Source organism: Anomaloglossus baeobatrachus (genome assembly GCF_048569485.1).
Source record: "Anomaloglossus baeobatrachus isolate aAnoBae1 chromosome 5 unlocalized genomic scaffold, aAnoBae1.hap1 SUPER_5_unloc_28, whole genome shotgun sequence".
Lineage (NCBI taxonomy): Eukaryota > Metazoa > Chordata > Amphibia > Anura > Aromobatidae > Anomaloglossus > Anomaloglossus baeobatrachus.
In genome coordinates this window covers 26,181-98,269 of record NW_027441804.1, presented here as the reverse complement: position 1 = coordinate 98,269, position 72,089 = coordinate 26,181, and positions in this window count along the sequence as shown.

The window sequence follows — 72,089 nt, the reverse complement described above, 5'->3', positions numbered from 1 at the left end:
AATGGAGAATCCTGCCCGAGAACCTGACAACATCACATAAGAGCTATAATATAACAGGACAATGGAGAAATCTGCCCCGAGAACCTGACAACACCACATAAGATCTATAATATAACAGGACAATGGAGAAACTGCCCGAGAACCCGACAACACCACATAAGATCTATAATATAACAGGACAATGGAGAAACCTGCCCCGAGAACCTGACAACACCACATAAGAGCTATAATATAACAGGACAATGGAGAAACCTGCCCCGAGAACCTGACAACACCACATAAGAGCTATAATATAACAAGACAATGGAGAAACTGCCCCGAGAACCTGACAACACCACATAAGATCTATAATATAACAGGACAATGGAGAAACCTGCCCGAGAACCTGACAACACCACATAAGAGCTATAATATAACAGGACAATGGAGAAACCTGCCCCGAGAACCTAACAACATCACATAAGAGCTATAATATAACAGGACAATGGAGAATCCTGCCCCGAGAACCTGACAACACCACATAAGATCTATAATATACCAGGACAATGGAGAATCCTGCCCCGAGAACCTGACAACACCACATAAGAGCTATAATAAAACAGGACAATGGAGAATCCTGCCCCGAGAACCTGACAACACATAAGAGCTATAATATAACAGGACAATGGAGAAACCTGCCCCGAGAACCTGACAACACCACATACGAGCTATAATATAACGGGACAATAGAGAAACCTGCCCCGAGAACCTAACACCACCACATAAGATCTATAATATAACAGGACAATGGAGAAACCTGCCCCGAGAACCTGACAACACCACATAAGAGCTATAATATAACAGGACAATGGAGAAACCTGCCCCGAGAACCTGACAACATCACATAAGAGCTATAATATAACAGGACAATGGAGAATCCTGCCCCGAGAACCTGACAACATCACATAAGAGCTATAATATACCAGGACAATGGAGAATCCTGCCCCGAGAACCTGACAACACCACATAAGAGCTATAATAAAACAGGACAATGGAGAATCCTGCCCCGAGAACCTGACAACACATAAGAGCTATAATATAACAGGACAATGGAGAAACCTGCCCCGAGAACCTGACAACACCACATACGAGCTATAATATAACGGGACAATAGAGAAACCTGCCCCGAGAACCTAACACCACCACATAAGATCTATAATATAACAGGACAATGGAGAAACCTGCCCCGAGAACCTGACAACACCACATAAGAGCTATAATATAACAGGACAATGGAGAAACCTGCCCCGAGAACCTGACAACATCACATAAGAGCTATAATATAACAGGACAATGGAGAATCCTGCCCCGAGAACCTGACAACACATAAGAGCTATAATATAACAGGACAATGGAGAAACCTGCCCCGAGAACCTGACAACACCACATAAGAGCTATAATATAACAGGACAATGGAGAATCCTGCCCCGAGAACCTGACAACACATAAGAGCTATAATATAACAGGACAATGGAGAAACCTGCCCCGAGAACCTGACAACACATAAGAGCTATAATATAACAGGACAATGGAGAATCCTGCCCCGAGAACCTGACAACACCACATAAGAGCTATAATATAACAGGACAATGGAGAATCCTGCCCGAGAACCTGACAACATCACATTAGAGCTATAATATAACAGGACAATGGAGAAACCTGCCCGAGAACCTGACAACACCACATAAGAGCTATAATATAACGGGACAATGGAGAAACCTGCCCCGAGAACCTGACAACATCACATAAGAGCTATAATATAACAGGACAATGGAGAATCCTGCCCGAGAACCTGACAACACCACATAAGAGCTATAATATAACGGGACAATGGAGAAATCTGCCCCGAGAACCTGACAACACCACATAAGAGCTATAATATAACGGGACAATGGAGAATCCTGCCCGAGAACCTGACAACACCACATAAGAGCTATAATATAACAGGACAATGGAGAATCCTGCCCCGAGAACCTGACAACATCACATAAGAGCTATAATATAACAGGACAATGGAGAAACCTGCCCGAGAACCTGACAACACCACATAAGAGCTATAATATAACAGGACAATGGAGAATCCTGCCCCGAGAACCTGACAACACCACATAAGAGCTATAATATAACAGGACAATGGAGAATCCTGCCCGAGAACCCGACAACACCACATAAGATCTATAATATAACAGGACAATGGAGAAACTGCCACGAGAACCTGACAACACCACATAAGATCTATAATATAACAGGACAATGGAGAAACCTGCCCCGAGAACCTGACAACATCACATAAGAGCTATAATATAACAGGACAATGGAGAATCCTGCCCCGAGAACCTGACAACACCACATAAGAGCTATAATATAACAGGACAATGGAGAAACCTGCCCCGAGAACCTGACAACACCACATAAGAGCTATAATATAACGGGACAATGGAGAATCCTGCCCGAGAACCTGACAACACCACATAAGAGCTATAATATAACAGGACAATGGAGAATCCTGCCCCGAGAACCTGACAACACCACATAAGATCTATAATATAACAGGACAATGGAGAAACCTGCCCCGAGAACCTGACAACACCACATAAGAGCTATAATATAACAGGACAATGGAGAAACCTGCCCCGAGAACCTGACAACACCACATAAGAGCTATAATATAACAGGACAATGGAGAAACCTGCCCCGAGAACCTGACAACATCACATAAGATCTATAATATAACAGGACAATGGAGAAACCTGCCCCGAGAACCTGACAACACCACATAAGAGCTATAATATAACAGGACAATGGAGAAACCTGCCCCGAGAACCTGACAACACCACATAAGAGCTATAATATAACAGGACAATGGAGAAACCTGCCCCGAGAACCTGACAACACCACATAAGAGCTATAATATAACAGGACAATGGAGAAACCTGCCCCGAGAACCTGACAACATCACATAAGATCTATAATATAACAGGACAATGGAGAAACCTGCCCCGAGAACCTGACAACATCACATAAGATCTATAATATAACAGGACAATGGAGAAACCTGCCCCGAGAACCTGACAACATCACATAAGATCTATAATATAACAGGACAATGGAGAATCCTGCCCCGAGAACCTGACAACACCACATAAGAGCTATAATATAACAGGACAATGGAGAAACCTGCCCCGAGAACCTGACAACACCACATAAGAGCTATAATATAACAGGACAATGGAGAAACCTGCCCCGAGAACCTGACAACATCACATAAGATCTATAATATAACAGGACAATGGAGAAACCTGCCCCGAGAACCTGACAACATCACATAAGATCTATAATATAACAGGACAATGGAGAAACCTGCCCCGAGAACCTGACAACATCACATAAGATCTATAATATAACAGGACAATGGAGAATCCTGCCCCGAGAACCTGACAACACCACATAAGAGCTATAATATAACAGGACAATGGAGAATCCTGCCCGAGAACCTGACAACACCACATAAGATCTATAATATAACAGGACAATGGAAAATCCTGCCCGAGAACCTGACAACACCACATAAGAGCTATAATATAACAGGACAATGGAGAAATCTGCCCCGAGAACCTGACACCATCACATAAGAGCTATAATATAACAGGACAATGGAGAAACCTGCCCCGAGAACCTGACAACATCACATAAGAGCTATAATATAACAGGACAATGGAGAAACCTGCCCCGAGAACCTGACAACACCACATAAGAGCTATAATATAACGGGACAATGGAGAATCCTGCCCGAGAACCTGACAACACCACATAAGATCTATAACATAACAGGACAATGGAGAAACCTGCCCCGAGAACCTGACAACACCACATAAGAGCTATAATATAACAGGACAATGGAGAATCCTGCCCCGAGAACCTGACAACACCACATAAGAGCTATAATATAACAGGACAATGGAGAATCCTGCCCCGAGAACCTGACAACACCACATAAGAGCTATAATATAACAGGACAATGGAGAAACCTGCCCCGAGAACCTGACAACATCACATAAGAGCTATAATATAACAGGACAATGGAGAATCCTGCCCCGAGAACCTGACAACACCACATAAGATCTATAATATAACAGGACAATGGAGAATCCTGCCCCGAGAACCTGACAACACATAAGAGCTATAATATAACAGGACAATGGAGAAACCTGCCCCGAGAACCTGACAACATCACATAAGAGCTATAATATAACAGGACAATGGAGAATCCTGCCCCGAGAACCTGACAACACCACATAAGATCTATAATATAACAGGACAATGGAGAATCCTGCCCCGAGAACCTGACAACACCACATAAGAGCTATAATATAACAGGACAATGGAGAATCCTGCCCCGAGAACCTGACAACATCACATAAGAGCTATAATATAACAGGACAATGGAGAAACCTGCCCCGAGAACCTGACAACATCACATAAGAGCTATAATATAACAGGACAATGGAGAATCCTGCCCCGAGAACCTGACAACACCACATAAGATCTATAATATAACAGGACAATGGAGAATCCTGCCCCGAGAACCTGACAACACATAAGAGCTATAATATAACAGGACAATGGAGAAACCTGCCCCGAGAACCTGACAACATCACATAAGAGCTATAATATAACAGGACAATGGAGAATCCTGCCCCGAGAACCTGACAACACCACATAAGATCTATAATATAACAGGACAATGGAGAATCCTGCCCCGAGAACCTGACAACACCACATAAGAGCTATAATATAACAGGACAATGGAGAATCCTGCCCCGAGAACCTGACAACATCACATAAGAGCTATAATATAAAAGGACAATGGAGAAACCTGCCCCGAGAACCTGACAACACCACATACGAGCTATAATATAACAGGACAATGGAGAATCCTGCCCCGAGAACCTGACAACACCACATACGAGCTATAATATAACAGGACAATGGAGAAACCTGCCCCGAGAACCTGACAACACCACATACGAGCTATAATATAACAGGACAATGGAGAAACCTGCCCCGAGAACCTGACAACACCACATAAGAGCTATAATATAACAGGACAATGGAGAATCCTGCCCCGAGAACCTGACAACATCACATAAGAGCTATAATATAACAGGACAATGGAGAAACCTGCCCCGAGAACCTGACAACATCACATAAGAGCTATAATATAACAGGACAATGGAGAATCCTGCCCCGAGAACCTGACAACCCCACATAAGAGCTATAATATAACGGGACAATGGAGAATCCTGCCCCGAGAACCTGACAACATCACATAAGAGCTATAATATAACGGGACAATGGAGAATCCTGCCCCGAGAACCTGACAACATCACATAAGAGCTATACTATAACAGGACAATGGAGAATCCTGCCCCGAGAACCTGACAACATCACATAAGATCTATAATATAACAGGACAATGGAGAAACCTGCCCCGAGAACCTGACAACACCACATAAGAGCTATAATATAACGGGACAATGGAGAAACCTGCCCCGAGAACCTGACAACACCACATAAGAGCTATAATATAACGGGACAATGGAGAATCCTGCCCCGAGAACCTGACAACATCACATAAGAGCTATACTATAACAGGACAATGGAGAATCCTGCCCCGAGAACCTGACAACACCACATAAGATCTATAATATAACAGGACAATGGAGAAACCTGCCCCGAGAACCTGACAACACCACATAAGAGCTATAATATAACAGGACAATGGAGAATCCTGCCCCGAGAACCTGACAACATCACATAAGAGCTATACTATAACAGGACAATGGAGAATCCTGCCCCGAGAACCTAATAACACCACATAAGAGCTATAATATAACAGGACAATGGAGAAACCTGCCCCGAGAACCTGACAACATCACATTAGAGCTATAATATAACAGGACAATGGAGAATCCTGCCCGAGAACCTGACAACATCACATAAGATCTATAATATAACAGGACAATGGAGAAACCTGCCCCGAGAACCTGACAACACCACATAAGAGCTATAATATAACAGGACAATGGAGAAACCTGCCCCGAGAACCTGACACCACCACATAAGAGCTATAATATAACAGGACAATGGAGAAACCTGCCCCGAGAACCTAACAACACCACATAAGATCTATAATATAACAGGACAATGGAGAAACCTGCCCCGAGAACCTGACAACACCACATAAGAGCTATAATATAACAGGACAATGGAGAATCCTGCCCCGAGAACCTGACAACACCACATAAGAGCTATAATATAACAGGACAATGGAGAAACCTGCCCCGAGAACCTAATAACACCACATAAGAGCTATAATATAACAGGACAATGGAGAATCCTGCCCCGAGAACCTAATAACACCACATAAGAGCTATAATATAACAGGACAATGGAGAATCCTGCCCGAGAACCTGACAACACCACATAAGAGCTATAATATAACAGGACAATGGAGAATCCTGCCCGAGAACCTGACAACATCATATAAGAGCTATAATATAACAGGACAATGGAAAATCCTGCCCGAGAACCTGACAACATCACATAAGAGCTATAATATAACAGGACAATGGAGAAACCTGCCCCGAGAACCTGACAACACCACATAAGAGCTATAATATAACAGGACAATGGAGAAACCTGCCCCGAGAACCTGACAACACCACATAAGAGCTATAATATAACAGGACAATGGAGAATCCTGCCCCGAGAACCTGACAACACCACATAAGAGCTATAATATAACAGGACAATGGAGAATCCTGCCCGAGAACCTGACAACATCACATAAGAGCTATAATATAACAGGACAATGGAGAAACCTGCCCCGAGAACCTGACAACACCACATAACAGCTATAATATAACAGGACAATGGAGAATCCTGCCCCGAGAACCTGACAACATCACATAAGATCTATAATATAACAGGACAATGGAGAATCCTGCCCGAGAACCCGACAACACCACATAAGATCTATAATATAACAGGACAATGGAGAAACTGCCCCGAGAACCTGACAACACCACATAAGATCTATAATATAACGGGACAATGGAGAAACCTGCCCCGAGAACCTGACAACACCACATAAGAGCTATAATATAACAGGACAATGGAGAAACCTGCCCCGAGAACCTGACAACACCACATAAGAGCTATAATATAACAGGACAATGGAGAAACCTGCCCCGAGAACCTGACAACACCACATAAGAGCTATAATATAACAGGACAATGGAGAAACCTGCCCCGAGAACCTGACAACACCACATAAGATCTATAATATAACGGGACAATGGAGAAACCTGCCCCGAGAACCTGACAACACCACATAAGAGCTATACTATAACAGGACAATGGAGAATCCTGCCCGAGAACCTGACAACACCACATAAGAGCTATAATATAACGGGACAATGGAGAAATCTGCCCCGAGAACCTGACAACACCACATAAGAGCTATAATATAACAGGACAATGGAGAATCCTGCCCCGAGAACCTGACAACACCACATAAGAGCTATAATATAACAGGACAATGGAGAATCCTGCCCCGAGAACCTGACAACACCACATAAGAGCTATAATATAACAGGACAATGGAGAAACCTGCCCCGAGAACCTGACAACACCACATAAGAGCTATAATATAACAGGACAATGGAGAATCCTGCCCCGAGAACCTGACAACATCACATAAGATCTATAATATAACAGGACAATGGAGAAACCTGCCCCGAGAACCTGACACCACCACATAAGAGCTATAATATAACAGGACAATGGAGAAACCTGCCCCGAGAACCTGACAACACCACATAAGAGCTATAATATAACGGGACAATGGAGAAACCTGCCCCGAGAACCTGACAACATCACATAAGATCTATAATATAACAGGACAATGGAGAAACCTGCCCCGAGAACCTGACACCACCACATAAGAGCTATAATATAACGGGACAATGGAGAATCCTGCCCCGAGAACCTGACAACATCACATAAGATCTATAATATAACAGGACAATGGAGAAACCTGCCCCGAGAACCTGACACCACCACATAAGAGCTATAATATAACAGGACAATGGAGAATCCTGCCCCGAGAACCTGACAACACCACATAAGAGCTATAATATAACGGGACAATGGAGAAACCTGCCCCGAGAACCTGACAAAACCACATAAGAGCTATAATATAACAGGACAATGGAGAATCCTGCCCCGAGAACCTGACAACACCACATAAAAGCTATAATATAACAGGACAATGGAGAATCCTGCCCCGAGAACCTGACACCATCACATAAGATCTATAATATAACAGGACAATGGAGAATCCTGCCCCGAGAACCTGACAACACCACATAAAAGCTATAATATAACAGGACAATGGAGAAACCTGCCCCGAGAACCTGACAACACCACAGAAGAGCTATAATATAACAGGACAATGGAGAAACCTGCCCCGAGAACCTGACAACATCACATTAGAGCTATAACATAACAGGACAATGGAGAATCCTGCCCGAGAACCTGACAACACCACATAAGAGCTATAATATAACAGGACAATGGAGAATCCTGCCCCGAGAACCTGACAACACCACATAAGAGCTATAATATAACAGGACAATGGAGAAACCTGCCCCGAGAACCTGACAACACCACATAAGAGCTATAATATAACGGGACAATGGAGAAACCTGCCCCGAGAACCTGACAACACCACATAAGAGCTATAATATAACGGGACAATGGAGAAACCTGCCCCGAGAACCTGACAACACCACATAAGATCTATAATATAACGGGACAATGGAGAATCCTGCCCCGAGAACCTGACAACATCACATAAGAGCTATAATATAACAGGACAATGGAGAATCCTGCCCGAGAACCTGACACCATCACATAAGATCTATAATATAACAGGACAATGGAGAATCCTGCCCCGAGAACCTGACAACACCACATACGAGCTATAATATAACAGGACAATGGAGAAACCTGCCCCGAGAACCTGACAACACCACATAAGAGCTATAATATAACAGGACAATGGAAAAACCTGCCCCGAGAACCTGACAACATCACATAAGATCTATAATATAACAGGACAATGGAGAATCCTGCCCCGAGAACCTGACAACACCACATAAGATCTATAATATAACAGGACAATGGAGAATCCTGCCCCGAGAACCTGACAACACCACATAAGAGCTATACTATAACAGGACAATGGAGAATCCTGCCCCGAGAACCTGACAACATCACATAAGAGCTATAATATAACAGGACAATGGAGAAACCTGCCCCGAGAACCTGACAACATCACATTAGAGCTATAACATAACAGGACAATGGAGAATCCTGCCCGAGAACCTGACAACACCACATAAGAGCTATAATATAACAGGACAATGGAGAATCCTGCCCCGAGAACCTGACAACACCACATAAGAGCTATAATATAACAGGACAATGGAGAAACCTGCCCCGAGAACCTGACAACACCACATAAGAGCTATAATATAACGGGACAATGGAGAAACCTGCCCCGAGAACCTGACAACACCACATAAGAGCTATAATATAACGGGACAATGGAGAAACCTGCCCCGAGAACCTGACAACACCACATAAGATCTATAATATAACGGGACAATGGAGAATCCTGCCCCGAGAACCTGACAACATCACATAAGAGCTATAATATAACAGGACAATGGAGAATCCTGCCCGAGAACCTGACACCATCACATAAGATCTATAATATAACAGGACAATGGAGAATCCTGCCCCGAGAACCTGACAACACCACATACGAGCTATAATATAACAGGACAATGGAGAAACCTGCCCCGAGAACCTGACAACACCACATAAGAGCTATAATATAACAGGACAATGGAAAAACCTGCCCCGAGAACCTGACAACATCACATAAGATCTATAATATAACAGGACAATGGAGAATCCTGCCCCGAGAACCTGACAACACCACATAAGAGCTATACTATAACAGGACAATGGAGAATCCTGCCCCGAGAACCTGACACCATCACATAAGATCTATAATATAACAGGACAATGGAGAAATCTGCCCCGAGAACCTGACAACACCACATAAGAGCTATAATATAACAGGACAATGGAGAAACCTGCCCCGAGAACCTGACAACACCACATAAGAGCTATAATATAACAGGACAATGGAGAAACCTGCTCCGAGAACCTGACAACATCACATAAGAGCTATAATATAACAGGACAATGGAGAAACCTGCCCCGAGAACCTGACAACACCACATAAGAGCTATAATATAACAGGACAATGGAGAAACCTGCCCCGAGAACCTGACAACACCACATAAGATCTATAATATAACGGGACAATGGAGAAACCTGCCCCGAGAACCTGACAACATCACATAAGAGCTATAATATAACAGGACAATGGAGAAATCTGCCCCGAGAACCTGACAACACCACATAAGAGCTATACTATAACAGGACAATGGAGAATCCTGCCCCGAGAACCTGACACCATCACATAAGAGCTATAATATAACAGGACAATGGAGAAACCTGCCCCGAGAACCTGACAACACCACATAAGATCTATAATATAACAGGACAATGGAGAAACCTGCCCCGAGAACCTGACAACACCACATAAGATCTATAATATAACAGGACAATGGAGAATCCTGCCCCGAGAACCTGACAACATCACATAAGATCTATAATATAACAGGACAATGGAGAAACCTGCCCCGAGAACCTGACAACACCACATAAGATCTATAATATAACAGGACAATGGAGAAACCTGCCCCGAGAACCTGACAACACCACATAAGAGCTATAATATAACAGGTCAATGGAGAAACCTGCCCCGAGAACCTAACACCACCACATAAGAGCTATAACATAACAGGACAATGGAGAATCCTGCCCCGAGAACCTGACAACACCACATAAGAGCTATAATATAACAGGACAATGGAGAATCCTGCCCCGAGAACCTGACAACACATAAGAGCTATAATATAACAGGACAATGGAGAAACCTGCCCCGAGAACCTGACAACACATAAGAGCTATAATATAACAGGACAATGGAGAATCCTGCCCCGAGAACCTGACAACACCACATAAGAGCTATAATATAACGGGACAATGGAGAAACCTGCCCCGAGAACCTGACAACATCACATAAGAGCTATAATATAACAGGACAATGGAGAAATCTGCCCCGAGAACCTGACAACACCACATAAGAGCTATACTATAACAGGACAATGGAGAATCCTGCCCCGAGAACCTGACACCATCACATAAGAGCTATAATATAACAGGACAATGGAGAAACCTGCCCCGAGAACCTGACAACACCACATAAGATCTATAATATAACAGGACAATGGAGAAACCTGCCCCGAGAACCTGACAACACCACATAAGATCTATAATATAACAGGACAATGGAGAATCCTGCCCCGAGAACCTGACAACATCACATAAGATCTATAATATAACGGGACAATGGAGAAACCTGCCCCGAGAACCTGACAACACCACATAAGAGCTATAATATAACAGGACAATGGAGAAACCTGCCCCGAGAACCTGACAACACCACATAAGAGCTGTAATATAACAGGACAATGGAGAAACCTGCCCCGAGAACCTGACAACACCACATAAGATCTATAATATAACAGGACAATGGAGAAACCTGCCCCGAGAACCTGACAACACCACATAAGAGCTATAATATAACAGGACAATGGAGAAACCTGCCCCGAGAACCTAACACCACCACATAAGAGCTATAACATAACAGGACAATGGAGAATCCTGCCCCGAGAACCTGACAACACCACATAAGAGCTATAATATAACAGGACAATGGAGAATCCTGCCCCGAGAACCTGACAACACATAAGAGCTATAATATAACAGGACAATGGAGAAACCTGCCCCGAGAACCTGACAACACATAAGAGCTATAATATAACAGGACAATGGAGAAACCTGCCCCGAGAACCTGACAACATCACATAAGATCTATAATATAACAGGACAATGGAGAAACCTGCCCCGAGAACCTGACAACATCACATTAGAGCTATAATATAACAGGACAATGGAGAAACCTGCCCCGAGAACCTGACAACATCACATTAGAGCTATAATATAACAGGACAATGGAGAAACCTGCCCCGAGAACCTGACAACATCACATTAGAGCTATAATATAACAGGACAATGGAGAAACCTGCCCCGAGAACCTGACAACATCACATAAGAGCTATAATATAACGGGACAATGGAGAAACCTGCCCCGAGAACCTGACAACACCACATAAGAGCTATAATATAACAGGACAATGGAGAAACCTGCCCCGAGAACCTGACAACACCACATAAGAGCTATAATATAACAGGACAATGGAGAAACCTGCCCCGAGAACCTGACAACATCACATTAGAGCTATAATATAACAGGACAATGGAGAAACCTGCCCCGAGAACCTGACAACATCACATTAGAGCTATAATATAACAGGACAATGGAGAAACCTGCCCCGAGAACCTGACAACATCACATAAGAGCTATAATATAACAGGACAATGGAGAATCCTGCCCGAGAACCTGACAACACCACATAAGAGCTATAATATAACGGGACAATGGAGAAATCTGCCCCGAGAACCTGACAACACCACATAAGAGCTATAATATAACGGGACAATGGAGAATCCTGCCCGAGAACCTGACAACACCACATAAGAGCTATAATATAACGGGACAATGGAGAAATCTGCCCCGAGAACCTGACAACACCACATAAGAGCTATAATATAACGGGACAATGGAGAATCCTGCCCGAGAACCTGACAACACCACATAAGAGCTATAATATAACAGGACAATGGAGAATCCTGCCCCGAGAACCTGACAACATCACATAAGAGCTATAATATAACAGGACAATGGAGAAACCTGCCCGAGAACCTGACAACACCACATAAGAGCTATAATATAACAGGACAATGGAGAATCCTGCCCCGAGAACCTGACAACACCACATAAGAGCTATAATATAACAGGACAATGGAGAATCCTGCCCGAGAACCCGACAACACCACATAGGATCTATAATATAACAGGACAATGGAGAAACTGCCCCGAGAACCTGACAACACCACATAAGATCTATAATATAACAGGACAATGGAGAAACCTGCCCGAGAACCTGACAACACCACATAAGAGCTATAATATAACAGGACAATGGAGAAACCTGCCCCGAGAACCTGACAACACCACATAAGAGCTATAATATAACAGGACAATGGAGAAACCTGCCCCGAGAACCTGACAACACCACATAAGAGCTATAATATAACAGGACAATGGAGAATCCTGCCCCGAGAACCTGACAACACCACATAAGAGCTATAATATAACAGGACAATGGAGAATCCTGCCCGAGAACCTGACAACATCACATAAGAGCTATAATATAACAGGACAATGGAGAAACCTGCCCCGAGAACCTGACAACACCACATAACAGCTATAATATAACAGGACAATGGAGAATCCTGCCCCGAGAACCTAATAACACCACATAAGAGCTATAATATAACAGGACAATGGAGAAACCTGCCCGAGAACCCGACAACACCACATAAGATCTATAATATAACAGGACAATGGAGAAACTGCCCCGAGAACCTGACAACACCACATAAGATCTATAATATAACGGGACAATGGAGAAACCTGCCCCGAGAACCTGACAACACCACATAAGAGCTATAATATAACAGGACAATGGAGAATCCTGCCCGAGAACCTGACAACACCACATAAGAGCTATAATATAACAGGACAATGGAGAATCCTGCCCCGAGAACCTGACAACACCACAGAAGAGCTATAATATAACAGGACAATGGAGAAACCTGCCCCGAGAACCTGACAACACCACATAAGAGCTATAATATAACAGGACAATGGAGAATCCTGCCCCGAGAACCTGACAACATCACATAAGATCTATAATATAACAGGACAATGGAGAAACCTGCCCCGAGAACCTGACACCACCACATAAGAGCTATAATATAACGGGACAATGGAGAAACCTGCCCCGAGAACCTGACAACACCACATAAGATCTATAATATAACAGGACAATGGAGAAATCTGCCCCGAGAACCTGACACCACCACATAAGAGCTATAATATAACAGGACAATGGAGAATCCTGCCCCGAGAACCTGACAACACCACAGAAGAGCTATAATATAACAGGACAATGGAGAATCCTGCCCCGAGAACCTGACAACACCACATAAGAGCTATAATATAACGGGACAATGGAGAAACCTGCCCCGAGAACCTGACAACACCACATAAGAGCTATAATATAACAGGACAATGGAGAATCCTGCCCCGAGAACCTGACAACACCACATAAAAGCTATAATATAACAGGACAATGGAGAATCCTGCCCCGAGAACCTGACACCATCACATAAGATCTATAATATAACAGGACAATGGAGAATCCTGCCCCGAGAACCTGACAACACCACATAAAAGCTATAATATAACAGGACAATGGAGAAACCTGCCCCGAGAACCTGACAACACCACAGAAGAGCTATAATATAACAGGACAATGGAGAAACCTGCCCCGAGAACCTGACAACATCACATTAGAGCTATAACATAACAGGACAATGGAGAATCCTGCCCGAGAACCTGACAACACCACATAAGAGCTATAATATAACAGGACAATGGAGAATCCTGCCCCGAGAACCTGACAACACCACATAAGAGCTATAATATAACAGGACAATGGAGAAACCTGCCCCGAGAACCTGACAACACCACATAAGAGCTATAATATAACGGGACAATGGAGAAACCTGCCCCGAGAACCTGACAACACCACATAAGAGCTATAATATAACGGGACAATGGAGAAACCTGCCCCGAGAACCTGACAACACCACATAAGATCTATAATATAACGGGACAATGGAGAATCCTGCCCCGAGAACCTGACAACATCACATAAGAGCTATAATATAACAGGACAATGGAGAATCCTGCCCGAGAACCTGACACCATCACATAAGATCTATAATATAACAGGACAATGGAGAATCCTGCCCCGAGAACCTGACAACACCACATACGAGCTATAATATAACAGGACAATGGAGAAACCTGCCCCGAGAACCTGACAACACCACATAAGAGCTATAATATAACAGGACAATGGAAAAACCTGCCCCGAGAACCTGACAACATCACATAAGATCTATAATATAACAGGACAATGGAGAATCCTGCCCCGAGAACCTGACAACACCACATAAGAGCTATACTATAACAGGACAATGGAGAATCCTGCCCCGAGAACCTGACAACATCACATAAGAGCTATAATATAACAGGACAATGGAGAAACCTGCCCCGAGAACCTGACAACACCACAGAAGAGCTATAATATAACAGGACAATGGAGAAACCTGCCCCGAGAACCTAACAACACCACATAAGAGCTATAATATAACAGGACAATGGAGAATCCTGCCCCGAGAACCTGACAACACCACATAAGATCTATAATATAACGGGACAATGGAGAATCCTGCCCCGAGAACCTGACAACATCACATAAGAGCTATAATATAACGGGACAATGGAGAAACCTGCCCCGAGAACCTGACAACATCACATTAGAGCTATAACATAACAGGACAATGGAGAAACCTGCCCCGAGAACCTGACAACATCACATTAGAGCTATAACATAACAGGACAATGGAGAATCCTGCCCGAGAACCTGACAACACCACATAAGAGCTATAATATAACAGGACAATGGAGAATCCTGCCCCGAGAACCTGACAACACCACATAAGAGCTATAATATAACGGGACAATGGAGAAACCTGCCCCGAGAACCTGACAACACCACATAAGAGCTATAATATAACGGGACAATGGAGAAACCTGCCCCGAGAACCTGACAACACCACATAAGATCTATAATATAACGGGACAATGGAGAATCCTGCCCGAGAACCTGACAACACCACATAAGAGCTATAATATAACAGGACAATGGAGAAACCTGCCCCGAGAACCTGACAACATCACATTAGAGCTATAATATAACGGGACAATGGAGAAACCTGCCCCGAGAACCTGACAACACCACATAAGAGCTATAATATAACGGGACAATGGAGAAACCTGCCCCGAGAACCTGACAACATCACATAAGAGCTATAATATAACGGGACAATGGAGAATCCTGCCCGAGAACCTGACAACACCACATAAGAGCTATAATATAACAGGACAATGGAGAAACCTGCCCCGAGAACCTGACAACATCACATTAGAGCTATAACATAACAGGACAATGGAGAATCCTGCCCGAGAACCTGACAACACCACATAAGAGCTATAATATAACAGGACAATGGAGAATCCTGCCCCGAGAACCTGACAACACCACATAAGAGCTATAATATAACAGGACAATGGAGAAACCTGCCCCGAGAACCTGACAACACCACATAAGAGCTATAATATAACGGGACAATGGAGAAACCTGCCCCGAGAACCTGACAACACCACATAAGAGCTATAATATAACGGGACAATGGAGAAACCTGCCCCGAGAACCTGACAACACCACATAAGATCTATAATATAACGGGACAATGGAGAATCCTGCCCCGAGAACCTGACAACATCACATAAGAGCTATAATATAACAGGACAATGGAGAATCCTGCCCGAGAACCTGACACCATCACATAAGATCTATAATATAACAGGACAATGGAGAATCCTGCCCCGAGAACCTGACAACACCACATACGAGCTATAATATAACAGGACAATGGAGAAACCTGCCCCGAGAACCTGACAACACCACATAAGAGCTATAATATAACAGGACAATGGAAAAACCTGCCCCGAGAACCTGACAACATCACATAAGATCTATAATATAACAGGACAATGGAGAATCCTGCCCCGAGAACCTGACAACACCACATAAGATCTATAATATAACAGGACAATGGAGAATCCTGCCCCGAGAACCTGACAACACCACATAAGAGCTATACTATAACAGGACAATGGAGAATCCTGCCCCGAGAACCTGACACCATCACATAAGATCTATAATATAACAGGACAATGGAGAAATCTGCCCCGAGAACCTGACAACACCACATAAGAGCTATAATATAACAGGACAATGGAGAAACCTGCCCCGAGAACCTGACAACACCACATAAGAGCTATAATATAACGGGACAATGGAGAAACCTGCCCCGAGAACCTGACAACATCACATAAGAGCTATAATATAACAGGACAATGGAGAAATCTGCCCCGAGAACCTGACAACACCACATAAGAGCTATACTATAACAGGACAATGGAGAATCCTGCCCCGAGAACCTGACACCATCACATAAGAGCTATAATATAACAGGACAATGGAGAAACCTGCCCCGAGAACCTGACAACACCACATAAGATCTATAATATAACAGGACAATGGAGAAACCTGCCCCGAGAACCTGACAACACCACATAAGATCTATAATATAACAGGACAATGGAGAATCCTGCCCCGAGAACCTGACAACATCACATAAGATCTATAATATAACAGGACAATGGAGAAACCTGCCCCGAGAACCTGACAACACCACATAAGATCTATAATATAACAGGACAATGGAGAAACCTGCCCCGAGAACCTGACAACACCACATAAGAGCTATAATATAACAGGACAATGGAGAAACCTGCCCCGAGAACCTGACAACACCACATAAGATCTATAATATAACAGGACAATGGAGAATCCTGCCCCGAGAACCTGACAACATCACATAAGATCTATAATATAACAGGACAATGGAGAAACCTGCCCCGAGAACCTGACAACACCACATAAGATCTATAATATAACAGGACAATGGAGAAACCTGCCCCGAGAACCTGACAACACCACATAAGAGCTATAACATAACAGGACAATGGAGAATCCTGCCCCGAGAACCTGACAACACCACATAAGAGCTATAATATAACAGGACAATGGAGAAACCTGCCCCGAGAACCTGACAACATCACATAAGAGCTATAATATAACAGGACAATGGAGAAACCTGCCCCGAGAACCTGACAACACCACATAAGAGCTATAATATAACAGGACAATGGAGAAACCTGCCCCGAGAACCTGACAACACCACATAAGATCTATAATATAACAGGACAATGGAGAATCCTGCCCCGAGAACCTGACAACATCACATAAGATCTATAATATAACAGGACAATGGAGAAACCTGCCCCGAGAACCTGACAACACCACATAAGATCTATAATATAACAGGACAATGGAGAAACCTGCCCCGAGAACCTGACAACACCACATAAGAGCTATAACATAACAGGACAATGGAGAATCCTGCCCCGAGAACCTGACAACACCACATAAGAGCTATAATATAACAGGACAATGGAGAATCCTGCCCCGAGAACCTGACAACACCACATAAGATCTATAATATAACAGGACAATGGAGAAACCTGCCCCGAGAACCTGACAACACCACATAAGATCTATAATATAACAGGACAATGGAGAATCCTGCCCCGAGAACCTGACAACATCACATAAGATCTATAATATAACAGGACAATGGAGAAACCTGCCCCGAGAACCTGACAACACCACATAAGATCTATAATATAACAGGACAATGGAGAAACCTGCCCCGAGAACCTGACAACACCACATAAGAGCTATAATATAACAGGACAATGGAGAAACCTGCCCCGAGAACCTGACAACACATAAGAGCTATAATATAACAGGACAATGGAGAAACCTGCCCCGAGAACCTGACAACATCACATAAGATCTATAATATAACAGGACAATGGAGAAACCTGCCCCGAGAACCTGACAACATCACATTAGAGCTATAATATAACAGGACAATGGAGAAACCTGCCCCGAGAACCTGACAACATCACATTAGAGCTATAATATAACAGGACAATGGAGAAACCTGCCCCGAGAACCTGACAACATCACATAAGAGCTATAATATAACAGGACAATGGAGAAACCTGCCCCGAGAACCTGACAACATCACATTAGAGCTATAATATAACAGGACAATGGAGAAACCTGCCCCGAGAACCTGACAACATCACATTAGAGCTATAATATAACAGGACAATGGAGAAACCTGCCCCGAGAACCTGACAACATCACATAAGAGCTATAATATAACAGGACAATGGAGAATCCTGCCCGAGAACCTGACAACACCACATAAGAGCTATAATATAACGGGACAATGGAGAAATCTGCCCCGAGAACCTGACAACACCACATAAGAGCTATAATATAACGGGACAATGGAGAATCCTGCCCGAGAACCTGACAACACCACATAAGAGCTATAATATAACAGGACAATGGAGAATCCTGCCCCGAGAACCTGACAACATCACATAAGAGCTATAATATAACAGGACAATGGAGAAACCTGCCCGAGAACCTGACAACACCACATAAGAGCTATAATATAACAGGACAATGGAGAATCCTGCCCCGAGAACCTGACAACACCACATAAGAGCTATAATATAACAGGACAATGGAGAATCCTGCCCGAGAACCCGACAACACCACATAAGATCTATAATATAACAGGACAATGGAGAAACTGCCCCGAGAACCTGACAACACCACATAAGATCTATAATATAACAGGACAATGGAGAAACCTGCCCCGAGAACCTGACAACATCACATAAGAGCTATAATATAACAGGACAATGGAGAATCCTGCCCCGAGAACCTGACAACACCACATAAGAGCTATAATATAACAGGACAATGGAGAATCCTGCCCGAGAACCCGACAACACCACATAAGATCTATAATATAACAGGACAATGGAGAATCCTGCCCCGAGAACCTGACAACACCACATAAGAGCTATAATATAACAGGACAATGGAGAATCCTGCCCCGAGAACCTGACAACACCACATAAGAGCTATAATATAACGGGACAATGGAGAATCCTGCCCCGAGAACCTGACAACACCACATAAGATCTATAATATAACAGGACAATGGAGAATCCTGCCCCGAGAACCTAACAACATCACATAAGAGCTATAATATAACAGGACAATGGAGAATCCTGCCCCGAGAACCTGACAACACCACATAAGAGCTATAATATAACAGGACAATGGAGAATCCTGCCCCGAGAACCTGACAACATCACATAAGAGCTATAATATAACAGGACAATGGAGAAACCTGCCCCGAGAACCTGACAACACATAAGAGCTATAATATAACAGGACAATGGAGAAACCTGCCCCGAGAACCTGACAACATCACATAAGAGCTATAATATAACAGGACAATGGAGAATCCTGCCCGAGAACCTGACAACATCACATAAGAGCTATAATATAACAGGACAATGGAGAATCCTGCCCCGAGAACCTGACAACACCACATAAGAGCTATAATATAACAGGACAATGGAGAATCCTGCCCCGAGAACCTGACAACACGACATAACAGCTATACTATAACAGGACAATGGAGAATCCTGCCCCGAGAACCTGACAACACCACATAAGAGCTATAATATAACGGGACAATGGAGAAACCTGCCCCGAGAACCTGACAACATCACATAAGAGCTATAATATAACAGGACAATGGAGAAACCTGCCCCGAGAACCTGACAACCCCACATAAGAGCTATAATATAACGGGACAATGGAGAAACCTGCCCGAGAACCTGACAACACCACATAAGAGCTATAATATAACAGGACAATGGAGAAACCTGCCCCGAGAACCTGACAACACCACATAAGAGCTATAATATAACGGGACAATGAAGAATCCTGCCCGAGAACCTGACAACACCACATAAGAGCTATAATATAACGGGACAATGGAGAATCCTGCCCGAGAACCTGACAACATCACATAAGATCTATAATATAACAGGACAATGGAGAATCCTGCCCGAGAACCTGACAACATCACATAAGAGCTATAATATAACAGGACAATGGAGAAACCTGCCCCGAGAACCTGACAACACCACATAAGAGCTATAATATAACAGGACAATGGAGAAACCTGCCCCGAGAACCTAATAACACCACATAAGAGCTATAATATAACAGGACAATGGAGAATCCTGCCCCGAGAACCTGACAACACCACATAAGAGCTATAATATAACAGGACAATGGAGAATCCTGCCCGAGAACCTGACAACATCACATAAGAGCTATAATATAACAGGACAATGGAGAATCCTGCCCGAGAACCTGACAACACCACATAAGAGCTATAATATAACAGGACAATGGAGAAACCTGCCCCGAGAACCTGACAACATCACATAAGAGCTATAATATAACAGGACAATGGAGAAACCTGCCCGAGAACCTGACAACACCACATAAGAGCTATAATATAACGGGACAATGGAGAAACCTGCCCCGAGAACCTGACAACATCACATAAGATCTATAACATAACAGGACAATGGAGAATCCTGCCCCGAGAACCTGACAACACCACATAAGAGCTATAATATAACAGGACAATGGAGAATCCTGCCCGAGAACCTGACAACATCACATAAGATCTATAATATAACAGGACAATGGAGAATCCTGCCCGAGAACCTGACAACATCACATAAGAGCTATAATATAACGGGACAATGGAGAATCCTGCCCGAGAACCTGACACCATCACATAAGATCTATAATATAACAGGACAATGGAGAATCCTGCCCCGAGAACCTGACAACACCACATACGAGCTATAATATAACAGGACAATGGAGAAACCTGCCCCGAGAACCTGACAACACCACATAAGAGCTATAATATAACAGGACAATGGAAAAACCTGCCCCGAGAACCTGACAACATCACATAAGATCTATAATATAACAGGACAATGGAGAATCCTGCCCCGAGAACCTGACAACACCACATAAGATCTATAATATAACAGGACAATGGAGAAATCTGCCCCGAGAACCTGACAACACCACATAAGAGCTATAATATAACAGGACAATGGAGAAACCTGCCCCGAGAACCTGACAACACCACATAAGAGCTATAATATAACGGGACAATGGAGAAACCTGCCCCGAGAACCTGACAACATCACATAAGAGCTATAATATAACAGGACAATGGAGAAATCTGCCCCGAGAACCTGACAACACCACATAAGAGCTATACTATAACAGGACAATGGAGAATCCTGCCCCGAGAACCTGACACCATCACATAAGAGCTATAATATAACAGGACAATGGAGAAACCTGCCCCGAGAACCTGACAACACCACATAAGATCTATAATATAACAGGACAATGGAGAAACCTGCCCCGAGAACCTGACAACACCACATAAGATCTATAATATAACAGGACAATGGAGAATCCTGCCCCGAGAACCTGACAACATCACATAAGATCTATAATATAACAGGACAATGGAGAAACCTGCCCCGAGAACCTGACAACACCACATAAGATCTATAATATAACAGGACAATGGAGAAACCTGCCCCGAGAACCTGACAACACCACATAAGAGCTATAATATAACAGGACAATGGAGAAACCTGCCCCGAGAACCTGACAACACCACATAAGATCTATAATATAACAGGACAATGGAGAATCCTGCCCCGAGAACCTGACAACATCACATAAGATCTATAATATAACAGGACAATGGAGAAACCTGCCCCGAGAACCTGACAACACCACATAAGATCTATAATATAACAGGACAATGGAGAAACCTGCCCCGAGAACCTGACAACACCACATAAGAGCTATAACATAACAGGACAATGGAGAATCCTGCCCCGAGAACCTGACAACACCACATAAGATCTATAATATAACAGGACAATGGAGAAACCTGCCCCGAGAACCTGACAACACCACATAAGAGCTATAATATAACAGGACAATGGAGAAACCTGCCCCGAGAACCTGACAACACCACATAAGATCTATAATATAACAGGACAATGGAGAATCCTGCCCCGAGAACCTGACAACATCACATAAGATCTATAATATAACAGGACAATGGAGAAACCTGCCCCGAGAACCTGACAACACCACATAAGAGCTATAACATAACAGGACAATGGAGAATCCTGCCCCGAGAACCTGACAACACCACATAAGAGCTATAATATAACAGGACAATGGAGAAACCTGCCCCGAGAACCTGACAACACATAAGAGCTATAATATAACAGGACAATGGAGAAACCTGCCCCGAGAACCTGACAACACATAAGAGCTATAATATAACAGGACAATGGAGAAACCTGCCCCGAGAACCTGACAACATCACATAAGATCTATAATATAACAGGACAATGGAGAAACCTGCCCCGAGAACCTGACAACATCACATTAGAGCTATAATATAACAGGACAATGGAGAAACCTGCCCCGAGAACCTGACAACATCACATTAGAGCTATAATATAACAGGACAATGGAGAAACCTGCCCCGAGAACCTGACAACATCACATAAGAGCTATAATATAACAGGACAATGGAGAAACCTGCCCCGAGAACCTGACAACATCACATTAGAGCTATAATATAACAGGACAATGGAGAAACCTGCCCCGAGAACCTGACAACATCACATTAGAGCTATAATATAACAGGACAATGGAGAAACCTGCCCCGAGAACCTGACAACATCACATAAGAGCTATAATATAACAGGACAATGGAGAATCCTGCCCGAGAACCTGACAACACCACATAAGAGCTATAATATAACGGGACAATGGAGAAATCTGCCCCGAGAACCTGACAACACCACATAAGAGCTATAATATAACGGGACAATGGAGAATCCTGCCCGAGAACCTGACAACACCACATAAGAGCTATAATATAACAGGACAATGGAGAATCCTGCCCCGAGAACCTGACAACATCACATAAGAGCTATAATATAACAGGACAATGGAGAAACCTGCCCGAGAACCTGACAACACCACATAAGAGCTATAATATAACAGGACAATGGAGAATCCTGCCCCGAGAACCTGACAACACCACATAAGAGCTATAATATAACAGGACAATGGAGAATCCTGCCCGAGAACCCGACAACACCACATAAGATCTATAATATAACAGGACAATGGAGAAACTGCCCCGAGAACCTGACAACACCACATAAGATCTATAATATAACAGGACAATGGAGAAACCTGCCCCGAGAACCTGACAACATCACATAAGAGCTATAATATAACAGGACAATGGAGAATCCTGCCCCGAGAACCTGACAACACCACATAAGAGCTATAATATAACAGGACAATGGAGAAACCTGCCCCGAGAACCTGACAACATCACATAAGATCTATAATATAACAGGACAATGGAGAAACCTGCCCCGAGAACCTGACAACATCACATAAGATCTATAATATAACAGGACAATGGAGAAACCTGCCCCGAGAACCTGACAACATCACATAAGATCTATAATATAACAGGACAATGGAGAATCCTGCCCCGAGAACCTGACAACACCACATAAGAGCTATAATATAACAGGACAATGGAGAATCCTGCCCGAGAACCTGACAACACCACATAAGAGCTATAATATAACAGGACAATGGAGAAATCTGCCCCGAGAACCTGACACCATCACATAAGATCTATAATATAACAGGACAATGGAGAAACCTGCCCCGAGAACCTGACAACACCACATAAGAGCTATAATATAACAGGACAATGGAGAAATCTGCCCCGAGAACCTGACACCATCACATAAGATCTATAATATAACAGGACAATGGAGAATCCTGCCCCGAGAACCTGACAACACCACATAAGAGCTATAATATAACAGGACAATGGAGAATCCTGCCCGAGAACCTGACAACACCACATAAGATCTGTAATATAACAGGACAATGGAGAAACCTGCCCCGAGAACCTGACACCATCACATAAGAGCTATAATATAACAGGACAATGGAGAAATCTGCCCCGAGAACCTGACAACATCACATAAGATCTATAATATAACAGGACAATGGAGAAATCTGCCCCGAGAACCTGACAACATCACATAAGAGCTATAATATAACAGGACAATGGAGAAACCTGCCCCGAGAACCTGACAACATCACATAAGAGCTATAATATAACAGGACAATGGAGAAACCTGCCCCGAGAACCTGACAACACCACATAAGAGCTATAATATAACAGGACAATGGAGAAACCTGCCCCGAGAACCTGACAACACCACATAAGAGCTATAATATAACAGGACAATGGAGAAACCTGCCCCGAGAACCTGACAACACCACATAAGAGCTATAATATAACAGGACAATGGAGAATCCTGCCCGAGAACCTGACAACACCACATAAGAGCTATAATATAACAGGACAATGGAGAATCCTGCCCCGAGAACCTGACAACACCACATAAGAGCTATACTATAACAGGACAATGGAGAATCCTGCCCCGAGAACCTGACAACACCACATAAGAGCTATAATATAACAGGACAATGGAGAAACCTGCCCCGAGAACCTGACAACATCACATAAGAGCTATAATATAACAGGACAATGGAGAAACCTGCCCCGAGAACCTGACAACACCACATAAGAGCTATAATATAACAGGACAATGGAGAATCCTGCCCCGAGAACCTGACAACACCACATAAGAGCTATAATATAACAGGACAATGGAGAATCCTGCCCCGAGAACCTGACAACACCACATAAGAGCTATAATATAACAGGACAATGGAGAAACCTGCCCCGAGAACCTGACAACATCACATAAGAGCTATAATATAACAGGACAATGGAGAATCCTGCCCCGAGAACCTGACAACACCACATAAGATCTATAATATAACAGGACAATGGAGAATCCTGCCCCGAGAACCTGACAACACCACATAAGAGCTATAATATAACAGGACAATGGAGAAACCTGCCCCGAGAACCTGACAACACCACATAAGAGCTATAATATAACAGGACAATGGAGAAATCTGCCCCGAGAACCTGACACCATCACATAAGATCTATAATATAACAGGACAATGGAGAATCCTGCCCCGAGAACCTGACAACACCACATAAGAGCTATAATATAACAGGACAATGGAGAATCCTGCCCGAGAACCTGACAACACCACATAAGATCTGTAATATAACAGGACAATGGAGAAACCTGCCCCGAGAACCTGACACCATCACATAAGAGCTATAATATAACAGGACAATGGAGAAACCTGCCCCGAGAACCTGACAACACCACATAAGAGCTATAATATAACAGGACAATGGAGAAATCTGCCCCGAGAACCTGACAACATCACATAAGATCTATAATATAACAGGACAATGGAGAAATCTGCCCCGAGAACCTGACAACATCACATAAGAGCTATAATATAACAGGACAATGGAGAAACCTGCCCCGAGAACCTGACAACATCACATAAGAGCTATAATATAACAGGACAATGGAGAAACCTGCCCCGAGAACCTGACAACACCACATAAGAGCTATACTATAACAGGACAATGGAGAATCCTGCCCCGAGAACCTGACAACACCACATAAGAGCTATAATATAACAGGACAATGGAGAAACCTGCCCCGAGAACCTGACAACATCACATAAGAGCTATAATATAACAGGACAATGGAGAAACCTGCCCCGAGAACCTGACAACACCACATAAGAGCTATAATATAACAGGACAATGGAGAATCCTGCCCCGAGAACCTGACAACACCACATAAGAGCTATAATATAACAGGACAATGGAGAATCCTGCCCCGAGAACCTGACAACACATAAGAGCTATAATATAACAGGACAATGGAGAAACCTGCCCCGAGAACCTGACAACATCACATAAGAGCTATAATATAACAGGACAATGGAGAATCCTGCCCCGAGAACCTGACAACACCACATAAGATCTATAATATAACAGGACAATGGAGAATCCTGCCCCGAGAACCTGACAACACCACATAAGAGCTATAATATAACAGGACAATGGAGAATCCTGCCCCGAGAACCTGACAACATCACATAAGAGCTATAATATAACAGGACAATGGAGAATCCTGCCCCGAGAACCTGACAACCCCACATAAGAGCTATAATATAACGGGACAATGGAGAATCCTGCCCCGAGAACCTGACAACATCACATAAGAGCTATAATATAACGGGACAATGGAGAATCCTGCCCCGAGAACCTGACAACATCACATAAGAGCTATACTATAACAGGACAATGGAGAATCCTGCCCCGAGAACCTGACAACATCACATAAGATCTATAATATAACAGGACAATGGAGAAACCTGCCCCGAGAACCTGACAACACCACATAAGAGCTATAATATAACAGGACAATGGAGAAACCTGCCCCGAGAACCTGACAACACTACATAAGAGCTATAATATAACAGGACAATGGAGAAACCTGCCCCGAGAACCTGACAACACCACATAAGATCTGTAATATAACGGGACAATGGAGAATCCTGCCCCGAGAACCTGACAACACCACATAAGATCTATAATATAACAGGACAATGGAGAATCCTGCCCCGAGAACCTGACAACACCACATAAGAGCTATAATATAACAGGACAATGGAGAATCCTGCCCCGAGAACCTGACAACACCACATAAGAGCTATAATATAACGGGACAATGGAGAATCCTGCCCCGAGAACCTGACAACACCACATAAGATCTATAATATAACAGGACAATGGAGAATCCTGCCCCGAGAACCTAACAACATCACATAAGAGCTATAATATAACAGGACAATGGAGAATCCTGCCCCGAGAACCTGACAACACCACATAAGAGCTATAATATAACAGGACAATGGAGAATCCTGCCCCGAGAACCTGACAACACCACATAAGAGCTATAATATAACAGGACAATGGAGAATCCTGCCCCGAGAACCTGACAACACCACATAAGATCTATAATATAACAGGACAATGGAGAATCCTGCCCCGAGAACCTAACAACATCACATAAGAGCTATAATATAACAGGACAATGGAGAAATCTGCCCCGAGAACCTGACAACATCACATAAGATCTATAATATAACAGGACAATGGAGAAATCTGCCCCGAGAACCTGACAACATCACATAAGAGCTATAATATAACAGGACAATGGAGAAACCTGCCCCGAGAACCTGACAACATCACATAAGAGCTATAATATAACAGGACAATGGAGAAACCTGCCCCGAGAACCTGACAACACCACATAAGAGCTATACTATAACAGGACAATGGAGAATCCTGCCCCGAGAACCTGACAACACCACATAAGAGCTATAATATAACAGGACAATGGAGAAACCTGCCCCGAGAACCTGACAACATCACATAAGAGCTATAATATAACAGGACAATGGAGAAACCTGCCCCGAGAACCTGACAACACCACATAAGAGCTATAATATAACAGGACAATGGAGAATCCTGCCCCGAGAACCTGACAACACCACATAAGAGCTATAATATAACAGGACAATGGAGAATCCTGCCCCGAGAACCTGACAACACATAAGAGCTATAATATAACAGGACAATGGAGAAACCTGCCCCGAGAACCTGACAACATCACATAAGAGCTATAATATAACAGGACAATGGAGAATCCTGCCCCGAGAACCTGACAACACCACATAAGATCTATAATATAACAGGACAATGGAGAATCCTGCCCCGAGAACCTGACAACACCACATAAGAGCTATAATATAACAGGACAATGGAGAATCCTGCCCCGAGAACCTGACAACATCACATAAGAGCTATAATATAACAGGACAATGGAGAATCCTGCCCCGAGAACCTGACAACCCCACATAAGAGCTATAATATAACGGGACAATGGAGAATCCTGCCCCGAGAACCTGACAACATCACATAAGAGCTATAATATAACGGGACAATGGAGAATCCTGCCCCGAGAACCTGACAACATCACATAAGAGCTATACTATAACAGGACAATGGAGAATCCTGCCCCGAGAACCTGACAACATCACATAAGATCTATAATATAACAGGACAATGGAGAAACCTGCCCCGAGAACCTGACAACACCACATAAGAGCTATAATATAACAGGACAATGGAGAAACCTGCCCCGAGAACCTGACAACACTACATAAGAGCTATAATATAACAGGACAATGGAGAAACCTGCCCCGAGAACCTGACAACACCACATAAGATCTGTAATATAACGGGACAATGGAGAATCCTGCCCCGAGAACCTGACAACACCACATAAGATCTATAATATAACAGGACAATGGAGAATCCTGCCCCGAGAACCTGACAACACCACATAAGAGCTATAATATAACAGGACAATGGAGAATCCTGCCCCGAGAACCTGACAACACCACATAAGAGCTATAATATAACGGGACAATGGAGAATCCTGCCCCGAGAACCTGACAACACCACATAAGATCTATAATATAACAGGACAATGGAGAATCCTGCCCCGAGAACCTAACAACATCACATAAGAGCTATAATATAACAGGACAATGGAGAATCCTGCCCCGAGAACCTGACAACACCACATAAGAGCTATAATATAACAGGACAATGGAGAATCCTGCCCCGAGAACCTGACAACACCACATAAGAGCTATAATATAACAGGACAATGGAGAATCCTGCCCCGAGAACCTGACAACACCACATAAGATCTATAATATAACAGGACAATGGAGAATCCTGCCCCGAGAACCTAACAACATCACATAAGAGCTATAATATAACAGGACAATGGAGAATCCTGCCCCGAGAACCTGACAACACCACATAAGAGCTATAATATAACAGGACAATGGAGAATCCTGCCCCGAGAACCTGACAACACCACATAAGAGCTATAATATAACAGGACAATGGAGAATCCTGCCCCGAGAACCTGACAACACCACATAAGATCTATAATATAACAGGACAATGGAGAATCCTGCCCCGAGAACCTGACAACATCACATAAGAGCTATAATATAACAGGACAATGGAGAAACCTGCCCCGAGAACCTGACAACACATAAGAGCTATAATATAACAGGACAATGGAGAAACCTGCCCCGAGAACCTGACAACATCACATAAGAGCTATAATATAACAGGACAATGGAGAATCCTGCCCGAGAACCTGACAACATCACATAAGAGCTATAATATAACAGGACAATGGAGAATCCTGCCCCGAGAACCTGACAACACCACATAAGAGCTATAATATAACAGGACAATGGAGAATCCTGCCCCGAGAACCTGACAACACGACATAACAGCTATACTATAACAGGACAATGGAGAATCCTGCCCCGAGAACCTGACAACACCACATAAGAGCTATAATATAACGGGACAATGGAGAAACCTGCCCCGAGAACCTGACAACATCACATAAGATCTATAATATAACAGGACAATGGAGAATCCTGCCCGAGAACCTGACAACATCACATAAGAGCTATAATATAACAGGACAATGGAGAAACCTGCCCCGAGAACCTGACAACACCACATAAGAGCTATAATATAACAGGACAATGGAGAAACCTGCCCCGAGAACCTAATAACACCACATAAGAGCTATAATATAACAGGACAATGGAGAATCCTGCCCCGAGAACCTGACAACACCACATAAGAGCTATAATATAACAGGACAATGGAGAATCCTGCCCGAGAACCTGACAACATCACATAAGAGCTATAATATAACAGGACAATGGAGAATCCTGCCCGAGAACCTGACAACACCACATAAGAGCTATAATATAACAGGACAATGGAGAAACCTGCCCCGAGAACCTGACAACATCACATAAGAGCTATAATATAACAGGACAATGGAGAATCCTGCCCGAGAACCTGACAACATCACATAAGAGCTATAATATAACAGGACAATGGAGAATCCTGCCCGAGAACCTGACAACACCACATAAGAGCTATAATATAACGGGACAATGGAGAAACCTGCCCCGAGAACCTGACAACACCACATAAGAGCTATAATATAACAGGACAATGGAGAATCCTGCCCCGAGAACCTAATAACACCACATAAGAGCTATAATATAACAGGACAATGGAGAATCCTGCCCCGAGAACCTGACAACATCACATAAGATCTATAATATAACAGGACAATGGAGAAACCTGCCCGAGAACCTGACAACACCACATAAGAGCTATAATATAACGGGACAATGGAGAAACCTGCCCCGAGAACCTGACAACATCACATAAGATCTATAACATAACAGGACAATGGAGAATCCTGCCCCGAGAACCTGACAACACCACATAAGAGCTATAATATAACAGGACAATGGAGAATCCTGCCCCGAGAACCTGACAACATCACATAAGAGCTATAATATAACAGGACAATGGAGAAACCTGCCCCGAGAACCTGACAACATCACATAAGAGCTATAATATAACAGGACAATGGAGAAACCTGCCCCGAGAACCTGACAACACCACATAAGAGCTATAATATAACAGGACAATGGAGAATCCTGCCCCGAGAACCTGACAACACCACATAAGAGCTATAATATAACAGGACAATGGAGAATCCTGCCCCGAGAACCTGACAACATCACACAAGAGCTATAATATAACGGGACAATGGAGAAACCTGCCCGAGAACCTGACAACACCACATAAGAGCTATAATATAACAGGACAATGGAGAAACCTGCCCCGAGAACCTGACAACACCACATAAGAGCTATAATATAACAGGACAATGGAGAAACCTGCCCCGAGAACCTGACAACACCACATAAGAGCTATAATATAACAGGACAATGGAGAATCCTGCCCGAGAACCTGACAACACCACATAAGATCTATAATATAACAGGACAATGGAGAAACCTGCCCCGAGAACCTGACAACACCACATAAGAGCTATAATATAACAGGACAATGGAGAAACCTGCCCGAGAACCTGACAACACCACATAAGATCTATAATATAACGGGACAATGGAGAAACCTGCCCCGAGAACCTGACAACATCACATAAGAGCTATAATATAACAGGACAATGGAGAAACCTGCCCCGAGAACCTGACAACACCACATAAGAGCTATAATATAACAGGACAATGGAGAATCCTGCCCGAGAACCTGACAACACCACATAAGAGCTATAATATAACAGGACAATGGAGAAACCTGCCCCGAGAACCTGACAACACCACATAAGAGCTATAATATAACAGGACAATGGAGAATCCTGCCCCGAGAACCTGACAACACTACATAAGATCTATAATATACCGGGACAATGGAGAATTCTGCCCGAGAACCTGACAACATCACATAAGAGCTATAATATAACAGGACAATGGAGAAACCTGCCCCGAGAACCTGACAACACCACATAAGAGCTATAATATACCAGGACAATGGAGAATCCTGCCCCGAGAACCTGACAACACCACATAAGAGCTATAATATAACGGGACAATGGAGAAACCTGCCCCGAGAACCTAACACCATCACATAAGAGCTATAATATAACAGGACAATGGAGAAACCTGCCCCGAGAACCTGACAACACCACATAAGAGCTATAATATAACAGGACAATGGAGAATCCTGCCCCGAGAACCTGACAACACCACATAAGAGCTATAATATAACAGGACAATGGAGAAACCTGCCCCGAGAACCTGACAACACCACATAAGAGCTATAATATAACAGGACAATGGAGAAACCTGCCCCGAGAACCTGACAACACCACATAAGAGCTATAATATAACAGGACAATGGAGAAACCTGCCCCGAGAACCTGACAACACCACATAAGAGCTATAATATAACAGGACAATGGAGAAACCTGCCCCGAGAACCTGACAACACCACATAAGATCTATAATATAACAGGACAATGGAGAAACCTGCCCCGAGAACCTGACAACACCACATAAGAGCTATAATATAACAGGACAATGGAGAAACCTGCCCGAGAACCTGACAACATCACATAAGATCTATAATATAACAGGACAATGGAGAAACCTGCCCCGAGAACCTGACAACATCACATAAGATCTATAATATAACAGGACAATGGAGAAACCTGCCCCGAGAACCTGACAACATCACATTAGAGCTATAATATAACAGGACAATGGAGAATCCTGCCCCGAGAACCTGACAACACCACATAAGAGCTATAATATAACAGGACAATGGAGAATCCTGCCCGAGAACCTGACAACATCACATAAGAGCTATAATATAACGGGACAATGGAGAAACCTGCCCCGAGAACCTGACAACACCACATAAGAGCTATAATATAACAGGACAATGGAGAAACCTGCCCGAGAACCTAATAACACCACATAAGATCTATAATATAACGGGACAATGGAGAATCCTGCCCCGAGAACCTGACAACACCACATAAGAGCTATAATATAACGGGACAATGGAGAATCCTGCCCCGAGAACCTAACACCACCACATAAGAGCTATAATATAACGGGACAATGGAGAATCCTGCCCCGAGAACCTGACAACATCACATAAGAGCTATAATATAACAGGACAATGGAGAAACCTGCCCCGAGAACCTGACAACACCACATAAGAGCTATAATATAACAGGACAATGGAGAAACCTGCCCCGAGAACCTAATAACACCACATAAGAGCTATAATATAACAGGACAATGGAGAAACCTTCCCCGAGAACCTGACAACACCACATAAGAGCTATAATATAACAGGACAATGGAGAAACCTGCCCCGAGAACCTGACAACACCACATAAGAGCTATAATATAAAAGGACAATGGAGAATCCTGCCCCGAGAACCTGACAAAATCACATAAGAGCTATAATATAACAGGACAATGGAGAATCCTGCCCCGAGAACCTAACACCACCACATAAGAGCTATAATATAACAGGACAATGGAGAAACCTGCCCCGAGAACCTGACAACACCACATAAGAGCTATAATATAACAGGACAATGGAGAATCCTGCCCCGAGAACCTGACAACACCACATAAGAGCTATAATATAACAGGACAATGGAGAATCCTGCCCCGAGAACCTGACAACACCACATAAGATCTATAATATAACAGGACAATGGAGAATCCTGCCCCGAGAACCTGACAACACCACATAAGATCTGTAATATAACGGGACAATGGAGAATCCTGCCCCGAGAACCTGACAACACCACATAAGAGCTATAATATAACAGGACAATGGAGAATCCTGCCCCGAGAACCTGACAACACCACATAAGATCTATATTAAAACAGGACAATGGAGAATCCTGCCCCGAGAACCTGACAACATCACATAAGATCTATAATATAACAGGACAATGGAGAATCCTGCCCCGAGAACCTGACAACATCACATAAGAGCTATAATATAACAGGACAATGGAGAATCCTGCCCGAGAACCTAACACTACCACATGAGAGCTATAACATAACAGGACAATGGAGAAACCTGCCCCGAGAACCTGACAACACCACATACGAGCTATAATATAACGGGACAATGGAGAATCCTGCCCGAGAACCTGACAACATCACATAAGAGCTATAATATAACAGGACAATGGAGAAACCTGCCCCGAGAACCTGACAACACCACATAAGAGCTATAATATAACAGGACAATGGAGAAACCTGCCCCGAGAACCTGACAACACATAAGAGCTATAATATAACAGGACAATGGAAAAACCTGCCCCGAGAACCTGACAACACCACATAAGATCTATAATATAACAGGACAATGGAGAATCCTGCCCCGAGAACCTGACAACATCACATAAGATCTATAATATAACAGGACAATGGAGAAACCTGCCCCGAGAACCTGACAACATCACATAAGATCTATAATATAACAGGACAATGGAGAATCCTGCCCCGAGAACCTGACAACATCACATAAGAGCTATAATATAACAGGACAATGGAGAAACCTGCCCCGAGAACCTGACAACACCACATAAGAGCTATAATATAACAGGACAATGGAGAAACCTGCCCCGAGAACCTGACAACACCACATAAGAGCTATAATATAACAGGACAATGGAGAAATCTGCCCCGAGAACCTGACAACACCACATAAGATCTATAATATAACAGGACAATGGAGAAACCTGCCCCGAGAACCTGACAACACCACATAAGAGCTATAATATAACAGGACAATGGAGAAACCTGCCTCGAGAACCTGACAACACCACATAAGAGCTATAATATAACAGGACAATGGAGAATCCTGCCCCGAGAACCTGACAACATCACATAAGAGCTATAATATAACAGGACAATGGAGAATCCTGCCCCGAGAACCTGACAACACCACATAAGAGCTATAATATAACAGGACAATGGAGAAATCTGCCCCGAGAACCTGACAACATCACATAAGATCTATAATATAACAGGACAATGGAGAAACCTGCCCCGAGAACCTGACAACATCACATAAGAGCTATAATATAACAGGACAATGGAGAATCCTGCCCGAGAACCTGACAACACCACATAAGAGCTATAATATAACAGGACAATGGAGAATCCTGCCCCGAGAACCTGACAACACCACATAAGATCTATAATATAACAGGACAATGGAGAAACCTGCCCCGAGAACCTGACAACACCACATTAGAGCTATAATATAACAGGACAATGGAGAAACCTGCCCCGAGAACCTGACAACATCACATAAGAGCTATAATATAACAGGACAATGGAGAATACTGCCCCGAGAACCTGACAACACCACATAAGATCTATAATATACCAGGACAATGGAGAAACCTGCCCCGAGAACCTGACAACACCACATAAGATCTATAACATAACAGGACAAAGGAGAATCCTGCCCCGAGAACCTAACAACACCACATAAGAGCTATAATATAACAGGACAATGGAGAATCCTGCCCCGAGAACCTGACAACACCACATAAGAGCTATAATATAACAGGACAATGGAGAAACCTGCCCCGAGAACCTGACAACACCACATAAGAGCTATAATATAACAGGACAATGGAGAAACCTGCCCCGAGAACCTGACAACACCACATAAGAGCTATAATATAACAGGACAATGGAGAATCCTGCCCCGAGAACCTGACAACACCACATAAGATCTATAATATAACAGGACAATGGAGAAACCTGCCCCGAGAACCTGACAACATCACATAAGAGCTATAATATAACAGGACAATGGAGAATCCTGCCCCGAGAACCTGACAACATCACATAAGAGCTATACTATAACAGGACAATGGAGAAACCTGCCCCGAGAACCTGACAACATCACATAAGAGCTATACTATAACAGGACAATGGAGAAACCTGCCCCGAGAACCTGACAACATCACATAAGAGCTATAATATAACAGGACAATAGAGAAACCTGCCCCGAGAACCTGACAACACCACATAAGAGCTATAATATAACAGGACAATGGAGAAACCTGCCCCGAGAACCTGACAACATCACATAAGAGCTATAATATAACAGGACAATGGAGAAACCTGCCCCGAGAACCTGACAACACCACATAAGAGCTATAATATAACAGGACAATGGAGAATCCTGCCCCGAGAACCTGACAACATCACATAAGAGCTATAATATAACAGGACAATGGAGAATCCTGCCCCGAGAACCTGACAACACCACATAAGAGCTATAATATAACAGGACAATGGAGAAATCTGCCCCGAGAACCTGACAACATCACATAAGATCTATAATATAACAGGACAATGGAGAAACCTGCCCCGAGAACCTGACAACATCACATAAGAGCTATAATATAACAGGACAATGGAGAATCCTGCCCCGAGAACCTGACAACACCACATAAGATCTATAATATAACAGGACAATGGAGAATCCTGCCCCGAGAACCTGACTACACATAAGAGCTATAATATAACAGGACAATGGAGAATCCTGCCCCGAGAACCTAACACCACCACATAAGAGCTATAATATAACAGGACAATGGAAAAATCTGCCCCGAGAACCTGACAACACCACATAAGAGCTATAATATAACGGGACAATGGAGAAACCTGCCCCGAGAACCTGACACCATCACATAAGATCTATAACATAACAGGACAATGGAGAATCCTGCCCCGAGAACCTGACAACACCACATAAGATCTATAATATAACAGGACAATGGAGAAACCTGCCCCGAGAACCTGACAACACCACATAAGATCTATAATATAACAGGACAATGGAAAAATCTGCCCCGAGAACCTGACAACACCACATAAGAGCTATAATATAACGGGACAATGGAGAAACCTGCCCCGAGAACCTGACAACATCACATTAGAGCTATAATATAACAGGACAATGGAGAATCCTGCCCGAGAACCTGACAACACCACATAAGAGCTATAATATAACGGGACAATGGAGAAACCTGCCCCGAGAACCTGACACCATCACATAAGATCTATAATATAACAGGACAATGGAGAAACCTGCCCCGAGAACCTGACAACACCACATAAGAGCTATAATATAACAGGACAATGGAGAAACCTGCCCCGAGAACCTGACAACACCACATAAGAGCTATAATATAACAGGACAATGGAGAAACCTGCCCCGAGAACCTGACACCATCACATAAGATCTATAACATAACAGGACAATGGAGAATCCTGCCCCGAGAACCTAACAACACCACATAAGAGCTATAATATAACAGGACAATGGAGAAACCTGCCCCGAGAACCTGACAACATCACATAAGAGCTATAATATAACAGGACAATGGAGAATACTGCCCCGAGAACCTGACAACATCACATAAGAGCTATAATATAACAGGACAATGGAGAATACTGCCCCGAGAACCTGACAACATCACATAAGAGCTATAATATAACAGGACAATGGAGAAACCTGCCCCGAGAACCTGACAACACCACATACGAGCTATAATATAACAGGACAATGGAGAATCCTGCCCCGAGAACCTGACAACATCACATAAGAGCTATAATATAACAGGACAATGGAGAATACTGCCCCGAGAACCTGACAACATCACATAAGAGCTATAATATAACAGGACAATGGAGAAACCTGCCCCGAGAACCTGACAACACCACATAAGAGCTATAATATAACAGGACAATGGAGAAACCTGCCCCGAGAACCTGACAACATCACATAAGAGCTATAATATAACAGGACAATGGAGAATACTGCCCCGAGAACCTGACAACATCACATAAGAGCTATAATATAACAGGACAATGGAGAAACCTGCCCCGAGAACCTGACAACACCACATAAGAGCTATAATATAACAGGACAATGGAGAAACCTGCCCCGAGAACCTGACAACATCACATAAGAGCTATAATATAACAGGACAATGGAGAAACCTGCCCCGAGAACCTGACAACACCACATACGAGCTATAATATAACAGGACAATGGAGAATCCTGCCCCGAGAACCTGACAACATCACATAAGAGCTATAATATAACAGGACAATGGAGAATACTGCCCCGAGAACCTGACAACACCACATAAGATCTATAATATACCAGGACAATGGAGAAACCTGCCCCGAGAACCTGACAACACCACATAAGATCTATAACATAACAGGACAATGGAGAATCCTGCCCCGAGAACCTAACAACACCACATAAGAGCTATAATATAACAGGACAATGGAGAATCCTGCCCCGAGAACCTGACAACACCACATAAGAGCTATAATATAACAGGACAATGGAGAAACCTGCCCCGAGAACCTGACAACACCACATAAGAGCTATAATATAACAGGACAATGGAGAAACCTGCCCCGAGAACCTGACAACACCACATAAGAGCTATAATATAACAGGACAATGGAGAATCCTGCCCCGAGAACCTGACAACACCACATAAGATCTATAATATAACAGGACAATGGAGAAACCTGCCCCGAGAACCTGACAACATCACATAAGAGCTATAATATAACAGGACAATGGAGAATCCTGCCCGAGAACCTGACAACACCACATAAGAGCTATAATATAACAGGACAATGGAGAATCCTGCCCCGAGAACCTGACAACATCACATAAGAGCTATACTATAACAGGACAATGGAGAAACCTGCCCCGAGAACCTGACAACATCACATAAGAGCTATACTATAACAGGACAATGGAGAAACCTGCCCCGAGAACCTGACAACATCACATAAGAGCTATAATATAACAGGACAATAGAGAAACCTGCCCCGAGAACCTGACAACACCACATAAGAGCTATAATATAACAGGACAATGGAGAAACCTGCCCCGAGAACCTGACAACATCACATAAGAGCTATAATATAACAGGACAATGGAGAAACCTGCCCCGAGAACCTGACACCATCACATAAGATCTATAATATAACAGGACAATGGAGAATCCTGCCCGAGAACCTGACAACATCACATAAGAGCTATAATATAACAGGACAATGGAGAATCCTGCCCGAGAACCTGACATCACATAAGAGCTATAATATAACAGGACAATGGAGAAACCTGCCCCGAGAACCTGACAACATCACATTAGAGCTATAATATAACAGGACAATGGAGAATCCTGCCCCGAGAACCTGACAACATCACATAAGAGCTATAATATAACAGGACAATGGAGAAACCTGCCCCGAGAACCTGACAACATCACATAAGAGCTATAATATAACAGGACAATGGAGAATCCTGCCCCGAGAACCTGACAACACCACATAAGAGCTATAATATAACAGGACAATGGAGAATCCTGCCCCGAGAACCTGACAACACCACATAAGAGCTATAATATAACAGGACAATGGAGAATCCTGCCCCGAGAACCTGACAACACCACATAAGAGCTATAATATAACAGGACAATGGAGAATCCTGCCCCGAGAACCTGACAACATCACACAAGAGCTATAATATAACGGGACAATGGAGAAACCTGCCCGAGAACCTGACAACACCACATAAGAGCTATAATATAACAGGACAATGGAGAAACCTGCCCCGAGAACCTGACAACACCACATAAGAGCTATAATATAACAGGACAATGGAGAATCCTGCCCCGAGAACCTGACAACATCACACAAGAGCTATAATATAACGGGACAATGGAGAAACCTGCCCGAGAACCTGACAACACCACATAAGAGCTATAATATAACAGGACAATGGAGAAACCTGCCCCGAGAACCTGACAACACCACATAAGAGCTATAATATAACAGGACAATGGAGAATCCTGCCCGAGAACCTGACAACACCACATAAGATCTATAATATAACAGGACAATGGAGAATCCTGCCCCGAGAACCTGACAACACCACATAAGAGCTATAATATAACAGGACAATGGAGAAACCTGCCCCGAGAACCTGACAACACCACATAAGAGCTATAATATAACAGGACAATGGAGAAACCTGCCCCGAGAACCTAATAACACCACATAAGAGCTATAATATAACAGGACAATGGAGAATCCTGCCCCGAGAACCTGACAACACTACATAAGATCTATAATATACCGGGACAATGGAGAATTCTGCCCGAGAACCTGACAACATCACATAAGAGCTATAATATAACAGGACAATGGAGAAACCTGCCCCGAGAACCTGACAACACCACATAAGAGCTATAATATACCAGGACAATGGAGAATCCTGCCCCGAGAACCTGACAACACCACATAAGAGCTATAATATAACGGGACAATGGAGAAACCTGCCCCGAGAACCTAACACCATCACATAAGAGCTATAATATAACAGGACAATGGAGAAACCTGCCCCGAGAACCTGACAACACCACATAAGAGCTATAATATAACAGGACAATGGAGAAACCTGCCCCGAGAACCTGACAACACCACATAAGAGCTATAATATAACAGGACAATGGAGAAACCTGCCCCGAGAACCTGACAACACCACATAAGATCTATAATATAACAGGACAATGGAGAAACCTGCCCCGAGAACCTGACAACACCACATAAGAGCTATAATATAACAGGACAATGGAGAAACCTGCCCGAGAACCTGACAACATCACATAAGATCTATAATATAACAGGACAATGGAGAAACCTGCCCCGAGAACCTGACAACATCACATAAGATCTATAATATAACAGGACAATGGAGAAACCTGCCCCGAGAACCTGACAACACCACATAAGATCTATAATATAACAGGACAATGGAGAAACCTGCCCCGAGAACCTGACAACACCACATAAGAGCTATAATATAACAGGACAATGGAGAAACCTGCCCGAGAACCTGACAACATCACATAAGATCTATAATATAACAGGACAATGGAGAAACCTGCCCCGAGAACCTGACAACACCACATAAGAGCTATAATATAACAGGACAATGGAGAAACCTGCCCCGAGAACCTAATAACACCACATAAGAGCTATAATATAACAGGACAATGGAGAAACCTGCCCCGAGAATCTGACAACACCACATAAGAGCTATAATATAACAGGACAATGGAGAATCCTGCCCCGAGAACCTGACAACACCACATAAGAGCTATAATATAACAGGACAATGGAGAATCCTGCCCCGAGAACCTGACAACACCACATAAGATCTATAATATAACAGGACAATGGAGAATCCTGCCCCGAGAACCTGACAACACCACATAAGATCTGTAATATAACGGGACAATGGAGAATCCTGCCCCGAGAACCTGACAACACCACATAAGAGCTATAATATAACAGGACAATGGAGAATCCTGCCCCGAGAACCTGACAACACCACATAAGATCTATATTAAAACAGGACAATGGAGAATCCTGCCCCGAGAACCTGACAACATCACATAAGATCTATAATATAACAGGACAATGGAGAATCCTGCCCCGAGAACCTGACAACATCACATAAGAGCTATAATATAACAGGACAATGGAGAATCCTGCCCGAGAACCTAACACTACCACATGAGAGCTATAACATAACAGGACAATGGAGAAACCTGCCCCGAGAACCTGACAACACCACATACGAGCTATAATATAACGGGACAATGGAGAATCCTGCCCGAGAACCTGACAACATCACATAAGAGCTATAATATAACAGGACAATGGAGAAACCTGCCCCGAGAACCTGACAACACCACATAAGAGCTATAATATAACAGGACAATGGAGAAACCTGCCCCGAGAACCTGACAACACCACATAAGATCTATAATATAACAGGACAATGGAGAAACCTGCCCCGAGAACCTGACAACACCACATAAGATCTATAATATAACAGGACAATGGAGAAACCTGCCCCGAGAACCTAACACCACCACATAAGAGCTATAATATAACAGGACAATGGAGAAACCTGCCCCGAGAACCTAACACCACCACATAAGAGCTATAATATAACAGGACAATGGAGAAACCTGCCCCGAGAACCTGACAACACCACATAAGAGCTATAATATAACAGGACAATGGAGAATCCTGCCCCGAGAACCTGACAACATCACATAAGAGCTATAATATAACAGGACAATGGAGAAACCTGCCCCGAGAACCTGACAACACCACATAAGATCTATAATATAACGGGACAATAGAGAAACCTGCCCCGAGAACCTGACAACACCACATACGAGCTATAATATAACGGGACAATAGAGAAACCTGCCCCGAGAACCTAACAACACCACATAAGAGCTATAATATAACAGGACAATGGAGAAACCTGCCCCGAGAACCTGACAACACCACATACGAGCTATAATATAACAGGACAATGGAGAATCCTGCCCCGAGAACCTGACAACACCACATAAGAGCTATAATATAACAGGACAATGGAGAAACCTGCCCCGAGAACCTGACAACACCACATACGAGCTATAATATAACGGGACAATAGAGAAACCTGCCCCGAGAACCTAACAACACCACATAAGAGCTATAATATAACAGGACAATGGAGAATCCTGCCCCGAGAACCTGACAACACCACATAAGAGCTATAATATAACAGGACAATGGAGAAACCTGCCCCGAGAACCTAACAACACCACATTAGAGCTATAATATAACAGGATAATGGAGAAACCTGCCCCGAGAACCTGACAACACCACATAAGAGCTATAATATAACAGGACAATGGAGAAACCTGCCCCGAGAACCTGACAACACCACATACGAGCTATAATATAACAGGACAATGGAGAATCCTGCCCCGAGAACCTGACAACACCACATAAGAGCTATAATATAACAGGATAATGGAGAATCCTGCCCCGAGAACCTGACAACACCACATAAGAGCTATAATATAACAGGATAATGGAGAATCCTGCCCCGAGAACCTGACAACACCACATAAGAGCTATAATATAACAGGACAATGGAGAAACCTGCCCCGAGAACCTGACAACACCACATACGAGCTATAATATAACAGGACAATGGAGAATCCTGCCCCGAGAACCTGACAACACCACATAAGAGCTATAATATAACAGGATAATGGAGAAACCTGCCCCGAGAACCTGACAACACCACATAAGAGCTATAATATAACAGGACAATGGAGAATCCTGCCCCGAGAACCTAACACCACCACATAAGAGCTATAATATAACAGGACAATGGAAAAATCTGCCCCGAGAACCTGACAACACCACATAAGAGCTATAATATAACGGGACAATGGAGAAACCTGCCCCGAGAACCTGACACCATCACATAAGATCTATAACATAACAGGACAATGGAGAATCCTGCCCCGAGAACCTGACAACACCACATAAGATCTATAATATAACAGGACAATGGAGAAACCTGCCCCGAGAACCTGACAACACCACATAAGAGCTATAATATAACAGGACAATGGAAAAATCTGCCCCGAGAACCTGACAACACCACATAAGAGCTATAATATAACGGGACAATGGAGAAACCTGCCCCGAGAACCTGACAACATCACATTAGAGCTATAATATAACAGGACAATGGAGAATCCTGCCCGAGAACCTGACAACACCACATAAGAGCTATAATATAACGGGACAATGGAGAAACCTGCCCCGAGAACCTGACACCATCACATAAGATCTATAATATAACAGGACAATGGAGAAACCTGCCCCGAGAACCTGACAACACCACATAAGAGCTATAATATAACAGGACAATGGAGAAACCTGCCCCGAGAACCTGACAACACCACATAAGAGCTATAATATAACAGGACAATGGAGAAACCTGCCCCGAGAACCTGACACCATCACATAAGATCTATAACATAACAGGACAATGGAGAATCCTGCCCCGAGAACCTAACAACACCACATAAGAGCTATAATATAACAGGACAATGGAGAAACCTGCCCCGAGAACCTGACAACATCACATAAGAGCTATAATATAACAGGACAATGGAGAATACTGCCCCGAGAACCTGACAACACCACATAAGATCTATAATATAACAGGACAATGGAGAAACCTGCCCCGAGAACCTGACAACACCACATTAGAGCTATAATATAACAGGACAATGGAGAAACCTGCCCCGAGAACCTGACAACATCACATAAGAGCTATAATATAACAGGACAATGGAGAATACTGCCCCGAGAACCTGACAACACCACATAAGATCTATAATATACCAGGACAATGGAGAAACCTGCCCCGAGAACCTGACAACACCACATAAGATCTATAACATAACAGGACAATGGAGAATCCTGCCCCGAGAACCTAACAACACCACATAAGAGCTATAATATAACAGGACAATGGAGAATCCTGCCCCGAGAACCTGACAACACCACATAAGAGCTATAATATAACAGGACAATGGAGAATCCTGCCCCGAGAACCTGACAACATCACATTAGAGCTATAATATAACAGGACAATGGAGAAACCTGCCCCAAGAACCTGACAACACCACATAAGAGCTATAATATAACAGGACAATGGAGAAACCTGCCCCGAGAACCTGACAACACCACATAAGAGCTATAATATAACAGGACAATGGAGAAACCTGCCCCGAGAACCTGACAACACCACATAAGAGCTATAATATAACAGGACAATGGAGAATCCTGCCCCGAGAACCTGACAACACCACATAAGATCTATAATATAACAGGACAATGGAGAAACCTGCCCCGAGAACCTGACAACATCACATAAGAGCTATAATATAACAGGACAATGGAGAATCCTGCCCGAGAACCTGACAACACCACATAAGAGCTATAATATAACAGGACAATGGAGAATCCTGCCCCGAGAACCTGACAACATCACATAAGAGCTATACTATAACAGGACAATGGAGAAACCTGCCCCGAGAACCTGACAACATCACATAAGAGCTATACTATAACAGGACAATGGAGAAACCTGCCCCGAGAACCTGACAACACCACATAAGAGCTATAATATAACAGGACAATGGAGAATCCTGCCCCGAGAACCTGACAACACCACATAAGAGCTATAATATAACAGGACAATGGAGAAACCTGCCCCGAGAACCTGACAACATCACATAAGAGCTATAATATAACAGGACAATAGAGAAACCTGCCCCGAGAACCTGACAACACCACATAAGAGCTATAATATAACAGGACAATGGAGAAACCTGCCCCGAGAACCTGACAACATCACATAAGAGCTATAATATAACAGGACAATGGAGAAACCTGCCCCGAGAACCTGACACCATCACATAAGATCTATAATATAACAGGACAATGGAGAATCCTGCCCGAGAACCTGACAACATCACATAAGAGCTATAATATAACAGGACAATAGAGAAACCTGCCCCGAGAACCTGACAACATCACATAAGATCTATAATATAACAGGACAATGGAGAATCCTGCCCCGAGAACCTGACAACATCACATAAGATCTATAATATAACAGGACAATGGAGAATCCTGCCCCGAGAACCTAATAACACCACATAAGAGCTATAATATAACAGGACAATGGAGAATCCTGCCCGAGAACCTGACAACATCACATAAGAGCTATAATATAACAGGACAATGGAGAAACCTGCCCCGAGAACCTGACAACATCATATTAGAGCTATAATATAACAGGACAATGGAGAAACCTGCCCCGAGAACCTGACAACACCACATAAGAGCTATAATATAACAGGACAATGGAGAATCCTGCCCCGAGAACCTGACAACACCACATAAGATCTATAATATAACAGGACAATGGAGAATCCTGCCCCGAGAACCTGACAACATCACATAAGAGCTATAATATAACAGGACAATGGAGAAACCTGCCCCGAGAACCTGACAACATCACATAAGAGCTATAATATAACAGGACAATGGAGAAATCTGCCCCGAGAACCTGACACCATCACATAAGAGCTATAATATAACAGGACAATGGAGAATCCTGCCCGAGAACCTGACAACATCACATAAGAGCTATAATATAACAGGACAATGGAGAATCCTGCCCCGAGAACCTGACAACACCACATAAGAGCTATAATATAACAGGACAATGGAGAAATCTGCCCCGAGAACCTGACAACATCACATAAGAGCTATAATATAACAGGACAATGGAGAAACCTGCCCCGAGAACCTGACAACATCACATAAGAGCTATAATATAACAGGACAATGGAGAAACCTGCCCCGAGAACCTGACAACACCACATAAGAGCTATAATATAACAGGACAATGGAGAAACCTGCCCCGAGAACCTGACAACACCACATAAGAGCTATAATAAAACAGGACAATGGAGAAACCTGCCCCGAGAACCTGACAACATCACATAAGAGCTATAATATAACAGGACAATGGAGAAACCTGCCCCGAGAACCTGACAACACCACATAAGAGCTATAATATAACGGGACAATGGAGAAACCTGCCCCGAGAACCTGACAACATCACATAAGATCTATAATATAACAGGACAATGGAGAAACCTGCCCCGAGAACCTGACAACATCACATTAGAGCTATAATATAACAGGACAATGGAGAAACCTGCCCCGAGAACCTGACAACACCACATAAGAGCTATAATATAACAGGACAATGGAGAATCCTGCCCCGAGAACCTGACAACACCACATAAGAGCTATAATATAACAGGACAATGGAGAAACCTGCCCCGAGAACCTGACAACACCACATACGAGCTATAATATAACAGGACAATGGAGAAACCTGCCCCGAGAACCTGACAACACCACATAAGAGCTATAATATAACAGGACAATGGAGAATCCTGCCCCGAGAACCTGACAACACCACATAAGAGCTATAATATAACAGGACAATGGAGAAACCTGCCCCGAGAACCTGACAACACCACATACGAGCTATAATATAACAGGACAATGGAGAAACCTGCCCCGAGAACCTGACAACACCACATAAGAGCTATAATATAACAGGACAATGGAAAAACCTGCCCCGAGAACCTGACAACACCACATAAGAGCTATAATATAACAGGACAATGGAGAATCCTGCCCCGAGAACCTGACAACACCACATAAGATCTATAATATAACAGGACAATGGAGAATCCTGCCCCGAGAACCTGACAACATCACATAAGAGCTATAATATAACAGGACAATGGAGAAACCTGCCCCGAGAACCTGACAACATCACATAAGAGCTATAATATAACAGGACAATGGAGAAATCTGCCCCGAGAACCTGACACCATCACATAAGAGCTATAATATAACAGGACAATGGAGAATCCTGCCCGAGAACCTGACAACATCACATAAGAGCTATAATATAACAGGACAATGGAGAATCCTGCCCCGAGAACCTGACAACACCACATAAGAGCTATAATATAACAGGACAATGGAGAAATCTGCCCCGAGAACCTGACAACATCACATAAGAGCTATAATATAACAGGACAATGGAGAAACCTGCCCCGAGAACCTGACAACATCACATAAGAGCTATAATATAACAGGACAATGGAGAAACCTGCCCCGAGAACCTGACACCATCACATAAGAGCTATAATATAACAGGACAATGGAGAAACCTGCCCCGAGAACCTGACAACACCACATAAGAGCTATAATAAAACAGGACAATGGAGAAACCTGCCCCGAGAACCTGACAACATCACATAAGAGCTATAATATAACAGGACAATGGAGAAACCTGCCCCGAGAACCTGACAACACCACATAAGAGCTATAATATAACGGGACAATGGAGAAACCTGCCCCGAGAACCTGACAACATCACATAAGATCTATAATATAACAGGACAATGGAGAAACCTGCCCCGAGAACCTGACAACATCACATTAGAGCTATAATATAACAGGACAATGGAGAATCCTGCCCGAGAACCTGACAACACCACATAAGAGCTATAATATAACAGGACAATGGAGAATCCTGCCCCGAGAACCTGACACCATCACATAAGAGCTATAATATAACAGGACAATGGAGAAACCTGCCCCGAGAACCTGACAACACCACATAAGAGCTATAATATAACAGGACAATGGAGAATCCTGCCCCGAGAACCTGACAACATCACATAAGAGCTATAATATAACAGGACAATGGAGAAACCTGCCCCGAGAACCTAATAACACCACATAAGAGCTATAATATAACAGGACAATGGAGAATCCTGCCCCGAGAACCTGACAACACCACATAAGAGCTATAATATAACAGGACAATGGAGAAACCTGCCCCGAGAACCTAATAACACCACATAAGAGCTATAATATAACAGGACAATGGAGAATCCTGCCCCGAGAACCTAACAACACCACATAAGAGCTATACTATAACAGGACAATGGAGAAACCTGCCCCGAGAACCTGACAACATCACATTAGAGCTATAATATAACAGGACAATGGAGAATCCTGCCCGAGAACCTGACAACATCACATAAGAGCTATAATATAACAGGACAATGGAGAAACCTGCCCGAGAACCTGACAACACCACATAAGAGCTATAATATAACAGGACAATGGAGAAACCTGCCCCGAGAACCTGACAACATCACATAAGAGCTATAATATAACAGGACAATGGAGAAACCTGCCCGAGAACCTGACAACACCACATAAGAGCTATAATATAACAGGACAATGGAGAAACCTGCCCGAGAACCTGACAACACCACATAAGAGCTATAATATAACAGGACAATGGAGAATCCTGCCCCGAGAACCTAATAACACCACATAAGAGCTATAATATAACAGGACAATGGAGAATCCTGCCCCGAGAACCTGACAACACCACATAAGAGCTATAATATAACAGGACAATGGAGAAACCTGCCCCGAGAACCTAATAACACCACATAAGAGCTATAATATAACAGGACAATGGAGAATCCTGCCCCGAGAACCTAACAACACCACATAAGAGCTATACTATAACAGGACAATGGAGAATCCTGCCCCGAGAACCTGACAACATCACATTAGAGCTATAATATAACAGGACAATGGAGAATCCTGCCCCGAGAACCTGACAACATCACATTAGAGCTATAATATAACAGGACAATGGAGAAACCTGCCCCGAGAACCTGACAACATCACATTAGAGCTATAATATAACAGGACAATGGAGAATCCTGCCCGAGAACCTGACAACATCACATAAGAGCTATAATATAACAGGACAATGGAGAAACCTGCCCGAGAACCTGACAACACCACATAAGAGCTATAATATAACAGGACAATGGAGAAACCTGCCCGAGAACCTGACAACATCACATAAGAGCTATAATATAACAGGACAATGGAGAAACCTGCCCCGAGAACCTGACAACACCACATAAGAGCTATAATATAACAGGACAATGGAGAATCCTGCCCCGAGAACCTGACAACACCACATAAGAGCTATAATATAACAGGACAATGGAGAATCCTGCCCCGAGAACCTGACAACACCACATAAGAGCTATAATATAACAGGACAATGGAGAATCCTGCCCCGAGAACCTGACAACACCACATACGAGCTATAATATAACAGGACAATGGAGAATCCTGCCCCGAGAACCTGACAACACCACATAAGAGCTATAATATAACAGGACAATGGAGAATCCTGCCCCGAGAACCTGACAACACCACATAAGAGCTATAATATAACAGGACAATGGAGAATCCTGCCCCGAGAACCTGACAACACCACATAAGAGCTATAATATAACAGGACAATGGAGAAACCTGCCCCGAGAACCTGACAACACCACATAAGAGCTATAATATAACAGGACAATGGAGAAACCTGCCCCGAGAACCTGACAACATCACATAAGAGCTATAATATAACAGGACAATGGAGAAACCTGCCCCGAGAACCTGACAACACCACATAAGAGCTATAATATAACAGGACAATGGAGAAACCTGCCCCGAGAACCTGACAACACCACATAAGAGCTATAATAAAACAGGACAATGGAGAAACCTGCCCCGAGAACCTGACAACATCACATAAGAGCTATAATATAACAGGACAATGGAGAAACCTGCCCCGAGAACCTGACAACACCACATAAGAGCTATAATATAACGGGACAATGGAGAAACCTGCCCCGAGAACCTGACAACATCACATAAGATCTATAATATAACAGGACAATGGAGAAACCTGCCCCGAGAACCTGACAACATCACATTAGAGCTATAATATAACAGGACAATGGAGAAACCTGCCCCGAGAACCTGACAACACCACATAAGAGCTATAATATAACAGGACAATGGAGAATCCTGCCCCGAGAACCTGACAACACCACATAAGATCTATAATATAACAGGACAATGGAGAATCCTGCCCCGAGAACCTGACAACATCACATAAGAGCTATAATATAACAGGACAATGGAGAAACCTGCCCCGAGAACCTGACAACATCACATAAGAGCTATAATATAACAGGACAATGGAGAAATCTGCCCCGAGAACCTGACACCATCACATAAGAGCTATAATATAACAGGACAATGGAGAATCCTGCCCGAGAACCTGACAACATCACATAAGAGCTATAATATAACAGGACAATGGAGAATCCTGCCCCGAGAACCTGACAACACCACATAAGAGCTATAATATAACAGGACAATGGAGAAATCTGCCCCGAGAACCTGACAACATCACATAAGAGCTATAATATAACAGGACAATGGAGAAACCTGCCCCGAGAACCTGACAACATCACATAAGAGCTATAATATAACAGGACAATGGAGAAACCTGCCCCGAGAACCTGACACCATCACATAAGAGCTATAATATAACAGGACAATGGAGAAACCTGCCCCGAGAACCTGACAACACCACATAAGAGCTATAATAAAACAGGACAATGGAGAAACCTGCCCCGAGAACCTGACAACATCACATAAGAGCTATAATATAACAGGACAATGGAGAAACCTGCCCCGAGAACCTGACAACACCACATAAGAGCTATAATATAACGGGACAATGGAGAAACCTGCCCCGAGAACCTGACAACATCACATAAGATCTATAATATAACAGGACAATGGAGAAACCTGCCCCGAGAACCTGACAACATCACATTAGAGCTATAATATAACAGGACAATGGAGAATCCTGCCCGAGAACCTGACAACACCACATAAGAGCTATAATATAACAGGACAATGGAGAATCCTGCCCCGAGAACCTGACACCATCACATAAGAGCTATAATATAACAGGACAATGGAGAAACCTGCCCCGAGAACCTGACAACACCACATAAGAGCTATAATATAACAGGACAATGGAGAATCCTGCCCCGAGAACCTGACAACATCACATAAGAGCTATAATATAACAGGACAATGGAGAAACCTGCCCCGAGAACCTAATAACACCACATAAGAGCTATAATATAACAGGACAATGGAGAATCCTGCCCCGAGAACCTGACAACACCACATAAGAGCTATAATATAACAGGACAATGGAGAAACCTGCCCCGAGAACCTAATAACACCACATAAGAGCTATAATATAACAGGACAATGGAGAATCCTGCCCCGAGAACCTAACAACACCACATAAGAGCTATACTATAACAGGACAATGGAGAAACCTGCCCCGAGAACCTGACAACATCACATTAGAGCTATAATATAACAGGACAATGGAGAATCCTGCCCGAGAACCTGACAACATCACATAAGAGCTATAATATAACAGGACAATGGAGAAACCTGCCCGAGAACCTGACAACACCACATAAGAGCTATAATATAACAGGACAATGGAGAAACCTGCCCCGAGAACCTGACAACATCACATAAGAGCTATAATATAACAGGACAATGGAGAAACCTGCCCGAGAACCTGACAACACCACATAAGAGCTATAATATAACAGGACAATGGAGAAACCTGCCCGAGAACCTGACAACACCACATAAGAGCTATAATATAACAGGACAATGGAGAATCCTGCCCCGAGAACCTAATAACACCACATAAGAGCTATAATATAACAGGACAATGGAGAATCCTGCCCCGAGAACCTGACAACACCACATAAGAGCTATAATATAACAGGACAATGGAGAAACCTGCCCCGAGAACCTAATAACACCACATAAGAGCTATAATATAACAGGACAATGGAGAATCCTGCCCCGAGAACCTAACAACACCACATAAGAGCTATACTATAACAGGACAATGGAGAATCCTGCCCCGAGAACCTGACAACATCACATTAGAGCTATAATATAACAGGACAATGGAGAATCCTGCCCCGAGAACCTGACAACATCACATTAGAGCTATAATATAACAGGACAATGGAGAAACCTGCCCCGAGAACCTGACAACATCACATTAGAGCTATAATATAACAGGACAATGGAGAATCCTGCCCGAGAACCTGACAACATCACATAAGAGCTATAATATAACAGGACAATGGAGAAACCTGCCCGAGAACCTGACAACACCACATAAGAGCTATAATATAACAGGACAATGGAGAAACCTGCCCGAGAACCTGACAACATCACATAAGAGCTATAATATAACAGGACAATGGAGAAACCTGCCCCGAGAACCTGACAACACCACATAAGAGCTATAATATAACAGGACAATGGAGAATCCTGCCCCGAGAACCTGACAACACCACATAAGAGCTATAATATAACAGGACAATGGAGAATCCTGCCCCGAGAACCTGACAACACCACATAAGAGCTATAATATAACAGGACAATGGAGAATCCTGCCCCGAGAACCTGACAACACCACATACGAGCTATAATATAACAGGACAATGGAGAATCCTGCCCCGAGAACCTGACAACACCACATAAGAGCTATAATATAACAGGACAATGGAGAATCCTGCCCCGAGAACCTGACAACACCACATAAGAGCTATAATATAACAGGACAATGGAGAATCCTGCCCCGAGAACCTGACAACACCACATAAGAGCTATAATATAACAGGACAATGGAGAAACCTGCCCCGAGAACCTGACAACACCACATAAGAGCTATAATATAACGGGACAATGGAGAATCCTGCCCCGAGAACCTGACAACACCACATAAGAGCTATAATATAACGGGACAATGGAGAATCCTGCCCGAGAACCTGACAACACCACATAAGAGCTATAATATAACAGGACAATGGAGAAACCTGCCCCGAGAACCTAACACCACCACATAAAAGCTATAATATAACAGGACAATGGAGAAACCTGCCCCGAGAACCTGACAACATCACATAAGAGCTATAATATAACAGGATAATGGAGAATCCTGCCCCGAGAACCTGACACCACCACATAAGAGCTATAATATAACAGGACAATGGAAAAACCTGCCCCGAGAACCTGACAACACCACATAAGATCTATAATATAACGGGACAATGGAGAATCCTGCCCCGCAGGGAAGTCCATTGTTACTGGCTGTTCGCAGACTGAACTTTCTGAACTTCTGCGGAGAATGACCGATGCTGTGACCTACTCAGCAGTCAGAGGAGGGCGCCACTTGTCCACACAGCTCACACTCTAATCACAGCCAGAGATCTCCAGGTCTCTCCCAGCAGCAGGTCAGGGGATTTTGGTCCCTGAAGACCCCCACACAGGATGAGGACTTGAGTAGTGAATTAATCGCTTTCTTTCTTCAGAGCTAAGCTGAGAAGCCGAGGGGTTAAGTATGGCTGATTACTCATTTCCTGGAATTTTCACCAGGAGCCTGAGGAGAAGGCAGGTGAATCTGTGTTACCCCTGCGCCTCCCCCATCGGCCAGATGTGAGGGGTGACATATGGGGGCAGCACAGAGCTGCCGGAATCCCGTATATAATTATGCCTTTCTCTGATCTCTGACTCTTCCCAGGCAAAGAGATGGGAGTATTCATTCTAAGCATCTGACAATTGGAAAATGGAGGATAAACCAGCGCCTGCCGCACCTGAGGCCTCAGATGTGGAGGATAAACCAGCGCCTGCTGCACCTGAGGCCTCAGATATGGAGGATAAACCTGTGCCTGCCGCACCTGAGGCCTCAGATATGGAGGATAAACCTGTGCCTGCCGCACCTGAGGCCTCAGATATGGAGGATAAACCAGCGCCTGCCGCACCTGAGGCCTCAGATATGGAGGATAAACCAGCGCCTGCCGCACCTGAGGCCTCAGATATGGAGGATAAACCTGCGCCTGCTGCACCTGAGGCCTCAGATATGGAGGATAAACCTGTGCCTGCCGCACCTGAGGCCTCAGATATGGAGGAGAACCTGCGCCTGCCGCACCTGAGGCCTCAGATATGGAGGATAAACCTGCGCCTGCCGCACCTGAGGCCTCAGATATGGAGGATAAACCAGCGCCTGCCGCACCTGAGGCCTCAGATATGGAGGATAAACCTGTGCCTGCTGCACCTGAGGCCTCAGATATGGAGGATAAACCAGCGCCTGCCGCACCTGAGGCCTCAGATATGGAGGATAAACCTGTGCCTGCTGCACCTGAGGCCTCAGATATGGAGGATAAACCAGCGCCTGCCGCACCTGAGGCCTCAGATATGGAGGATAAACCTGTGCCTGCCGCACCTGAGGCCTCATATATGGAGGATAAACCTGTGCCTGCCGCACCTGAGGCCTCAGATATGGAGGATAAACCAGCGCCTGCCGCACCTGAGGCCTCAGATATGGAGGATAAACCAGCGCCTGCCGCACCTGAGGCCTCAGATATGGAGGATAAACCTGTGCCTGCCGCACCTGAGGCCTCAGATATGGAGGAGAACCTGCGCCTGCCGCACCTGAGGCCTCAGATATGGAGGATAAACCTGTGCCTGCCGCACCTGAGGCCTCAGATATGGAGGATAAACCTGTGCCTGCCGCACCTGAGGCCTCAGATATGGAGGATAAACCTGTGCCTGCTGCACCTGAGGCCTCAGATATGGAGGATAAACCTGTGCCTGCCGCACCTGAGGCCTCAGATATGGAGGATAAACCTGTGCCTGCCGCACCTGAGGCCTCAGATATGGAGGATAAACCTGCGCCTGCTGCACCTGAGGCCTCAAATATGGAGGATAAACCTGTGCCTGCTGCACCTGAGGCCTCAGATATGGAGGATAAACCTGTGCCTGCCACACCTGAGGCCTCAGATATGGAGGATAAACCTGCGCCTGCTGCGCCTGAGGCCTCAGATATGGAGGATAAACCTGTGCCTGCCGCACCTGAGGCCTCAGATATGGAGGATAAACCAGCGCCTGCCGCACCTGAGGCCTCAGATATGGAGGATAAACCTGCGCCTGCCGCACCTGAGGCCTCAGATATGGAGGATAAACCTGCGCCTGCTGCGCCTGAGGCCTCAGATATGGAGGATAAAACTGTGCCTGCCGCACCTGAGGCCTCAGATATGGAGGATAAACCTGTGCCTGCCGCACCTGAGGCCTCAGATATGGAGGATAAACCTGTGCCTGCCGCACCTGAGGCCTCAGATATGGAGGATAAACCTGTGCCTGCACCACCTGAAGCCTCAGATATGGAGGATAAACCTGTGCCTGCCGCACCTGAGGCCTTAGATTTGGAGGATAAACCTGTGCCTGCTGCACCTGATGCCTCAGATATGGAGGATAAACCTGCGCCTGCCACACCTGAGGCCTCAGATATGGAGGATAAACCTGCGCCTGCCGCACCTGAGGCCTCAGATATGGAGGATACATCAGCTCTGCCGCACCTGAGGCCTCAGATATGGAGGATAAACCTGTGCCTGTCGCACCTGAGGCCTCAGATATGGAGGATAAACCTGTGCCTGCACCACCTGAAGCCTCAGATATGGAGGATAAACCTGTGCCTGCCGCACCTGAGGCCTCAGATATGGAGGATAAACCTGTGCCTGCCGCACCTGAGGCCTTAGATATGGAGGATAAACCTGTGCCTGCCGCACCTGAGGCCTCAGATATGGAGGATAAACCTGCGTCTGCCGCACCTGAGGCCTCAGATATGGAGGATAAACCTGCGCCTGCCGCACCTGAGGCCTCAGATATGGAGGATACATCAGCTCTGCCGCACCTGAGGCCTCAGATATGGAGGATAAACCTGTGCCTGTCGCACCTGAGGCCTCAGATATGGAGGATAAACCTGTGCCTGCCGCACCTCAGGCCTCAAATATGGAGGATACATCAGCTCTGCCGCACCTGAGGCCTCAGATATGGAGGATAAACCTGTGCCTGTCGCACCTGAGGCCTCAGATATGGAGTATAAACCTGTGCCTGCCGCACCTGAGGCCTCAGATATGGAGTATAAACCTGTGCCTGCCGCACCTGAGGCCTCAGATATGGAGGATAAACCTGTGCCTGCTGCACCTGAGGCCTCAGATATGGAGGATAAACCTGTGCCTGCCGCACCTGAGGCCTCAGATATGGAGGATAAACCTGTGCCTGCCGCACCTGAGGCCTCAGATATGGAGGATAAACCTGTGCCTGCCGCACCTGAGGCCTAAGATATGGAGGATAAACCTGTGCCTGCCGCACCTGAGGCCTCAGATATGGAGGAGAACCTGCGCCTGCTGCACTTGAGGCCTCAGATATGGAGGAGAACCTGAGCCTGCTGCACCTGAGGCCTCAGATATGGAGGATAAACCAGCGCCTGCCGCACCTGAGGCCTCAGATATGGAGGATAAACCTGTGCCTGCCGCACCTGAGGCCTCAGATATGGAGGATAAACCTGTGCCTGCCGCACCTGAGGCCTCAGATATGGAGGATAAACCTGCGCCTGCCGCACCTGAGGCCTCAGATATGGAGAACCTGCGCCTGCTGCACCTGAGGCCTCAGATATGGAGGATAACCAGCGCCTGCTGCACCTGAGGCCTCAGATATGGAGGATAAACCAGCGCCTGCCGCACCTGAGGCCTCAGATATGGAGGAGAACCTGCGCCTGCTGCACCTGAGGCCTCATATATGGAGGAGAACCTGCGCCTGCCGCACCTGAGGCCTCAGATATGGAGGATAACCAGCGCCTGCTGCACCTGAGGCCTCAGATATGGAGGATAAACCTGTGCCTGCCGCACCTGAGGCCTCAGATATGGAGGATAAACCTGCGCCTGCTGCACCTGAGGCCTCAGATATGGAGGAGAACCTGCGCCTGCTGCACCTGAGGCCTCAGATATGGAGGAGAACCTGCGCCTGCCGCACCTGAGGCCTCAGATATGGAGGAGAACCTGCGCCTGCCGAACCTGAGGCCTCAGATATGGAGGAGAACCTGCGCCTGCTGCACCTGAGGCCTCAGATATGGAGGAGAATCTGCGCCTGCTGCACCTGAGGCCTCAGATATGGAGGAGAACCTGCACCTGCCGCACCTGAGGCCTCAGATATGGAGGAGAACCTGCGCCTGCTGCACCTGAGGCCTCAGATATGGAGGAGAACCTAAGCCTGCCGCACCTGAGGCCTCAGATATGGAGGAGAACCTGCGCCTGCCGCACCTGAGGCCTCAGATATGGAGGATAAACCTGTGCCTGCCGCACCTGAGGCCTCAGATATGGAGGAGAACCTGCGCCTGCTGCACCTGAGGCCTCAGATATGGAGGATAAACCTGCGCCTGCTGCACCTGAGGACTCAGATATGGAGGATAAACCTGCGCCTGCTGCACCTGAGGCCTCAGATATGAAGGAGAACCTGCGCCTGCTGCACCTGAGGCCTCAGATATGGAGGAGAACCTGCGCCTGCTGCACCTGAGGCCTCAGATATGGAGGATAAACCAGCGCCTGCTGCACCTGAGGCCTCAGATATGGAGGATAAACCTGTGCCTGCCGCACCTGAGGCCTCAGATATGGAGGAGAACCTGCGCCTGCTGCACCTGAGACCTCAGATATGGAGGATAAACCAGCGCCTGCCGCACCTGAGGCCTCAGATATGGAGGAGAACCTGCGCCTGCTGCACCTGAGGCCTCATATATGGAGGAGAACCTGCGCCTGCCGCACCTGAGGCCTCAGATATGGAGGATAACCAGCGCCTGCTGCACCTGAGGCCTCAGATATGGAGGAGAACCTGCGCCTGCTGCACCTGAGGCCTCAGATATGGAGGAGAACCTGCGCCTGCCGCTCCTGAGGCCTCATATATGGAGGAGAACCTGCGCCTGCCTCACCTCAGGCGTCAGATATGGAGGAGAACCTGCGCCTGCTGCACCTGAGGCCTCATATATGGAGGAGAACCTGCGCCTGCCGCTCCTGAGGCCTCATATATGGAGGATAAACCTGTGCCTGCTGCACCTGAGGCCTCAGATATGGAGGATAAACCTGTGCCTGCTGCACCTGAGGCCTCATATATGGAGGAGAACCTGCGCCTGCCGCACCGGAGGCCTCAGATGTGGAGGATAAACCTGCGCCTGCTGCACCTGAGGCCTCAGATATGGAGGATAACCTGCGCCTGCTGCACCTGAGGCCTCAGATATGGAGGATAAACCTGCGCCTGCTGCACCTGAGGCCTCATATATGGAGGAGAACCTGCGCCTGCCGCACCGGAGGCCTCAGATGTGGAGGATAAACCTGCGCCTGCTGCACCTGAGGCCTCAGATATGGAGGATAACCTGCGCCTGCTGCACCTGAGGCCTCAGATATGGAGGATAACCTGCGCCTGCTGCACCTGAGGCCTCAGATATGGAGGATAACCTGCTCCTGCTGCACCTGAGGCCTCATATATGGAGGAGAACCTGCGCCTGCCGCTCCTGAGGCCTCATATATGGAGGAGAACCTGCGCCTGCCGCACCTGAGGCCTCAGATATGGAGGATAAACCTGTGCCTGCCGCACCTGAGGCCTCAGATATGGAGGAGAACCTGCGCCTGCCGCACCTGAGGCCTCAGATATGGAGGATAAACCTGCGCCTGCTGCGCCTGAGGCCTCAGATGTGGAGGATAAACCTGTGCCTGCCGCACCTGAGGCCTCAGATGTGGAGGATAAACCTGCGCCTGCTGCGCCTGAGGCCTCAGATATGGAGGAGAACCTGCGCCTGCTGCACCTGAGGCCTCAGATATGGAGGATAAACCTGTGCCTGACGCACCTGAGGCCTCAGATATGGAGGATAAACCTGTGCCTGCCGCACCTGAGGCCTCAAATATGGAGGATACATCAGCTCTGCCGCACCTGAGGCCTCAGATATGGAGGATAAACCTGTGCCTGCCGCGCCTGAGGCCTCAGATATGGAGGAGAACCTGCGCCTGCCGCACCTGAGGCCTCAGATATGGAGGATAAACCTGCGCCTGCCGCACCTGAGGCCTCAGATATGGAGGATAAACCTGTGCCTGCCGCGCCTGAGGCCTCAGATATGGAGGATACATCAGCTCTGCCGCACCTGAGGCCTCAGATATGGAGGATAACCTGCGCCTGCCGCACCTGAGGCCTCAGATATGGAGGATAACCTGCGCCTGCTGCGCCTGAGGCCTCAGATATGGAGGATAAAACTGTGCCTGCCGCACCTGAGGCCTCAGATATGGAGGATAACCTGTGCCTGCCGCACCTGAGGCCTCAGATATGGAGGATAAACCTGTGCCTGCCGCACCTGAGGCCTCAGATATGGAGGATAAACCTGCGCCTGCTGCACCTGAGGCCTCAGATATGGAGGATAACCTGCGCCTGCTGCACCTGAGGCCTCAGATATGGAGGATAACCTGCGCCTGCTGCACCTGAGGCCTCAGATATGGAGGATACATCAGCTCTGCCGCACCTGAGGCCTCAGATATGGAGGATAAACCTGTGCCTGCCGCACCTGAGGCCTCAGATGTGGAGGATAATCCAGCTCTGCTGCGCCTGAGGCCTCAGATATGGAGGATAACCTGCGCCTGCTGCGCCTGAGGCCTCAGATATGGAGGATAAACCTGCGCCTGCTGCGCCTGAGGCCTCAGATGTGGAGGATAATCCAGCTCTGCTGCGCCTGGGAGGTCCGGTTTTGGGGCTAGTGGCGTGGGGCTGGCTGGTCAGTAATGGTGGCTGGTCAGTAATGGTGGCACGACATTGTGGTGGGTGGGACGGTCCCTGTCCTCAGTGCCATATTGCGGGCGGTCAGGGAGGAGCCACCTTTCAGCCATCACTGCTCGTCTTTGCTCGGACACTTTGTTTTGCTTCTCTTTTCACAGCTGAAGCCGTCGTCGCTTTGAATCCTGACAAGCAGAGCCATTTGGTGAGATGATGGGATCCCCCGAGATTTCCACAGCCCATTATTATACTGGGGGTGTGATGAGCTCACCACCACAGACATATAAAGTTACCTGTGCGGGGGGCAACGGGGGGCGGCGGCGGGGGTCCGACCTCCAGATTCTCTAAATTCACAGCCCTGGATGAACCCTGAAGAACATAAACAGAAAATGGTGAAAAAAAAGCAAAAAGAAGAAGCCAGAAACACTGATATCTCCAAACATGTACCGCGTCCCACGTACCGCGTCCCACGTACCGCATCCCACGTACCGCATCCCACGTACCGCATCCCACGTACCGCATCCCACGTACTTTATCCATTGTACCGCATCCCACGTACTTTATCCATTGTACCGCATCCCACATACTTTATCCATTGTACCGCATCCCACGTACTTTATCCATTGTACCGCATCCCACGTACTTTATCCATTGTACCGCATCCCACGTACTTTATCCATTGTACCGCATCCCACGTACTTTATCCATTGTACCGCATCCCACGTACCGCATCCCACGTACTTTATCCATTGTACCGCATCCCACGTACTTTATCCATTGTACCGCATCCCACGTACTACATCCCACGTACCGCATCCCACGTACCGCATCCCACGTACCGCATCCCACGTACTTTATCCATTGTACCGCATCCCACGTACTTTATCCATTGTACCACATCCCACGTACCACATCCCACGTACCGCATCCCACGTACTTTATCCATTGTACCGCATCCCACGTACTTTATCCATTGTACCACATCCCACGTACCACATCCCACGTACCGCATCCCACGTACTTTATCCATTGTACCGCATCCCACGTACTTTATCCATTGTACCGCGTCCCACGTACTTTATCCATTGTACCGCATCCCACGTACTTTATCCATTGTACCGCATCCCACGTACTTTATCCATTGTACCGCATCCCACGTACTTTATCCATTGTACCGCATCCCACGTACTTTATCCATTGTACCGCATCCCACGTACCGCATCCCACGTACTTTATCCATTGTACCGCATCCCACGTACTTTATCCATTGTACCGCATCCCACGTACTACATCCCACGTACCACATCCCACGTACCGCATCCCACGTACCGCATCCCACGTACTTTATCCATTGTACCGCATCCCACGTACTTTATCCATTGTACCACATCCCACGTACCACATCCCACGTACCGCATCCCACGTACTTTATCCATTGTACCGCATCCCACGTACTTTATCCATTGTACCACATCCCACGTACCACATCCCACGTACCGCATCCCACGTACTTTATCCATTGTACCGCATCCCACGTACTTTATCCATTGTACCACATCCCACGTACCACATCCCACGTACCGCATCCCACGTACTTTATCCATTGTACCGCATCCCACGTACTTTATCCATTGTACCACATCCCACGTACCACATCCCACGTACCGCATCCCACGTACTTTATCCATTGTACCGCATCCCACGTACTTTATCCATTGTACCACATCCCACGTACCACATCCCACGTACCGCATCCAACGTACTTTATCCATTGTACCGCATCCCACGTACTTTATCCATTGTACCGCATCCCACGTACTTTATCCATTGTACCGCATCCCACGTACTTTATCCATTGTACTGCATCCCACGTACTTTATCCATTGTACCGCATCCCACGTACTTTATCCATTGTACCGCATCCCACGTACTACATCCCACGTACCGCATCCCACGTACTTTATCCATTGTACCGCGTCCCACGTACCGCATCCCACGTACCGCATCCCACGTACCGCATCCCACGTACCGCATCCCACGTACTTTATCCATTGTACCGCATCCCACGTACTTTATCCATTGTACCGCATCCCACGTACTTTATCCATTGTACCGCATCCCACGTACTACATCCCACGTACCGCATCCCACGTACTTTATCCATTGTACCGCATCCCACGTACTACATCTCACGTACTTTATCCATTGTACCGCATCCCACGTACTTTATCCATTGTACCGCATCCCACGTACTACATCCCACGTACTTTATCCATTGTACCGCATCCCACGTACTTTATCCATTGTACCGCATCCCACGTACCGCATCCCACGTACTTTATCCATTGTACCGCATCCCACGTACTTTATCCATTGTACCGCATCCCACGTACTTTATCCATTGTACCGCATCCCACATACTTTATCCATTGTACCGCATCCCACGTACCACATCCCATGTACCGCATCCTACGTACCGCATACCACGTACCGCATCCCAATAATGGCTGACCCATGATGTGAGGATGAGGGCTCTGACTGTGGCTCTCGGATCTCCACTCCGCAGCTCCCTGGGATCTCCGCTCCGCGGCTCCCTGGGATCTCCGCTCAGCGGCTCCCTCGTATCTCCGCGCCGTGGCTCCCTTGTATATCCGCTCCGTGGCTCCCTCGTATCTCCGTGGCTCCCTCATATCTCTGCTCCGCGGCTCCCTTGTATCTCCGCTCCGCGGCTCCCTCGTATCTCTGTGGCGCCCCTGAGGCTTTGGTCACCACAGAGGTACTGCACCTCAGCCAGAGGTGTGGAGCCCCATCCTGGGTAGGAAGGGGTCATCTACACAGACAAAACCTGCACACACCATTCGTTAGGACACAAACCGGGGCAGGGTTACGGCAGGTACCCCATTAATGCTGGGAGCAGCGACCAGTGTACCTGGTTATGGGGCCCATTCACTGGCCTGGAGGGGTGGAGCCTGGCAGGGGGAGGGTGGGAGGAGTCAGTGGGGTAGTTGGGAAAACCGGTTAGTTCCCGTTTGAGCCAGGCAGTGTGGGCAGTGTGAGGCAGTGTGAGGCAGTGTGAGGCAGTGTGAGGCAGTGTGGGCAGTGTGAGGCAGTGTGGGCAGTGTGAGGCAGTGTGGGCAGTGTGAGGCAGTGTGGGCAGCGTGGGCAGCGTGAGGCAGTGTGGGCAGCGTGAGGCAGTGTGGGCAGTGTGAGGCAGTGTGGGCAGTGTGAGGCAGTGTGGGCAGTGTGAGGCAGTGTGGGCAGTGTGAGGCAGTGTGAGGCAGTGTGAGGCAGTGTGGGCAGTGTGAGGCAGTGTGGGCAGTGTGAGGCAGTGTGAGGCAGTGTGAGGCAGTGTGAGGCAGTGTGGGCAGTGTGAGGCAGTGTGAGGCAGTGTGAGGCAGTGTGAGGCAGTGTGGGCAGTGTGAGGCAGTGTGAGGCAGTGTGAGGCAGTGTGAGGCAGTGTGGGCAGTGTGAGGCAGTGTGAGGCAGTGTGAGGCAGTGTGGGCAGTGTGAGGCAGTGTGAGGCAGTGTGAGGCAGTGTGAGGCAGTGTGAGGCAGTGTGGGGCAGTGTGAGGCAGTGTGGGCAGTGTGAGGCAGTGTGAGGCAGTGTGGGCAGTGTGAGGCAGTGTGAGGCAGTGTGAGGCAGTGTGAGGCAGTGTGGGCAGTGTGAGGCAGTGTGAGGCAGTGTGGGCAGTGTGAGGCAGTGTGAGGCAGTGTGGGCAGTGTGGGCAGTGTGAGGCAGTGTGGGGCAGTGTGGGGCAGTGTGAGGCAGTGTGAGGCAGTGTGAGGCAGTGTGGGCAGTGTGAGGCAGTGTGAGGCAGTGTGGGCAGTGTGAGGCAGTGTGGGGCAGTGTGAGGCAGTGTGGGCAGTGTGAGGCAGTGTGGGCAGTGTGAGGCAGTGTGAGGCAGTGTGAGGCAGTGTGAGGCAGTGTGGGCAGTGTGAGGCAGTGTGAGGCAGTGTGAGGCAGTGTGAGGCAGTGTGGGCAGTGTGAGGCAGTGTGGGCAGTGTGAGGCAGTGTGAGGCAGTGTGGGCAGTGTGAGGCAGTGTGGGCAGTGTGGGCAGTGTGAGGCAGTGTGAGGCAGTGTGAGGCAGTGTGGGCAGTGTGAGGCAGTGTGGGCAGTGTGAGGCAGTGTGGGCAGTGTGAGGCAGTGTGGGCAGTGTGAGGCAGTGTGAGGCAGTGTGAGGCAGTGTGGGGCAGTGTGGGCAGTGTGAGGCAGTGTGAGGCAGTGTGAGGCAGTGTGGGCAGTGTGAGGCAGTGTGGGCAGTGTGAGGCAGTGTGAGGCAGTGTGGGCAGTGTGAGGCAGTGTGAGGCAGTGTGAGGCAGTGTGAGGCAGTGTGGGCAGTGTGAGGCAGTGTGAGGCAGTGTGAGGCAGTGTGAGGCAGTGTGAGGCAGTGTGAGCAGTGTGGGCAGTGTGAGGCAGTGTGGGCAGTGTGAGGCAGTGTGAGGCAGTGTGAGCAGTGTGGGCAGTGTGAGGCAGTGTGGGCAGTGTGAGGCAGTGTGGGCAGTGTGAGGCAGTGTGAGGCAGTGTGAGGCAGTGTGGGCAGTGTGAGGCAGTGTGAGGCAGTGTGAGGCAGTGTGGGCAGTGTGAGGCAGTGTGAGCAGTGTGGGCAGTGTGGGCAGTGTGAGGCAGTGTGAGGCAGTGTGGGCAGTGTGAGGCAGTGTGAGCAGTGTGGGCAGTGTGAGGCAGTGTGGGCAGTGTGAGGCAGTGTGAGGCAGTGTGGGCAGTGTGAGGCAGTGTGAGGCAGTGTGAGCAGTGTGGGCAGTGTGAGGCAGTGTAAGGCAGTGTGAGGCAGTGTGAGGCAGTGTGAGCAGTGTGGGCAGTGTGAGGCAGTGTGAGGCAGTGTGGGCAGTGTGAGGCAGTGTGGGCAGTGTGAGGCAGTGTGGGCAGTCAGTCAGAGAAGAGCCCGGGGTCTGTGACAGGAAGTCTGAGGGAAAGGAGTGAGGAGACTGGGTTTTGTGGTGAAGACCCTGGGGCCCTGCTAGGTCCAGGTGACACCGAGGAAAAGGGTTCCAGAGTGCCACGGATGCCACGGGAGGCCTCCGTGGACTTGTTCCACCAAGAACACCGGGGTGGAGGAATCTGGTCGCAATAACGGGGACGGTCCCCAGACTAAAGGAGGAAAACATTTCCCTTTAGTAATCCGACGGCTCGGGAGGTTGCGTCAGGCACCCGAGGCCACAACCTGCCACCCACCACCTGCAAGGGGGGGCAATAAGAGGACCGAGGTCAGTCACCCTTTGGACAGGCTCGGTGCTAGTGTGACGGCCAGGAAGGACACATTGAGGGGTGCACCGGTACTGACCTTTGACCTGCTCGGGATCGGTGGAGGTCCGGAACAGTGAATCCTGGCACGCCACGAGTAACCGGTCAGTGCAACAGGGAGTAAAAACATCTTAACTGCAAGCCCCGTGTCCTAAACCTCAACAACATCCACCATAGACTTTACACACGGTTGCCCCGGGGTCCCCGCTCCACCTGTGGGGAGCAGAAACACCTCAGCTGCCATAACACCCGCCCCGGAGGTCCCGTCCAGCAGCTGCGGCTCCAAATCCACAATCCACAGGTGGCGTCACGAATCTTATATAGACTTTATTACCATCTCCCCTATATCGCCATTTTAATTGACTCCACCAGGGTCACTGAGTCGGGCCCCGCCGCCGCTGACTACCCCGGACTAGTCCGACCCGACACCGAGTTACCTTAGGCCCTGGAGTGGGTGAGTCATCTCCGCTCCGCGGCTCCCTCGTATCTCCGCTCCGCGGCTCCCTCGTATCTCCGCTCCGCGGCACCCTCGTATCTCCGCTCCGCGGCTCCCTCGTATCTCCGCTCCGCGGCACCCTCGTATCTCCGCTCCGCGGCTCCCTCGTATCTCCGCTCCGCGGCTCCCTCGTATCTCCGCTCCGCGGCACCCTCGTATCTCCGCTCCGCGGCTCCCTCGTATCTCCGCTCCGCGGCTCCCTCGTATCTCCGCTCCGCGGCTCCCTCGTATCTCCGCTCCGCGGCTCCCTCGTATCTCCGCTCCGCGGCTCCCTCGTATCTCCGCTCCGCGGCTCCCTCGTATCTCCGCTCCGCGGCTCCCTCGTATCTCCGCTCCGCGGCTCCCTCGTATCTCCGCTCCGCGGCACCCTCGTATCTCCGCTCCGCGGCACCCTCGTATCTCCGCTCCGCGGCACCCTCGTATCTCCGCTCCGCGGCTCCCTCGTATCTCCGCTCCGCGGCTCCCTCGTATCTCCGCTCCGCGGCACCCTCGGATCTCCGCTCCGCGGCTCCCTCGGATCTCCGCTCCGCGGCTCCCTCGGATCTCCGCTCCGCGGCTCCCTCGGATCTCCGCTCCGCGGCTCCCTCGTATCTCCGCTCCGCGGCTCCCTCGGATCTCCGCTCCGCGGGTCCCTCGGATCTCCGCTCCGCGGGTCCCTCGTATCTCCGCTCCGCGGCTCCCTCGTATCTCCGCTCCGCGGCTCCCTCGTATCTCCGCTCCGCGGCTCCCTCGTATCTCCGCTCCGCGGGTCCCTCGGATCTCCGCTCCGCGGCTCCCTCGTATCTCCGCTCCGCGGCTCCGCGGCTCCCTCGTATCTCCGCTCCGCGGGTCCCTGGTATCTCAGCTCCGCGGCTCCCTCGTATCTCCGCTCCGCGGCTCCCTCGTATCTCCGCTCCGCGGGTCCCTCGTATCTCCGCTCCGCGGGTCCCTCGTATCTCCGCTCCGCGGCTCCCTCGTATCTCCGCTCCGCGGCTCCCTTGTATTTCCGCTCCGCGGGTCCCTCGTATCTCAGCTCCGCGGCTCCCTCGGATCTCCGCTCCGCGGCTCCCTTGTATCTCCGCTCCGCGGGTCCCTCGTATCTCCGCTCCGCGGGTCCCTCGTATCTCCGCTCCGCGGGTCCCTCGTATCTCCGCTCCGCGGGTCCCTCGTATCTCCGCTCCGCGGCTCCCTCGTATCTCCGCTCCGCGGGTCCCTCGTATCTCCGCTCCGCGGGTCCCTCGTATCTCCGCTCCGCGGGTCCCTCGTATCTCCGCTCCGCGGCTCCCTCGTATCTCCGCTCCGCGGCTCCCTTGTATTTCCGCTCCGCGGGTCCCTCGTATCTCAGCTCCGCGGCTCCCTCGGATCTCCGCTCCGCGGCTCCCTTGTATCTCCGCTCCGCGGGTCCCTCGTATCTCCGCTCCGCGGGTCCCTCGTATCTCCGCTCCGCGGGTCCCTCGTATCTCCGCTCCGCAGCTCCCTCGGCCGCACTTTTTCCAGACTTTCATCTGTCGATGGGAATCCTGAAGTCTTTGAACTTTCTTTTCAGACCAAACAAGTCATTTATGGAAGAAAAGATGAAAGTGTGTGGAGCTGAGGAGATGATTGAGGCAGCGGGAGGCGTGAGGCTCAGCGACCACCTGCAGCCGCCCAGCGCTGCCTCAATCATCTCCTCTGCTCCCCTGGGCCCCTGTAATGAGGGGTCAGCGCCTTCAGAGCGGCCCGGCCGCCCCCGGAGCAGATGTCACCGAGCATTCATGGAGCCTAATTATATAGAGAAGAGACTAGGAGCAGCCTGCAGTGTAAAGCATGGAGGGGACCTAACAACAGCGCCTCAACTGTAGGAGATGAAGAAACATCAGATCTGACCGTCTAATGTCCGACCGTCCAGAGGACTGATCAATCTGAGGCCCTGTTCACACTGTGGTTCTGCAGAGCGCCCGAGGAGCATGCCCACTGACCGGGCTGTGGAGTCCACGTGAACACCCGCCATTACCCACTGACCGAGCCGTGGAGTCCACGTGAACACCCGCCATTACCCACTGACCGAGCCGTGGAGTCCACATGAACACCCGCCATTACCCACTGACCGAGCCGTAGAGTCCACGTGAACACCCGCCATTACCCACTGACCGAGCCGTGGAGTCCACGTGAACACCCGCCATTACCCACTGACCGGGCCATGGAGTCCACGTGAACACCCGCCATTACCCACTGACCGGGCCGTGGAGTCCACGTGAACACCCGCCATTACCCACTGACCGAGCCGTGGAGTCCACAAGAACACCCGCCATTACCCACTGACCGAGCCGTGGAGTGCACAAGAACACCCGCCATTACCCACTGACCGAGCCGTGGAGTGCACAAGAACACCCGCCATTACCCACTGACCGAGCCGTGGAGTCCACAAGAACACCCGCCATTACCCACTGACCGAGCCGTAGAGTCCACATGAACACCCGCCATTACCCACTGACCGAGCCGTAGAGTCCACATGAACACCCGCCATTACCCACTGACCGAGCCGTGGAGTCCACGTGAACACCCGCCATTACCCACTGACCGGGCCGTGGAGTCCACGTGAACACCCGCCATTACCCACTGACCGGGCCGTGGAGTCCACGTGAACACCCGCCATTACCCACTGACCGGGCTGTGGAGTCCACGTGAACACCCGCCATTACCCACTGACCGAGCCGTGGAGTCCACAAGAACACCCGCCATTACCCACTGACCGAGCCGTGGAGTCCACATGAACACCCGCCATTACCCACTGACCGAGCCGTAGAGTCCACGTGAACACCCGCCATTACCCACTGACCGAGCCGTGGAGTCCACGTGAACACCCGCCATTACCCACTGACCGGGCCATGGAGTCCACGTGAACACCCGCCATTACCCACTGACCGGGCCGTGGAGTCCACGTGAACACCCGCCATTACCCACTGACCGAGCCGTGGAGTCCACAAGAACACCCGCCATTACCCACTGACCGAGCCGTGGAGTGCACAAGAACACCCGCCATTACCCACTGACCGAGCCGTGGAGTGCACAAGAACACCCGCCATTACCCACTGACCGAGCCGTGGAGTCCACAAGAACACCCGCCATTACCCACTGACCGAGCCGTAGAGTCCACATGAACACCCGCCATTACCCACTGACCGAGCCGTAGAGTCCACATGAACACCCGCCATTACCCACTGACCGAGCCGTGGAGTCCACGTGAACACCCGCCATTACCCACTGACCGGGCCGTGGAGTCCACGTGAACACCCGCCATTACCCACTGACCGGGCTGTGGAGTCCACAAGAACACCCGCCATTACCCACTGACCGAGCCGTGGAGTCCACGTGAACACCCGCCATTACCCACTGACCGAGCCGTGGAGTCCACAAGAACACCCGCCATTACCCACTGACCGAGCCGTGGAGTCCACGTGAACACCCGCCATTACCCACTGACCGAGCCGTGGAGTCCACGTGAACACCCGCCATTACCCACTGACCGAGCCGTGGAGTCCACGTGAACACCCGCCATTACCCACTGACGGGCCGTAGAGTCCATATGAACACCCGCCATTACCACTGACCGAGCCGTGGAGTCCACAAGAACACCCGCCATTACCACTGACCGAGCCGTGGAGTCCATATGAACACCCGCCATTACCACTGACCGAGCCGTAGAGTCCATATGAACACCCGCCATTACCACTGACCGGGCCGTGGAGTCCATATGAACACCCGCCATTACCACTGACCGGGCCGTGGAGTCCACGTGAACACCTGCCATTACCCACTGACCGAGCCGTGGAGTCCACGTGAACACCCGCCATTACCCACTGACCGAGCCGTGGAGTCCACAAAGGTTAAAAAGAATCAATAAATCTCAGTACAGACCCCTGCAGTCCCCACTGCACCCAGTGCAGGAGAGCGCAGGCAGCAGGCGGAGGAGGTGCAGGAGAGCGCAGGCAGCAGGCGGAGGAGGTGCAGGAGAGCGCAGGCAGCAGGCGGAGGAGGTGCAGGAGAGCGCAGGCAGCAGGCGGAGGAGGTGCAGGAGAGCGCAGGCAGCAGGCGGAGGAGGTGCAGGAGAGCGCAGGCAGCAGGCGGAGGAGGTGCAGGAGAGCGCAGGCAGCAGGCGGAGGAGGTGCAGGAGAGCGCAGGCAGCAGGCGGAGGAGGTGCAGGAGAGCGCAGGCAGCAGGCGGAGGAGGTGCAGGAGAGCGCAGGCAGCAGGCGGAGGAGGTGCAGGAGAGCGCAGGCAGCAGGCGGAGGAGGTGCAGGAGAGCGCAGGCAGCAGGCGGAGGAGGTGCAGGAGAGCGCAGGCAGCAGGCGGAGGAGGTGCAGGAGAGCGCAGGCAGCAGGCGGAGGAGGTGCAGGAGAGCGCAGGCAGCAGGTGGAGGAGGTGCAGGAGAGCGCAGGCAGCAGGCGGAGGAGGTGCAGGAGAGCGCAGGCAGCAGGCGGAGGAGGTGCAGGAGAGCGCAGGCAGCAGGTGGAGGAGGTGCAGGAGAGCGCAGGCAGCAGGCGGAGGAGGTGCAGGAGAGCGCAGGCAGCAGGCGGAGGAGGTGCAGGAGAGCGCAGGCAGCAGGCGGAGGAGGTGCAGGAGAGCGCAGGCAGCAGGCGGAGGAGGTGCAGGAGAGCGCAGGCAGCAGGCGGAGGAGGTGCAGGAGAGCGCAGGCAGCAGGTGGAGGAGGTGCCTGTCAGTACATACAGTACTGGGACTATCCTGCAGCACTGATCACATTGAGCTGTCAGGTTCGCAGTCTGGATTCACCTCTTATTGCATTTGCGCTATTAGTATTGCTGTAGTTTGGATGCTAATGGTTTATTGGCAGGCGGTGTCGGGGGGGTATTGGCAGGCGGTGTCTGGGGGGTATTGGCAGGCGGTGTCAAGGGGGTATTGGCAGGCGGTGTCTGGGGGGTTATTGGCAGGCGGTGTCGGGAGGGTATTGGCAGGCGGTGTCGGGGGGGTATTGGCAGGCGGTGTCGGGGGGTTATTGGCAGGCGGTGTCGCTGGGTTATTGGCAGGCGGTGTCGCTGGGTTATTGGCAGGCGGTGTCGGGGGGGGTATTGGCAGGCGGTGTCGGGGGGGTATTGGCAGGCGGTGTCGGGGGGTTATTGGCAGGCGGTGTCGGGAGGGTATTGGCAGGCGGTGTCGGGGGGGTATTGGCAGGCGGTGTCGGGGGGGTATTGGCAGGCGGTGTCGGGGGGTTATTGGCAGGCGGTGTCGGGGGGTATTGGCAGGCGGTGTCGGGGGGTATTGGCAGGCGGTGTCGTGGGGGTATTGGCAGGCGGTG